The sequence below is a fragment of the Pan paniscus genome, chromosome 7, assembly GCF_029289425.2.
Source record: "Pan paniscus chromosome 7, NHGRI_mPanPan1-v2.0_pri, whole genome shotgun sequence".
Taxonomy (NCBI): Eukaryota; Metazoa; Chordata; class Mammalia; order Primates; family Hominidae; genus Pan; species Pan paniscus.
Genome location: NC_073256.2, coordinates 103,505,918 through 103,578,006, shown reverse-complemented (window position 1 = coordinate 103,578,006; position 72,089 = coordinate 103,505,918). Strand labels below are relative to the sequence as shown.

Genomic DNA, 72,089 nt, shown 5'->3' with positions numbered 1-72,089 from the left:
GCCCACATTGCCAAGACAATCCTAAGCAAAAAGAACAAAGCTGGAGGCATCATGCTACCTGACTTCAAAATATACTACAAGGCTATAGTAACCAAAACAGCATGGTACTGGTACCAAAACAGAGATCTAGGCCAATGGAACAGAACAGAGGCCTCAGAAATAACAACGCACATCTACAACCATCTGATCTTTGACAAACCTGACAAAAACAAGAAATGGGGAAAGGATTCCTTATTTAATAAATGGTGCTGGGAAAACTGGCTAGCCATATGCAGAAAGCGGAAACTGGATCCCTTCCTTACACCTTATACAAAAATTAATTCAAGATGGATGAAAGACTTACATGTTAGACCTAAAACCATAAAAACCCTAGAAGAAAACCTAGGCAATACCATTCAGGACATAGGCATGAGCAAGGACTTCATGTCTAAAACACCAAAAGCAATGGCAAGAAAAGCCAAAAGAGACAAATGGGATCTAATTAAAGTAAAGAACTTCTACACAGCAAAAGAAATGACCATCAGAGTGAACAGGCAACCTATAGAATGGGAGAAAATTTTTGCAATCTACCCATCTGACAAAGGGCTAATATCCAGAATCTACAAAGAACTTAAACAAATTTACAAGAAAAAAACAAGCAACCCCATCAAAAAATGGGCAAAGGATATGAACAGACACTTCTCAAAAGAAGATATTTATGCAGCCAACAGATGCATGAAAAAATGCTCATCATCACTGGTCATCACAGAAATGCAAATCAAAACCACAATGAGATACCATCTCACACCAGTTAGAATGGGGATCATTAAAAAGTCAGGAGACAACAGATGCTGGAGAGGATGTGGAGAAATAGGAAAGCTTTTACACCATTGGTGGGAGTTTAAACTAGTTCAACCATTGTGGAAGGCAGTGTGGTGATTCCTCAAGGATCTAGAACTAGAAATACTGTTTGACCCAGCGATCCCATTACTGAGTATATACCCAAAGGATTATAAATCATGCTACTATAAAGTCACATGCACATGTATGTTTATTGTGGTACTATTCACAATAGCAAAGACTTGGAACCAACCCAAATGTCCGTCAATGATAGACTGGATTAAGAAAATGTGGCACATATACACCATGGAATACTATGCAGCCATAAAAAAGGATGTGTTCACGTCCTTTGCAAGGACATGGATGCAGCTGGAAACCACCATTCTGAGCAAACTGTCACAAGGACAGAATACCAAGCACTGCATGTTCTCACTCATAGGTGGGAATTGAACAATGAGAACGCTTGAACACAGGGTGGGGAACATCACACCCTGGGACCTGTCTTGGGGTGGGAGACAGAGGGAGGGATGGCATTAGGAGAAATACCTAATGTAAGTGATGAGTTAATGGATGCAGCAAACCAACATGGCATACGTATACCTATGTAACGAAACTGCACGTTGTGCACATGTACCCTATAACTTAAAATATAATAATAATAATAATAAAAATACAAATTAAAAAAAAAAAGACAATGAAAAGATGGTGTCCAATTTCCAGATGCATTCAATCCAGTGGATGGGATAGTCATACATGCAAGTCATTCTAATGCAAGTCTGTCTGAAGAGGATATGAATAGAACATTTACTGAGCACTTTGTGCTAGGCTGTGTACTGCCTGTGCATTTAAACATATTAATGTATTAAACATAGTAAATATAGTTAACATATTAAACATACTATATAATTTCAATCCTATAGAAATTTCAAGGAATAGATGCAAGTATCTCACTTTCACAGGTGGGGAAACTGAATCTTAAAAGTTCAGTAACTTGCCTCAGGCCACAAAGTTCTGGATATTAAAGAAGATAGATTCAGATTCCTCTGACTCTTCTCTTAGACTTGTTTCCTTTTCTGCTCCATCCAGTTTCTTCCTTTCCTTCCTTTCCTTCCCTTCCTTCCCTTCCTTCTCATTCCTCTTCCCTTCCCCTTCCCCTTCCTCTTCCCCTTCCCCTTCCTCTTCCCCTTCCCCTCCCCCTTCCCCTTCCCCTCCCCTCCCCTCCCCTCCCCTTTCTTTTTCATAGTCTCCCTCTGTTGCCCAGGCTGGAGTGCAGTGTCATGATCTCGGCTGATTGCAACCATTGACGCCCAGGTTCAAGAGATTCTCATGACTCAGCTTCCTGAGTAACTGGGATTACAGGCATGCTACACTTTGTCTGGCTAATTATTATCATTTTTAGACAAAGTCTCACTCTGTCGCCCAGGCTGGAGTGCAGTGGCGTGATCTCGACTCACTGCAACCTCTGTCTCCTGGGTTTAAGCAATTCTCCCGCCTCAGCCTCCTGGGTAGCTGGGATTACAGGCATGAGCCACCACATATTTTTAGTAGAGACGAGATTTCACCACGTTGGCCAGGCTGGTCTCAAACTCCTGACCCCAAGTGATCGCCCACCTGGGCCTCCCAAAGTGCTGGGATTACAGGCATGAGCCACTGCAGCCCGGTCCCCAGTTGATTTCTGAAAGTCGATTTTATTTGTTTCATGCTCAACAAGAGTCAAAGCATTTATTTCTAAGACCCTCATAAGCTGGGCACAGCCTAGCAGAGTAAAGGAGATTGGAGGGTGGAGCAAGAATAGATTAAGAGGGGAAGATCTACTTGGAGGTTGGAAACCTTTTCATTATCCCAGAGAATGAATATGTAGAATGGAGCTCACTTCTGAATTTAGCATTTTGACCTTTTAAACTCTCATGCCCATGTATTACCAAAGCAACTAATAGTCTTTGAGGTAGCCCTGTTTTAAAATATTTCTCCATGACTGTGAAGTTGGTTCTAGTCAAAGGACTTCAGCACAGATCAGAAGAGCTACAAATAATCACCAGTATGTGCAAAATATCTTTATCTTTTCTGACTTTCTTTAACCTAGGCCCGTATTTCATAGGTCTTCCTAACTTTATACATATTACAGTATTAGGACTATTGAACTGGTTTAACAAGGCGGTGTCTCCTTGAAGTGCTTCTATTTTGGAAAGATGCATTTGAGAAACATTTAACAAGATTAGATTTATTGTTTACATGTCTAGGAGGAGCAAGTGTCACTGAGGAAACAATGCTAGTCCACAGTGAATGCATTTTCACCATTCTTCACCTCAAAAGAAAATTGCACAACTACAGACGTTTCATAAAACTGTGCATTCACGTGGCTTTTGGTCTGTGTTTGGACATGGTTTGTTTCTTATTCTTAACCTATCCCTGAAGAAGCCCATTATGAAATGTTCCTCCCCACATCCCCAAAAGTTCCACATTTAAGTAAAAAATCATTGTTTGAACAGATGTTGGAAATTGAACAGATGCTTAAATGCTACCTAATAATTGGAAGAGCATATTATGAGTATGCTAAAATGTGAAATCCCTAAAACAAAGTTTTTTCAGAAAATCTTATGGTTCTAGCTTAATAGTAGCCCATCTGAGAAACTTTCTGCTCTTAATAGGATGAATGGTTTGTGGCATGGTGCCTGATATACAGACACTAGGTTCAGTAAAATGTCGAGGACTTTGGAATTAACCTTAAATGCCATTTGCAGTTGTTTGAAATCATTTCTATTCTTCTTCTTTTTCTTATTTTATTTATCTTCTTTCCCTTAATACACCCATTAATTTTTATCACTGAGATGGAATATTCTATGCTTCTGCTTTTATCTTGCCTTCAACACTTTGAAGGAGAGGTAAGATAATTAGTTGAATAAACAGACAGTACATGGCAGAGTAAATCTCCCTTGACAATTCAGTCTGATTTTTCCTCCTTTAATGCACTCCATACTTGAGGAAATTAACCAGTTCTTTATGTATTCTAGGTTTCTGTGAATTTCAAGATAGATATTAAGTATTTGAACAGAAAGGCAAATTGGATTGAGAATCATTGCCCAGGTTTGTGTTAGTGTTTAGGGGACAGCATGGAGCAATCTGTGAATTTACCTGTTCCTAAGGTTTGTCCCTCATAGACATCTGTATTTGTAGACTATGGGAAGTAGGCTCTATTTAGTTAAGGGGTATATTTCTGTGAACTGGCTTGCCTGCTGCCTGGCGATGCTGTGCCCAATGTTACTGCAGGCAAAGAATGGCGCTGTGGCTGCTCCCACTCTCAGTGGATGCTGTGCTTGGTGCAGATCCTTGTTTGTTGTAGGGATCAGGTGTGGGTGCTGATGCAGTACTTGCCCCAGCTATAGATTTATTCATCCAACAAATATGTTGGTTGCCTACTATGTGCTGAACATTGCAGTATGCTCCAGTGATGCATCAGTGAAGGGACAGCAGGGGTCCTTTCTAAAGTGTTGCTTTATGCTTTCTGAGTGAGGCAGTGACACCTTTTCAAATTCAGTATCTTGGCCTTTTCCATTTCTGGGCACCAAAATGTCTGCCATCAGTGAAAATCTATGAATCCATTGGCCTACTTATGTTTTGACATTTCTTTCTGTAATTTGAATCAGAATTTGCAGGTAGAAGAATTTGTTCATTTATTCACTAAACAATTATATATTTAGTACTGCCACATGCCAGACTCTATGCCAAGCATTGAGTAAACAGCAGTGATCAAAAAGAGAAGTTCCTTACTTTCACAGAGTATATTTGGATGGGAAGACTAACATTACAAAACAAAGAAAGAAACACATTTATGATTAAAAATTGTGATAAGAATTATGAGCTTAAAAAACAGGGTGCTTTGCTGGGAGGGGTGGCTCATGCTTGTAATCCCAACACTAAGAAGCTGAGGCAGGAGGATTGCTTGAGCACAGGAGTTTTAGACACCCCAGGCAACACAGTGAGACCCCATCTCCAAAAAGAAAAAAAAAAACAGCTAAGTGTGCTACAGGTATGCACCTGTAGTGAGACAGCAAGTGATACTACAGGTACATACCCCATAGGGAGGCTGAGGCAGGAGAGTCACTTGAGCCCAGGAGTTTGGGGCTGCAGTGAGCTATGGTCATGCTCCTGGACTCCAACCTGGGTGACAGAGTGAGACTCTGCCTCTAAAAACAAGCAATCAAACAGGGTGCTTTGAGAGTGAATAATGCAAGGAACCTCCTTATGATTGGATGATCTCTTTTAGGAGGTGATACGAGATTTTGTCATGTACTGGTGGTTTGAACAATTCCAAAGTTGTGGGAGGTGGTCACTGGAGTTGGGCAACCTGGCAATGTGGTGACACTGAAACCTGAAGGGAAGAAAGAGCCAGCCATGTGACAATCCAGAGGGAAAAGTCTCTATGTAGAGAGAACATGTATGATGGCCCCAAAATGAGTATCAAAACTAGGTGTATTGGCAACCTCAAAAAAGGCCAGTGAGAATAGGGTAGCAGACAGCAAGAAGCCAATAAGAGAAGATAATGGAAAGGTAGGCAAAGACCTGACCATTATGGGCCCTGTAAGTCATGGTAAAGTTTTTGAGTTTGCTTCAAATCTAATGAGACACAATGGAGAGTCTTAAATAAAAGAGTGACATGGTCTTAGATTTTCAAAAGCTCTCTCAGTTGTAGAGGGAGTGATAGGTTGAAAGAGACAGAATTGAGACAAGTTAGAGGTTTATAGCCCTAATCTTGACAAAAGATGATAAGGATTGGATTTAGGAGATGGGTTAAAGGAATATAATTGGGAGAATTTACTGATGGGTTGCATATAATAGGTGAAAAAGATTAAGATCTCATAATATGACTTCATTATTGAAATTTCAAATTTAAAATCTTAATAAACCAAAACTTTGATAACTAGCATTTTAAATAATTTTAAGGTTGAACAATGACAACATTACTTCCAAATATAAGTCTCAAATTACACTGAGCATGACATACTCAGTAAATGAGCAAATATATATTTAACAAATAACTTGGTAAAGTAGGTAACATTTTGCCTATTCTAACAACTTATGAAAGTAAATTAACAATATATTATTTTTATCATCTTTCCTGATTTCTCAAATATTAGTGAAATAATAAATATTATGACTGAAAAGGTTTACCTGAAGTGCCTTGGCAGACCAGTCACTGGCAAACCCAGAACATTTTTGTTGCTATTGGACAAGAGGGACTCTTTCTGCTGGACTGGGTAGTTGGTGAGATGGGAGCCTGAGCTCCTTGTGACACTGCATGGGGAAAGACAGATAGACAGTTCTTCATGACATTTTTGAAGCCCTGGGTACAGTTCCGTGAGCTCTTCAACTTTCCAATGATGTGATGTAATAAATTTACTTTTTGTATTTTAAACTAGTGTGATAGGATTTCTGTCATTTCTTTACAGAATGTATTCTGAGCAAGCAAGGATCTTTGTCTTAAACTAGAGGCTATAACTTAAGGAGAAGGGAAAAAATGAAGCCAAGAATAAGAAGGATATATGTGTATGTGGAAGAATCAGGACAGTTGACATCTAATTTTGACTCTTCTACTCTTAGGTTTTCTGACTTTAGTTTTCTTATTTGGAAAACTAGTATTCGTTCTAGCCCTGAAATTCTATATTTCTAAGGATCTATTTTATGTCTATATTTTAGTATCTTACTTAAATCATACATCTTTTTTCTTTTTTTTGTCTGTTTAGGAAAGATAGAGCTGTAAGGAAATAAAGATGTGTTTCTTAGAAGGCTAAATCGAATACGAAAACCAAGGAGTATTCAGCTTAATGTACTAAAGTTGTCAGATCAAGATATGACCATAAAAGTAGATTGATTTACTGTAGAAAAATTAATGGTTCATACATGTATGTACATTTATTAATGGAGATATTATGTTGACATTTAGCTTGAATTTTTTTTGTAAGATAAAGACCTAGCTATAGATAATGTAGAGAATGCTAATCTCTTAGCAACATACAAAACAAATTGTGCTGACCAGGTGTTTTGAGGTCCATAAAAGGTATCATAAAAATATAAAAATGGGCTCTCCTAGTATTGGCTTGTATCTCTTTGGAGAAATCATGTGTTATTCATCTGTTCTCTGGCTTGGTTAAAACTGTTTCCTTTATTTTCCACATCGCTGAGTGCCTACAAAATGATAACAGAGACTTGGTATGGTGGCCCAAACCTGTAATCCCAGCACTTTGGGAGGCCAAGGCAGGAGGATTGTTTGAGGCCAGGATCTCAAGACAAACAAAGCAAGACCCTCTCTCTACCAGAAATTTTATATATATATTTTTTCAGAAAATCTTATTGTTCTAGCTTAATAGTAGCCCATCTGAGAAACTTTCTGCTCTTATATATAAATATATAAAATATATAAAAAAAAATATTATATATATAATTCATATATATTATATATAATTATAAATATATGTAATTTATATATAAATATATATAATTCATATATATAAATATATATAATTATAAATATATATAATTTATATATAAATATATATAATTCATATATAAATATATAATTATAAATATATATATTAATAAATATATATTTATAAATATATATAATTATAAATATATAATTATAAATATATATATTTATAAATATATTTATTTATATAAATAAATAAATATATATATATAAAATTAGCCAGGCATGGTGCACCTGTAGTCCTAGCTACTGAGGAGGCTGAGGTGGGAGGATTATTTGAGCCCAGGAGTTCAAGGCTGCAGTGAGCTATGATCACACCGCTACACCCCAGCCTGGGGGACAGAGTGAGATTCTGTCTCTAAAATAAATAGATAGATAGATAGATAGATAGATAGATAGATAGATAGATGGATAGATAGATAGACATTAGATAAAAATTAAAAAAATAAATGAAAGGCCAGGCGTGGTGGCTCACGCCTGTAATCCCAGCACTTTGGGAAGCCGAGGAGGGTGGATCACGAGGTCAGGAGATCGAGACCATCCTGGCTAACACGGTGAAACACCGTCTCTACTAAAAATACAAAAATTAGCCGGGCGTGGTCGCGGGCGCCTGTAGTTCCAGCTACTTGGGGGGCTGAGGCAGGAGAATGGCGTGAACCCGGGAGGCAGAGCTTGCAGTGAGCCAAGATAGATCGCGCCACTGCACTCTAGCCTGGGCGACAGAGTGAGACTCCGTCTCAAAAAAAAAAAAAAGGAAACAGTTGTATGCCTCCCTTTGGAAGAGAAAACTGATGTTGGTCCAAGAATACTGGAAGCCACAGACATTCTGAGACTGTGGGAATGAACGTTTGTACAGCCTTGTAATTCACACGAGGTGCATGTGTGCTTTGACATACTGGCTGAGAAACTCTGGCTTAAAAAAGTAAAGGTGACATAGATGTTCCCATTAATTTGTTTTTTTTTCTCCAGATGAATGCTCAAAAACTCCCTTCCTGGCCAAGCGCGGTGGCTCACGTTTGTAATCCCAACACTTTGGGAGGTTGAGGCGGGCGGATCACGAGGTCAGGAGTTTGAGACCAGCCTGGCCAACATAGTGAAACCCCGTCGCCACTAAAAATACAAAAATTAGCTGGACGTGGTGGTGGATGCCTATAATCCCGGCTACTCGGAAGGCTGAGGCAGGAGAATCGTTTGAACCCGGGAGGTGGAGGTTGCAATGAGCCGAGATTGTGCCACTACACTCCAGCCTAGGCAACAGAGTGAGACTCCATCTCAAAAAACAAACAAACAAACAAACGAACAAAACATCCCTTCCTTAAATTCTGGCCTTGGATTTACGTCAGTTGGCCGTGTCATTTAGTCCCTAAAACTTACTATAACAGGGGTGCTAGCCCTTTTATAAGCTTGAAAAGAAAGACTACTGATCTTTCTTTATAATTCCTATACTTTATAAAGTATAAAGACTACTTTATAATTCCTGTTTAATAAAAAGGGAGCTTTTCCTTTGTATCTGCAACAACCACATTTACAGAATGCCTGAGATGAGGGATCACTCTCTATTAAGCATTTGTTGAATTTGAGACGAGCCTTCTTAAAATATACATAGAGCACTTTGGTAGCTGTGCAGGTGGGTCCTTTTGCTGTCCAGCAAAAGCTGCCCTGCTGCCTTCTCTTGGTCTGTGAGAATTTAAGCGCTTTGCTTCCACAGTGTCTATGAGTTTAAAGCTAGCATTTGTTTTCTTGTTCTGAGTCTATTCTTTATAAATTTAGTGTTTACAATAGTTAAAATTGGTCAAATACATAGGGAAAACCTAAAGAACTTAGGTGGAAAAATGTTAAAGCATTAGCTTGACCTAGAAAGAATATGCTTCTCATTCATATGCTTTTACTTCGTTTTCCTCAGATTAGTTATCCCTCAAAGCAGGTTACTCTCACGGCTCCAGCCCAGAGTGACTTTTGAAAAAAGTTCTACTCCCTGTTGAGGTTTCTTCTGCATTGACTGCTGATTTAGGCTTTATTATTATTATTATTATTATTATTTTTACAGAGGCATTCCATTTCTCCTTACTGCTGCCTTCCCATATTTTAAAATTACTCCTGTCTTAAGTCAATTTATGTTTTCCATGTGGCTTTGGAGGGGTGAGCAGTGTCCCTGGCTGTTTTTGATTTATACACACTCATTCTCTCCATAGTCTTCCCTGAAAATGGCCTCATCAATGCAGGATAGCAGAGGCTGCTTCCTCAACATAAATATATATGCTTCCCCCTGGGAAATATACTGATTTAAATTTCCACCTGCTCTTCTGGGATTTATAGTATTTACTGAGGAGGTTATGCGTCTGTCCTGCTCACTCTTTACTCTTCCACTTGGCTTACTTTTATTTGACTTTAAGCAATAAAAGTTGACTAAAAAGATAGAAATGATTCATTTCTAGGTGACACGAGGAAATGTGAGAGTGCAATTTCCTTCTATTTCACCAAAGGTAAAGGCTTAAAAGTTATTTTTTTCCATTTGATCATTCAATCCTGGAGTGTGCTTCAAGAAACATCAGCTGGTCAGCATTTGCTTTTATTTTATTTTATTTTTTATTTTCCTACAACATAATCTCCGCACAATTATTTTTTTTTAAAACAACCCACAAATTTTCACCTACTGTTCTTGCAAAAACCAATAGCATTGAGTAATGCATTTAATGGATGGGAACATTAATATTTTTAAGAAGTAGAATATGAATGCTTTGGATTATAATTTCAATTTGTTATGTAAGCAAACTACTTGTGACCTTGGTCTCTTCACCATCTCTGTGATTGACATGATTGATTGGGCAGGTAGGGAGCCCTTCTCCACCTAAAAGGTTGCCTCCATCCTGAAGCTACTTGCTCAGCACAACAGGATGTCCTTTTAAGATATGGGAAAGGTACGTGTATACATATATTTCATTTTTCAAATTAAAATTCTTTTCCATTTATTGCTGTCTAACCTGTCATTTCTTCCTCAGCTTATGCAATGGAGGTGTCTAACCTGGAGTCTATAGACCTCTAGGTTGCTCAGTGGATTTTAGAGCATCCATAGTCCTTTCATGCGTTATGCAAAATTTTGGGAGGATGTGCAAATGTCTATTATTCTGAAGAAAGATATCCATGGATTAAAGTCACTGTTAAGGACTCATATTAAATTCTATAGCTAAAATAATCCTCATGTTTCATGGAGTTACATCCAGTATAAGACACAAACTGTGAAGTGTTAATTCCCTATGACATAATTTATGTTTGCTTATGTATTTGCATATCTGGATCCTGCAGAACCTTCTTATGATCTACTTTCTGAAAAGCATTTGAGGCTCTGAAGAATTTAATCAGCATATACAACTGTCATTGTACAACCATGGTGAATCCTTGTGTACAAATAAATGACTGGACACTGGGAGCTGGGATTCCTGGTCACCCACCCATCCAAGCTGATCTTAATAAATATATTACTGAATTTTTAAAAATCGAATCATGAAGGTATTAAATCTGAGTTCTGTTTGTTTTTTATTTTCAGAATAATCTTTTAATTTTTAAAAATTCCTGGTGTTGTAGAAATAACCTAAAGTATATTGGTATCCACTCTTACATCTATATGAAAAACAAAGTTGTTTAAAACCCAAGTTGAAATAAATCCAAAATGTGAAACAGTGAGCATCTTACACAATGAAATGTACATCTCAGCATTAACAACTGAGCGGCTAAATAGATGCTTTAATTTTTTAAAACCTACAAAAGTAGAATAAGAAAACGTATAAATTATTTAAAATCTAGAATTTCGATTTGTTTAAAAGATAACGGTAATAATGACATTCACCACTGAAGAGCTTGACTCAGTGTCAGCGAATCTGGTGCTGCTATTTGACCATCAGTAAGAAATCTGTCCCACTAGCAAGTACCGCCAGTCTCAGGGATTACAGGCATGTGCCACCATGCCTGGCTAATTTTTGTATTTTTAGTAGAAACGGGGTTTCGTCATGTTGGCCAGGCTGGTCTCAAATTCCTGACCTCAAGTGATCTGCCCGCCTTAGCCTCCCAAAGTGCTGGGAGTACAGCAGTCTGCTACTGCAATAGAGCTACTGATGTACGTTTATATTTTGTCAGTAAGCCTAGCTTTGGAATGGCGTTTGTAGATCTAGTTAGAATGGTAATTCTCTGGGGACAATTCCTTTCTAATATATTGATATTCACAATGGTCTGTATGTGCATCTTCTTTCCTTATTCTGCTTTCATTCCAAAGATAACTCTAACCTGGCCTCCCTTACATAAGGAGCCAGATGTCATTGATGTTGAGTAGGGCTGTGATGAGTTGGATTTCAATTACTGACCAAACGTTCAGCAAGTGGTGGAAGCCGAAAACTGCAGCACGGATAACTGAGGAGAAAGGGGGAGTCAGTGGAAAAGCCACTAATGGAAGGCCAGATGGAATAATGAAGATGCCAGAGAGAGGGATTACTTACGGAAAGTAGTTTGGGCATTATTATAGTTTCCATATCCTATGTTTGTGTATATATAAAACTTATACATCTTACAACTATGCAGTCATCCAAGACGACATCAAAACTCTTGGGCTCAGCTATTGTGAGACATAAGGGATGAAATCACTGAAAATGATGCCCTCTGATAATGCCACATATATTCCCCAGCAATTCTTATTCAGTATATATAAGTACTAGTGTTTCCGTTTGCTGAGGTGAAGACAAAATGACTCAAAATGAATAAAATGAATCATACAACAGGGAGAATTTTGTCCGCTCCTGAGAGTAACTAAGACAAAACAGAGTGAAACTGTAATTGCATATTTCCTGTGTCTTGTCTGTGAGATCTAAGACATTATTAACGCATTTTTAAGTGGTAGACTCAAAAATTACTATTAATGAAGCCCCTCAGATCTGATTATCACCAAGACTTTCTTCACTCTACAATTTTGTTGTTGTTGTTGTTTTTGAGTTGGAGTCTTGCTCTGTCGCCCAGGCTGGAGTGCAACACCGTGATCTCGGCTCACTGCAACCTCCACCCCCCCGGGTTCAAGCAGTTCTCCTGCCTCAACCTCCTGAGTAGCTTGGACTACAGGCATGTGCCACCAGCCCTGGCTAATTTTTGTATTTTTAGTAGAAACGGGGTTTTGCCATGTTGGCCAGGCTGGTCTCAAATTCCTGACCTCAAGTGATCTTCCTGCCTCAGCCTCCCAAAGTGCTGGTAGTACAGGCATAAGCCAGGCCTACAAATATTTCTTTTAGCCTCCCAATGCCCTATTACGCTGTTACCATGCTGTGGAGGGCGTGGGGGGCTCTCCAGGGTACTTAACAGAATTCTGTCAATGTTCAGTAATACTTAGCTTTTGGGCCAAACTCAAATTCAGTATCTCCACCAGCCCTCAGTCAGTGTTCCTCTTTCCTAAAGCATCTGAACAAACAAAACGACTGCATTTCTTCTGAAATGTTCTCCAAATGTCCTGAGAATTGCAGCTGCTGCATTTGTATCCCATAGAGAAACACAATTCTGCAACTGCAAAATCTCATTAGACAACTAACAAATTCTGCCCACAGATAGGCTGATAGAGGACCTGTGAACCCTTGAGAGCCATGGATGGGAGCAGAAGGCTAGAGACCCTGAGTACAGGCAGGACTGGCTGCAGACCACCAAGAATTCTGTCTAGAGTTTAATTGGAATATAATGTTCTGACACCAACTGCAGCCGATAGAGGAGGGAATTTGAGGGACTGATGAAATGTTCAGGAGGAGGGTGGAGAAGGGATGGTGAGGAGCCTCAGCTTCAGTTACTTAGAACAAGAAATTAATTTTTTTTTATTTTTTGAGACGGACTCTTGCTGTGTGGCCCAGGCTGGACTGTAGTGGTCCAATCTTGACGTACTGCAACCTCCGCCTCTCAGGCTCAAGCAATCCTCCCACCTCAGCCTCCCGAGTAGCTGGGACTACAGGCCTTTGTCACCACACCTGGCTAATTTTTGTGTTTTTAGTGGAGACGGGGTTTTACCATGTTGGTCAGGCTGGTCTCAAATGCCTGACCTCAAGTGATTCACCTGCCTTGGCCTCCCAAAATGCTGGGAGTACAGGTGTGAGCCACTGCACCCTGCCCAAGAAATTAGTCTTTGCCTCACTGTTTTCTGTGTTCCATGTATAGTATCTGAACTTTTGGGCCTCATTTTGTAAGATGTTTTTCAAAGGTTCATGTTTTCCATTGCAGCCCAGTTCCCTGAGGCATGATGAAGCAGTCAGATCCCGGCTCAGCCACTGAAAAGCTATGAAACTTCAAGGCAAATTCTTCAAATCGCAATGTATATATCCTTATCCATGCTAGGTGCACTTTCTACTTGCCTCAAGGGATTAGGGAAGTTCTTCTCTTCTATATTCACATAATGGTTGGACTCTTGGGTGGCTGAGGAAGGGGTTGGAAGGATTGGAATCATCTGTTTATATCCAGAGAAAGGGAATTTAACTTCAGCCTGCAGCCTTGTGGCACATTAAGGGCCCTACCCATATCATGTAGAGGTGGGGTGGGAAGGGGATAGTCTGAGAATCACCTTGGTGCCTTTCTTTAAGCTATCCCTTTCCCATCAGTGTCTTTTCCTCCCGACCTTTAAGGGAGCCCTAAGCCTTAAACCCATCACCAGAAACCACAAGTTAAAATGTACAATAGAGGTATCTCTGGGTCCAACCCCCCACCCCCCCCGTGAAGGACAGCATCCTGAGCAAGGCAGGGAAGATGCTTTCCAGACCAGGGGCCACACTTGGTCAGTGGCTGCTTTGGCTCCAGCTGATGGGTCTGCACTGGAGCCCTCCAGGGGGCACCTCAAGTACTATCAGGACCCTGGTGTGGGCTGGGCCTCCTGCATAGATGTGAGGCTAGGCACTTGGCTTTCTTCCTGGTTCTATGAGCCACTATTTTACTGTATGCTTAAAAGTTCCTCTTGGCTGGGCGTTGTGGCTGTAATCCTAGCACTTTGGGAAGTCGAGGTGGGAGGATTGCCTGAGTTTGAGATCAGCCTGGGCAACATGTAGAGACACTGTCTCTACCTTAAAAAAGAAAAAAAAAATTAGCCAGTTGTGGTGGCACACACCTCTGGTTCCAGCTACTTGGGAGGCTGAGAGGTAGGAGGATCACTTGAGCCTGGGAGGTGGAGGCTCCAGTAACCACTGCATTCCAGCCTGGGTGATGGAGCAAGACCCTGTTTCAACAACAACAAAAAATTCCTATCACTAAAATTACTAAAATATTTAACTAAAAAAGCTAGATTTTTGCAGAAAATTTGATTTACTCCTTGGTCTATGCATCTAATTCTAGATATCAGTATTTGTATACTCTCTGTAAATATTCTGATTTGAAGAATTTTCAAATATATATGGGTTTATTTTTTGAAACATGGCAAATATAGATTTTACATTTAGGAATATGTTAATGTGTTTTATATTTAAAGGAAGGACTTGAGCAGTGCTTTGTTGCCTTTTTTTTCCTGGTAGCTCTATGCACCATTTCTACTGAGATTTTAATAGAGAATCCATACCCTGCCAACTGATCCTGAGATTTTTGAATGAGTAAACTACAATTAAGGAGGTCATTTTCTTCTCATGTAAAGAAGGAAGAAACCACAAGAAGAGAGATATACCTTTTATTTAAAGAAAGGTGTGAAAAGCAAATTTATTAACAAATTTAACACTGCTTGCATCTAGAAGATAGGATTTGAAATTGTGTTGCTTTCTCAAGCTGATTAGATCAAAGTATATTAGAAAACAAAAACAAAATAAGGGGCCAGGTGAAGTGGCTGAACAAGGGGCCTGTAATCCCAGCACTTTGAGAGGCCGAGGCGGGTGGATCATGAGGTCAGGAGTTCAAGATCAGCCTGGCCAAGATGGTGAAACCCTGGCTCTACTAAAAATACAAAAAATTAGCTGAGTGGGGTGGTGGGTGCTTGTAATCCCAGCTACTCGGGAGGCTGAGGCAGAGAGTTGCTTGAATCCGGGAGGCGGAGGTTGCAGTGAGCTGAGATCGCGCCACTGCACTCTAGCCTGGGCAACAGAGCAAAACTCTGTCTCCAAAAAAAAAAAAAAAAAAAAAGCAAAACAAAACAAAAAACACATTTTCCAACAATTGTGAACCATGTTGACTACATACAGCTTTGGATTGCTGTGAATCTAGGTAAGGAACAGACAGTTAAAATGTAAATGAAGCCAAGCACAGTGGCTCATGCACGTAATCCCAACACTTTGGGAGGCCAAGGGGGACCGTGGATCCCTTGAGCCCAGGAATTCGACACCAGCCTGGATAATATGTTGAAACCCTGTCTCTACAAAAAATACAAAACTTAGCCTTGTGTGGGGGTGTGCACTTGTAGTGCCAGCTACTTTGGAGGCTGAGAGCTGGGAGGATCACTTGAGCCTGGGAAGTCGAGGCTGCAGTGAGCTGTGATCACACCACTGCACTGTAGCCTAGGTGACAGAGTGAGACCCTGTCTAGAAAAAAATTTGAAAGAGAAAAAGTAAAGGAGACATTCAGTATTTGGACCTGTAGAGAAGCATGGAAAAGCAAGAATAAAATACTTTTATTAGGTCCAATTTTTAACATGATCAAACAAGAATAAGAAAAATACCATAGAGTTAATTAAAACTAACCTGTAAGGCCCAGTGAAGAATGAGACAGACATGTGGAAACAAGATCTAATACCACTGAAAACAAGGAAATGCTTTGTTTCAGGGCTGGTTTACTGTGTTTCCATGGACTTGCAACTCATGAAGATATAGTGTGGCTTACTTTTGTGTAGTCTAGATAATATAACATAATTTCTTTTATTTTCTTCAATAACTTCCTTTTAACATTTATAATTTTCTGCATTTGAGAACCTTACTTGGGTTATAAAATTGGAATGTAACTGTTGATTTTAGTTCGATGCCTCTGTGAAATACATTCTGCTATCCACACAATATTTCTAATTTCCTGTTCCTTCAGCTTTACATATGCATAAAACACACCGTAGTGGAACTGTCTGTTGAATGCCAGCACATTCATTTGTACCTGAGGAAAGAAAAAAAGTAACATAGATCATCAACTTATTTGGAACATTATGGAATAATATTAAGCTACTGACTGGCTTGAACTTGTGCAGTGCTTATTTGTGTTTAAACAGGCAATCTCTAAACTGGGCCAAATAGAGGAGTATGGTGACAACTCAGAAAGTTCTAAAGAGAGAGTGTCACTCTGCAGATAAATGTAGACAACGGAAGTTATTAAAGTAAGTTTGTAGAATCACAAGAAAAGCTCCAAATTGAAATAGGAATGCTTTCACACTGTTAGTGGGAGTGTAAATTAGTTCAACCATTGTGGAAGATAGTGTGGTAATTCTTCAAGGATCTAGAACCAGAAATAACATTTGACCCAGCGATCCCATTACTGGGTATATACCTAAAGGATTATAAATCATTCTACTATAAAGACACCTGCACACATATGTTTATTGCAGCACTTTTCCCAATAGAAAAGACTTGGAACCAACCCAAATGCCCATCAGTGATAGACTGGATAAAGAAAATGTGGCACATATACACCATGGAATACTATGCAGCCATAAAAAAGGATGAGTTCATGTCCTTTGCAGGGACATGGATAAAGCTGGAGACCATCATTCTCAGCAAACTAACACAGGAACAGAAAAACCAAACACCACATGTTCTCACTCATAAGGGGGAGTTGAACAATGAAAACATATGAGCACAGGGAGGGGAACATCACACACTGGGGCCTGTCGGTGGGGGGCATAAGGGAGGGATAGCATTAGAAGAAATACCTAAAGTAGATGATGGGTCGAGGGGTGCAGCAACCCACCATGGCACATGTATACCTACATAACAAAACCTGCACATTCTGCACATGTATCTCAGAACTTAAAGTATAACACAATTTTTTTTAAAAAAAGAAACATTATCTCATATGATTAACCAAAATTTTACACTAAAATTTGTAGCATTTGTAATAATGTTCTTCAGCAAATTCCATGAGGAATTGAATGTACTTCCATTACTTCTCGCAGTTTTTAAGTAAACTCTTTTAGAAGGGTAAAAAAAAAAAAAAAAATAAGAAAAGCTACAAACTTTAGCAGCACTGCTAGCACAAAGATTCCTAGGTCTGTGTGTAACTTTGTAGTAATAATACACCACTGACTATCAAGCTATGAATGTGCTTAATCAATTGGCATGATCAGCTGTAAAAAGAAAACCCAAAGTAAGAAAATATATAAAATCCACAGTAAGAGAAAAATAAGCTAATAGTATTTCCACTTATATCATACCTCACGCTCGTAAAACACGTCCTCCAATGTCTTTCCCCCACTGCCACCTACAGCTTCAAGTAAAGGTTTGTATACCTTAAAAACAAAGACATTAATTTTAAAGACATTTTCATTTCTTATAAATGTATATAAATATATTTTTCCTAGCATTATAGAAATTGTGTACTTATTTAAAAAAAAATACCAGGAGGACTGAATGTTTTTTATAGGATTTTGGCCTCCCGAAGAAACAATAAAAAAATCCAAATAACAAGAGTGTGGATGAAATTCTAGCCTATTGGCTTGTTCAGGGCTACAAGGCAATTCAACTCTCAGTATACAGTGTTTGAGCTCATTTTCTCACTCAGGGTCTTAGGGCTAGCTAGGTACATTATAGAAGCTCAGTGAATGTTCATGATTTGATCAGTAAGGGTTCATGGTTGTTTGAGATGAAAATTGATAAAATTCACATGTAGTTTCCAGTGTGGAAGGCGTGGAATTTGGGAGAAATTCAAAATTTAATATTGTGCTAAAGAGTCTCACGCAATTACATATGAGATGTCACAAGGTTTACACATTTGCTGACTTTCATCTTTCCTGGAGTGCTTCAGAAATCTGGAGGAAAAGATGAGTGTCATTCTAGCCCTGGAAAAGTTACCTGGAGGTTATGTAAATGTGTGCAAGTCAGAGGGAATGGAAGCTGAGCCGAAGTGTACAACCTTAAGCTGAGGAGCTTCAGGCGCTCCAAGAGCAACTGGATGCTGGAGTGGGGGAAGGGCACAAGCAGCTGTTTCCTCTCCTGATTTCTGGCCACTCAGCAAGGTGAGTGGAAAAACTAATACATCCATATTGTTCCTTGCCGTCCACCTAGACGTTCTGTGGCTAACCTTGTTTCCCTAGTGGGTACCTGAAAGGGCTGCTGGGTCAGACTATTTTACATAACGTTGATATGAGCTCACATTTCCAGAACACTGAACCAGTCTCCTGGGGGAACTTGCTTTATCAAACACTTCAAAAGGAGTGCTCAGATGACCATTCCTTGGAGATTTAAACAAGTACTTGGTTGGCAGGAACTTTAAAAATTAGCAGCTTGGGCTAGAAACTTAACGTGTTTCTTAGGGAGAGATTGCTTCAGCAAGAAACACTGATTGCTACCTTACAAATATTATCACTTCTTTTGAGTATAAGCGGAAATTTGATGTGTGAGCTTCTAAAGCACATGGAAATGAATGAACACAAAGGACTTAGGGAAGCCAGTGTCATCACATACTCCGTAATGATCCGCTACGTTCTTCATCTGGTCAAAGTCTTCTGCTTGAGCCAACAGCCGCAACCCCTCAGGATAGAGTTTGCCGAAGGTTGGATAGAGGGTCTCTCGGTCTTCTTTGCTCAATTCAGTGCCAAAGGAGTTAAGAGTGATGATAAAAGCACGTCTGTCGGCCTCAAACTGAATTTGCAAGACAAAACCAGTAAAATCTAATAAACTGCTAAATGCTATAAACAGACTCTAAAGTGCACACATTCATTTCTGAAATGATTCGCTTTCCTTTCTGGATCTATGTCTAATTATACTCCAGACATGTGTTATTAGTGTTCCCTTAGTCTTTTCTTGTAATGGAGTAAGTCTGCTTGCCAGAGAAGGATCACACAGCAGCAATGATAACCTATGACTCCTGAAACCCCAGTAAGATTTATTTCCCGGGCACCTTGCGATGAATTCCTCATGTGTCTCTGTCACATTAGGCCACAAGCGTCACAAGTGTCTCTTCTATAAAAAGGAGAATACCTATTTCTTAGGGTTCATTCAGGGGCAGAACCAGGTAACATAAGTGGAAGTGCTTAGCGTGATGTTTGGAACAAAAAGTGCATGCCATACATGTTAATATCCCTTCCTAGTTGTCAATGTCAGCATAACTTTTTACATAATGAAATGTTGTGCTACCTACCATTTGTTTACACTTTTATGGCTTTGGTTTTCTTTGTTAGTGTCCTAGGTGAGGTATCAATAAATCTAAGACTGTAGCTAAGAACTATGTGGGTTAGGGCAAATCATCTTTCTCGCAAGAAGTTTTCTTCTTTGTAAGATGCTGGAGTGTGGCTACATGATCTTCCAGGTAGGTCAACACATACTCACGGCCTGTCTTCTCTGTGCTGAATACTACTAGGCACCTGGGCTCGCATCCCTTCATCATTCCTGTTTCATCTGACCACTGAAGTCTTTCTTGAAATTTCGTTTCTATTCCTTTGAGCTCCGTGTTTCTACAGTCTCTTGGTTCTCCTCCTACCAACTCTGGCCATTCCATCTCAGTCTCTCCTTTAGGGGCTCCTCTGCCTATTGTGGGGGCTTGCCATGGTTTCCTTGGGCTACGCAGCTCTTCTTTAGGTACTCCAAATGCCCAGTACTTACCACTTCATTTTGAAATCTGTGCCTGCGTTTCTCCCCACTACACTCTAAAATCTTTGAAGAACCATGTCTTTCTTGTTCATTGTTTTCTTCTTTTTTTTTTTTTTTTCCTTTGGAGATTGGGTCTCACTCTGTCATCCAGGCTGGAGAGCAGTGGTGGGGTCAGGACTCACTGCAGCCTCAACCTCCCACCTCAGCCTCCCAAGTGGCAGGGACTACAGGCACGTGACACCATGCCCGGGTAATTTTTCTTGTAGAGACGGGATTTCGCCATAATGCCCAGGCTGGTCTTGAACTCCTAGGCTCAAGAAAGCCTCTGTCCTGGGCCTTCTAAGGGTTAGGATTATAGGCATGAGCCACCACGCCCAGCCTTTTGTTCATTTTTGAATAGCCAGTGCCTGACACATAAGAAAGTCTTAAGTATTTACTGTATCCAACAGAGTGATGTGTGATCCTACTACTTTGAAATTCTCCAACATTCTCCATGATGTTGCTATTCAAAGCAATATTTTATGGCTCAGTAGATTTGACGTCACCTGGAAACTCATTAGAAGTGCAGAGTCTCAGGCCGCAGTCCAACCCTACTCAACCAGAATCTGCATTTTCATAGGATTCCCAGGCTATCTGTATGCACGTGAAAGCTGAAAAGAATTGCTGTATGCTATCCTCTAATCAGCTTTTGACTGGTTAACCTATAACAAAACCCAACTTGCAACAGATTTCACTGGAAATCTTATGTAAGAACAGGTGTTTTCTATCAGGAGAGTGAGAGTTAGTTCCATCTGACCCTGTTGATTGCTCTCATGGAGATTATGGGTGAGCTGAAAAGTAGGGAGTGGCTTTATTTGGAAGCAAGGGCAGCTGTCTCTGACTACTGAATATAACCAGTCCTGTCAGTAATTTTAGACCTTCTAGGGATAAGAGAAGAAATGGAAGAAGAAGATTTCGTGGCAATAAGAAAACTTAAAACAAAAATTAGGGCAACTAGAGCAACAATGGAGGTAATTGTCACAGATGTTCTTTAATGTGCTCTCTGATTCTAAAATGTCATGATCTTACAAAGAGAATTAGGGCAACGTAGGCAGCATTGCAGACGTGCAAACAGCAGAGTCCAGGCCAGAAGAGGAAGCTGCAGGAGATAAAGCAGGATGATTTGGAGGAATTGTCATGGCTCAATCATTGGGAAAGCAATTGGAGAAGTGGGAAGGACAGCTGGCTGGGGAGAGAATATGAATATAAGAAGAAAGGGCTTTGGCTGATACAGTAGGTTATCTGAGCCCTCCATCTTCTCGCTACCTCCTTGTCCTTGTAACCACTTCTTCCCTTAGCCTACCGTGCATGTGCTCTGTTCCATAACTCTGCATGCTGAAATCCTCCCTGCGCTCCTGTCCCATCAAATGTCATCTTTTTCATAACAAGCCCTTCCATTTCTTCTCTAATTGGATATGATTCCCTTTGAACCCTGATTACTTTCCATTTTCCTTTTATCGTAACTGACTATATATCTACCTTACTCTTCTAGTCTAGAGGCTCTTTTGGGTAAGTGTGTGTGTTATCCTATGGTGAAAACACCCATCATTTTAGAATTGGAAAAGGACTGTTCTTTGACCATCCCTAAGCAGAGTTTGACACGCATTTGATTAGAGGAGACTGAATGGGCTGGTGTTAGTGTGACTTAGTTCCTGTTTCTTGCAGAGAGTTGGCACGCTGTGTGGTATGGTATATGTTGGCAGTCCCATGACTTTCCTTTTACTTTTCCCTATAAAAACTTACTCATGTTAAAACTAGACCTTATTTTTTTTGTTATTTCAAGAGATAGCAATGAACTGTTTACTTGCTCAAAATCACTATCGGTTGCACATCATAAACTCAGACCGATGGGGTCACACATTCTCTCCAGTTCCTCATGGGAAGAAGGGCGCACCTGGCGGGAGGCAGTGGGCGGAGATGTCAGTGGCAATGGAAAAGAGTGAAGTGAACTGGAATGGAGCCCAGCCTTATCAGCACATGCACTGACCAGTAGAGATCAAACAAACATATTTTATGCTTGTTTTTCACTGCCCTATTAACCATAAGATTGAAGAGTAGGAGTAAAAGGCAAATATTATACTACAGTGCATTTGCCTTGAACATAAGTCAATTTCTTTTTTTTTTCATATGAAGTTATAATCTTGTAATTAGGTCAAATTTTCACATGTAAGCTGAGGTTAATGGTCTCTTCTACCATATTAAGTCTCTTGAAGTCTCTGGCCAAATGAGAGTAATTGAGAATATACATGGAACCTATAAACAGTAAGTGCTTTATAGTTACAAAAATAAAAGGGAGGTAATTACATGATCGAAAGTATTTACGTAAAGCTGACAAACACCCTTTGATCATATAATTATAAATGTTATAACCTCATGCCCTGTGTAGCTGATATTTCTATATAAATAAAAATTGTTCAATGGATTTTTATTTTTATTTCTTAGAGACAGGATCTCACTCCGTCACCCAGCCTGGAGTGAGGTGGCTTATGGCTCACTGTAACCTGGAATTTCTGGGCTGAGGCGATCTTCCCACCTCAGCCTCCTGAGTAGCCAGGACTATAGGTGTGTTCCACCATGCCCGGTTAATTTGTGTATTTTTCGTAGAGGTAGGATTTTGCTATGTTGCCCAGGCTGGTCTCAAACTCCTGGCTTCAAGCGATTCTTCTGCATAGGTCTCCCAAAGTGCTGGGATTACAGGCATAAACTACCATGCCTAGCTGGATTTTTTTTAATGCTGTTTGAAACAAACAAACAAACAAACACTAATCTCATCTGATATCATGAAGATTGGAAAAGTACAATGAGAACACTGGGCATATCGTAGTTTGATCACATCATCCCAGTGATAAGCATTTTTCTGATACTATCCTTTTTTTACATTACCAAGGATTACAAAGCCATAATTCTTACCTATTTCTTACCTATTCAAAGACATAATTCTTACCTTACCTATTTACCAATTTTTATAGTACACAGTATATGATCTTGCTTATGAATTAGCACTCACGTTTATATAAAAGAATTGTGAATGGTGAATTTAATGCAGAGGCACTATGGCAGAGTGGATAAGCACATAAGTACGTGAGCCAACTGCCTGCATTCCAATCCTGACTTACTAGCTGTGAGACGTCGGGTAAGTTATTAGCCTTCTCTGTGCCTCAGTTGCTCCTCCTGAAAAATAGATATGAGACTACCTATTCTGTGTGGTTTTGAAGTCTAAGTGAATTCATGTATATAAAGCACTCAAGATAGCATCTAGCATGTAGTAAGTGTTAGCTATTAATAGTGCTATTGTATACCTTTGATAAGGTTATGAGTCTTGATATAACTTTTATTTCACATATTTCATGGGTATAAAGTAAGCAAACCATTTCTAAACCACAAGAATTATGCTGAGTAGAAATTCTACTTTTGAGCCATAGATAATATGGATTCTTATAGTGTGGCTAGTAGTTGAATTTATGAAAAGAAAGGATAGGGCTTCATAGGGTCACCAGTTAATCATGTTGCATGATTAGCATGACTGAGAGAGATTATTTTTCATTCTGTCATTTACTATGCCTCAAAATGTTATTTATTTATTCGATATCCACTTTCTGTATAATATAGATAAGGACAAGAATATTTTTTGGAGATCTTTAGTGATAAGACTTTCACTTCACAACTATTTAGGCTTTATTTTAAGAATTTCGGGCTCGGACAACATGGAGAGACCTCGTCTTTTCTTTTCTTTTCTTTCCTTCCTTCCTTCCTTCCTTCCTTCCTTCCTTCCTTCCTTCCTTCCTTCTTTCCTTCTTTCCTTTCCTTTTCTTTTCTTTTCTTTCTTTCTTTCTTTCTTTCTTTCTTTCTTTCTTTCTTTCTTTCTTTCTTTCTTTCCTTCTTTCTTTCTCTCTTTCTTTCTTTCTGAGTCTCACTCTGTTGCCCAGCTGGAGAGCAGTGGCATGATCTCGGCTCACTGCAACCTCCACCTCCCAGGTTCAACCTTCACACCTCCTGTGCCTCAGCCTCGCAAGAAGCTGGGATTACAGACGTGCACCACCACATCCAGCTAATTTTTTTTTTTTGTATTGTTAGTAGAGACAGGGTTTCACCATGTTAGCCAGGCTGGTCTCGAACTCCCAACCTCAGGTGCTCACCCACCTTGGCTTCCCAAAGTGCTGGGATTATAGGTGTGAGCCACCACGCCCAGCCAAGACCTGGTCTTTTCAAACTTTTCAAAAAAATAAAACACTTAGCTGGGCATGGTGGCATGTGCATGTGGTTCCAGCTACTCAGGAGGCTGAGGTGCGAGGATCATTTGAGCCCAAGAGGTCGAGGCTGCAGTGAGCTATGATCATGCCACTGCACTCCTCCAGTTTGGGCAACAGAGTGAGACCCTGTCTCAAAAATCAAAACAAACAAACAAAATCTCAATAAGGAATAGCAAAATATCTTCAACTATAAAACTTTTTTGTTTCCTTTTTCTATATCAGAAGTCATCAACCAAGTAAAATTTTAATGATTAGATGTTTTGAGGGGAGCTAGTTTTATCATATGTGGTTTCAGAGCATTAGGTTGAAATATTTGCAAGTGAAGTAAATTTTTTTCTTTTTACCTGAAGGGTAATGCTTATTAGGCTTTTCTTGAAATCAGAATTCCACCCACCAGTGAAGTCACTGTACCAGATAATGTAATGATGAAAAATATTCTTTAGATAAAATTTGGTTTCACAGGGCAAAGTAAGGGCTTATAAAAGCCCAAAGTGATATTTTTTCTTTTTAAGTGAATTAGAAAATTATTTACTAGCAAGAGGAATGGAGGTAAAATACTCAGTGCAAATTATGTGCAGGATGCCCCACAAATCCTTCTGATCTCTGCCCTGAATCTCCCATGCATTTGCAGGTCGACATTCCTATGCAAGAGGACTCCTAAGCATAGATGAAATCTGTGGTCCTTAAGAGGAATTAAGTTATAACATCAACTAGAGAGGTAGATACCGATGGTGGTGTTTGACATGTAATTAAATGAGCTTACCAACTGTGAATCACATAACCAATGAGTCTTCCTGCCAAAAGCTGGAATGCTCATGGGTTGCTTGGGGCAGCCTTTATTTTAGGATTTGTAAGGCACAATGTCCCTGTGGATGAAGCTATAGTGGACTTTTGGTGCCAAGTTGTGGGGGTTCCCAGCTGCCCAGTGTTCCCTCACCGGAGGGAATTTGGGTGATTATGGAGTGTCTATAGTCCATCCATTTCTCATAGTGTCAGAGGCATTTGAACCAGAGCAACTCCATCTTGAATAGGGGCTGGGTAAAATAAGGCTGAGACCTACTGGGCTGCATTCCTAGATGGTTAGGCATTCTAAGTCACAGGATGAGATAGGAGGTTAGCACAAGATACAGGTCATAAACACTTTGCTGATAAAACAGGTTGCAGTAAAGAAGCTGGCTAAACCCCACCAAAACCAAGATGGCACTGAGAGTGACCATGGTTGTCCTCACTGCTACACTCCCACCAGCACCATGACAGTTTACAAATGCCATGGCAATGTCAGGAAGTTACCCTATGTGGTCTAAAAAGGGGAGACATGAATAATCCACCCCTTGTTCAGCATATAATCAAGAAATAACCATAAAAATAGGTAACCAGCAGCCCTTGGGGCTGCTCTGCCTATGGAGTAGCCATGCTTTTACTCCTTTACTTTCTTAATAAACTTGCTTTCACTTTACTCTATGGACCCAAATTCTTTCTTGTTGAGATCCAAGAACCCTTTCTTGGGGTCTGGATTGGGACCCTTTTCCAGTAACAACAGTATACTAAATTTGTTATTGTTTACAATCTATTTTTTACATACTACATTAAAATGAATCATAACCAAATCTGTGTAAACATTATTATTTTCTAATTCCAAGCTAACTTTTCCATGTAGAAAACTTCCATATTCCAACTTAAGAGTTGGAAAATACAACTCTTAACCAAATATATCAAATCATATGTATAATAAAATGTATTGCTTGTCTTACTTCTAGATTAAAAAAAATTCAAAGATAAGGCAATATAAGTAAGGTTAAAACAATAAAAATATGTAAGCACCTTATTTAGCATAACAAAATTCAAGGACTCTTTCTTACCTCAAGAATGGGACACATAACTTCTGCTGTGACATCACCATGATTCTTACAGAATTTATAGAATGCCTCAAGGTAAGACTTAAAAAGAAAAAAGATCATAAAGTGATATAATGAATATATATTCCTTTTGAAAATGTCTAGATCAGCTTTTCATGGTTTATTAAATGCTTTAATGGAATCTGAATTACATCTCCCATAGGAAGAAATTTTATAATAAATTTGGTAGAAGCTTTCACATTGCAGCATGTTGCACAGTCTAAAAAAGAATTCCAGAAAAGGACAAAACTGCATTTATCATAACTTATAATTACTTAACAAGCACTTTTTTTGCATGGTTTTGGATTATTTCATATGGTTAATTCTTGCTATTTTAACAAGAGTGCCAAGTTCTTTTCTGAGATCAGTGAATAATTTTAGATTTAGCCCTATGCTGACATTTAGTCTCTTGCAGAGGCACATTTGGGATGGCTTTGAGCATGGAGCTATATGGGAAAGGCTGTAGGGTCAGACTGCCTGAGTTTGGATCCCAACTCTAATATGTTTTAGCTAACTGACTTCTTCCAAAGAAACCTTGGCTCTCCAAGTCTCAGTTTTCTCCTCTGAGGAATGGAGATAGCATAAACATCATATTTTTGCCAGGTGGATTAGTGAGTTAAGGCCTATAAATTGCTTAGAACGGTGCCTTCTGTTAGTTATATCTCAAGGATGCCTCCTCTAGGCCCATAAGTCACTTTACCAAAAGGAACACTGCCTGCAATACAATGCTTTTGAAAGGACCACATGTTTGAACACAGCATGCCATATATGTTCAGTTACTGTGTGTGAGTGTCCAAAGAGGCTATGGTTATTTGACTAAAAATGGACAGATTTTGCTCAGCCTAAAGTATATACAGCTACTCAAATGGTGGCAGCACAGTCCAGACAGTCAGATTATGCAAAGTGGTACCTATGATGCAGTGTACACAAATTGTTCATTCTGGTATGCTGCACACTGTAGATTAAAATTGTGTGGGCAGATTAGCTGTGAGATTCAGGGATACTAACAGGATTGAGGACAGAGATGAACACTACATAGCAGAAGGTTTGCTATGTATGCTGGTTGCTTTAAATGGATTGATATTGTTCACCCCATTTCTTCACCTACCATCATCCAAACACCTTTTATGTTCCAGGTACCATGCAAGGAGCTAGGAATATGGAAGAATAGGGCATGTTATTTCCTTTCAAATATCTTGCTGGCTAGGGGAAGCTGACATGCATGCATTTAACTAGAGGACAGGCCAGAACTATAAAAGCTATATTCCAAATATGCACAGTTTCATAATTGCAGAAGTTGGTTAATGAGTAAAGTAAGTTTTAATAGAGAACTCTAGTCACAATACATTGTGTAATCAAGAAAAAGACAATATTTGGGAAAACCATTACCTTGTATAGTTTATTGCGTAGCAATTCAATATTCAGTTTATCTAGAGCATTTTCAGACATGCAGTCTTGGAAGAATGGAGCTGAAAGCAGAAATTGCCATACCAAAAAATGAATCTTAAGCAAGATTATAAACTGTAGAAAATGTATCCTGAACACACCACCCTCTGCTCACTCCTGACAAGAACACTGCAGAGTTGCAATCCATACACTCCACTAAATAGGGCTAATAGTAATGAGGGTGAAAGCAGTTATTACTTTTTAAGCATTTATCATGTGTAAGCCCTAAACCAGGGGTCCCCAACCCCCAGGCCACAGACCAACACCAGTCCGTGGCCTGTTAGTAACTGAGCCACACAGCTGAGGTGAACAGTGGGCCAGAGAGTGGCTTCAACTGTAATTACAACTGCTCCCCACTGCTTGCATTACCACCTGAGCTCCCCCTCCTGTCAGATCAACGGCAGCATTAGGTTCTCATAGGAGAGCAAACCCTATTACGAACTGTGCATCTGAGGGATCTAGGTTGCGTGCTACTTATGAGAGTCTAATGCCTGATGATCTGTCACTGTCTCCCATCACCCACAGATGGGACTGTCTAGTTGCAGGAAAACAAGCTCAGGGCTCTCACTGGTTTTACATTATGGTGAGTTGTATCATTATTTCATTATATATTACAGTGTAATAATTACAGAAATAATGTGCGCAATAAATGTAATGTGTTTGAATCATCCCGAAACCATCCCCTCTCTCCCGTCGTGGAAAAGTTGTCTTCCATGAAACCAGTCCCTGTTGCCCTAAAGGTTGGGGACTGCTGCCCTAAACCTCACTCACTACACTACACACTGAATATACTTTCATTTAATCTTCACAACACCTTGGAGCTATTCACTTAAGGCTTTTTCTTGAAGTCCCTCCTCCTTCACTATCTAATAATAATATTTATTATTTGCAACTTTAGTATGTGCCAAGCATTGAGTTGTACTTAAAAGTGTGTTTTATTTTTAAAACTCTGTTATAAAAACATACGATTATTTCCAAAATGAGGAAACTGGGGTGAATTGAATTGCTCCTAGTCACCTTGCTGGGACCGGGCAGAGCCTGGTTTCATGCTCATGGTTGTCTGATTGCAGTCTCAACCTCTCTCGATCAGCCTATGCTATCTCAGTATCGGGTGCTTAATGATGACACAAATATTTTTTTTTGCTTTTTAAAATATCTATCTTAAACAGCAACTATTTTGACAAACGATCAATAGTGAGTTGCTACTATCCAGATTTCCTGACAATATTAGATAATGATGCTTATACAATTATCTCTTTAGCATTTTGAACACAACTCTTGTTAGTGCCAAATTATAATGAAATTAACAATCATTTCATCATTGCTTCTGATGACTTGACAGATACTCTTGAGCATCTCAGAAAAATGACATTTTTAAACTTCCTGAAAGAAAATGCTTCCTATATGCAGCCTTATCTAGACAAAAATTTAAATGGAAGGACAAGAAACTAATTCTATAAAACCAAGCTAGAAAATTACATTTTTTTTGAAGAATGACAAGTTCTATTATTTATTTGCTATGACCTGGTATAAAGTGAAAGGTTTGAAGGTTGAGAGATGAGCTCCAGTTCCTTCTCTACTACAAATGGTTCACATGTGATCTGAGCAGGTTGCTTCATTTGTCCTGATCTGAAAAATGAGGGAGCTGAACTAGATAATTCCTTAATGTCTCTGCCACTTCCAGGAATCTGCATGGTATGCTACTGTATTCATGGAAAAAAAATTGTGAAATCAAAGTACATTTTCTTTTGGACCACAGGGAAGAAAAAAATAGTACATTTTCTAATGACTGTGATAACATACACAAGCAGCTACAAAATTACATAAGTGTTCCTACCTAATGGTGTTTCGATCAGAATGGCATTAAAGAGATCTGAAGGTGTCTCTGCAATGTTGACAGCTTCCATTTCTGTGAAACGGCCCAAGGGGTGGCACTTCCCCAGAATTTCTTTCACAGATTTTTTCTGCAATGCACCATTCATCAGCAGAATCACATTGTCTATCATATAACTGCACCTGGTTTAGAAGACAACTCAATCATTAGAGGACAGCTGCAAAAGGATAAGAAGCATCCCACAAGTAAAAAACACACACTGTTTAGGTATACACTGTTTCATTCAGAAAATACATGAGTCTCTTTTTATTTTAAACACTGGGGTTTAGGAGATGTGGAGAAAAATATATGACCTCTGAGACTGTCATAAATTGAAAAAGCATATTCAATATTCTTTTTTTTTTTTTTTTTTGAGACCAAGTCTCTCTCTGTCACCCTGACTGGAGTGCAGTGGCCCAATCTTGGCTTACTGCAACCTCCGCCTCCTGGGTTCAAGTGATTCTCCTGCCTCAGCTTCCTGAGTAGCTGGGATTACAAGCTCTCACCACCATACCCAGCTAATTTTTGTATTTTTAGTAGATACAGGGTTTCACCGTGTTGGCCAGGCTGGTCTCAAACTCTTAACATCAAGTGATCTGCCTGCCTTGGCCTCCCAAAATTCTGGAATTATAGGCATGAGCCACGGTGCCTGCACCTGGCCATGAAAAAGCATATTCAATATTCTAACAACTAACTAAATAAAACCTTGGCTGGTGGGAATATGCGGAAGAAGCCCCTCCACAGTCATTCTCAAATGTGATGGTGGGGGGTGAGGGTGTGAACTTGTTTGGTTTATCAGAATGGACAAAGGGCTTGAAAAGTTGAAAAACACAGACCTGGAGCATCTTACTCTACTTTAAAAACTGACTACTATATTTGAAACTGCAATGAAGCCTGTCACTGAGGATTCAAAATTTAATTCTAAAAAATACTGTGTAATTCTGTCCTCACATGAGATCACATTGTGAATTTTCTAGGCCACCTTCCTCACATCCCCGAGTTTATTAATTCATATTAATTCATATTTTAATGATTTTTATGTGATTACTTTATTTGGTATAAGTTCTGCTTGGGATACCCTGGGTGCATGTCCTGGTTCACTCATGTAGTCAGCACCTAAGATATTCCAAGCAATGAGGTTGAGAAGTAAATGAGACCTAGGGCCTTCCTTTACAGAGAATATAGCTTAAGTGAGGAAATGGACAAAGAATCATTTACAACAAATCACAATAGGGCATACATGCTATGCAAAATAAATTATAGGGTGGTGTGGAGAATCATAACTGGACACTAAACCAGTCCTGGAATTAGACTTTCTAGAGAAATGACAGTCAAGTAGAAACTTGAAGAATTAGTAGGAGCTGGCCAGCCAAAAGGGGATGGGAACTGTGGAAAAGCACGTTTCAAGGCAGAAGGGAGAACATTTGAAAAGCCCCAGAGATGGGAACACAAGGATACTCAGGGTGTTCCCTTTGCCTGGGAGGAGCACTGGAACTGGGGCTGGGGCTGAGCATGTTGGGTCCCGAAAGACAAGATGAGGAACTTGAATGTTAAGGGCAACGGATGATACTGACTGCCCTTACACTGAAGGGAATATTATGACCTATGTAAATGTTAAAACAGGAGAAAAGGTAAACAAACACCTATACAATGAGGTGCTTTACAAAAAGTTATCTTTTCAAACCATAGCTGCAACACTGTGAGGTATGTCGTATTATTATCTCCATTTTATAGACGAGAAACCAGAGGCCCAGAGAGGTGAAAATACAACCCATGATGACACACATAGCTGACAGGTAGGAGAGCTGAGACTCAGACTCAGGCAGTCTGCTTCTGAAATCTTCCTCTGAACCCTCACATTATGTGCTTTTAGTTGTTGGGGTGATGTGTAGGTTTCTGGGCTTGACAGTTAGGCTATAGAGCCATTTATTGAGATGAGAGCATTAGGGGAAGAGGAGGTTGCAGTGGGTGCAGATGTTTTAGATGGAATGAGTTCAAGGTAACCAGGAGGTAACCAAGAGGAGATGTCAAGTAAGCCTAAGAAGTGTGTGCCCTGAAGACAGCTGCCGATTCGAGACATTTGGGCGAGCGGGTCAGGAGGGGTTAGTTTAAAGGTGGAAGCCGAAGTCTTGGGAGTAAGTAGGATCACATCGTAGAGTGCATGTAGAGAGTTCTTTCTTGGGAACTCTGGGGAACCCCAGCTTTTAAGGACCTTGAAGGAAATTCAGAGGGACGACTAGATGGGGGAAGGAGAATCAGGGGAGATAATTTTAGGAAGTTCTAGAGAGTTCTAAGAAGTGATTGGAGAGTCAAAGTCCACATGTAAGTTGAGACCTGGAAGTAGGCATCTGTAGGGTACAGCAACTAAGGGGTCATCAGAGAATGCAATGAAAACGTCTTCAGTGGAGTGTGTCTGTGCAAGGGAAAGGGAGAAGAGGATGGCGGAAGACTGGCCATTGTGTGTCTGAAATTAACGGGACATGGAGGCTTAAAGAATGGAGTTCATGCTGCAAGCTGACCTTGAAGGAAGAGAAAACCAGATATATGGAGATACGGGGGCCAAGGACGCTTTCGATTTTTAGTTTTAATATGTGTCCTTTTAGGTTGGGAGGAAGAGAAGTAAAGATATTTAAGTGCTGAGGGGGAGGAGGCAGTTGACAAAGCGAGGTCACAGATCAGAAGGAGGAAGGGACAATGCAAACCTAGTCCTCGAGGTTTCACAGTGATGGGAAGCTTAGCCACCTTTGTGAGATACACTTGAAAAATGATACCTTTTTACTGGATGAAAATGTACTTGAACACTTAGAAACATTGTCACCAGAGTCTGGCTGCATGGGGGACAGACTTCCTGGGCAGGGAATTCATTTCTAGCTGGAAAAGGGGGTCTCCCTCATTGTGGAGCTTCTAGAGCTTACCCCCAAAAATTCTAACTAAAGAAGATTTTGAAGCAGGCAATTATCCCTTTATAAAAAGCACATGACTATAAAGTTTCTTCACCTCCTGAACAGCAGTACCAAATTTAGACATTATGGAATTTTAGAATCCTTTTTATCTCTTCAAAATGATATTAAAATGGAAGTGCTTATTTAACTGTCCCTTTATGGCTCAAAAGCAATTACCTCAGAGGGCAATTGCTAGTACTTAATAATGCTTAGCAGACTCCAGACATTTAATTGTTCCCCACAACCCCCCCCCTGCAATGTAAAAGCATCTGAGCTGCGAACATTCCTAATTAGCAGAGGACTATTAGAGCAACGTTGACGGGCGACCAGCGTCAATGGTGTGAGCAGGATGCAGCCTGCATATAACACCCAGACCTGCCTCTACAGTGTGTGCATGTGTGTGTATTCAGGATTTTTATTTTTACTTTTTTACTAATAGACAGGCTAAGCTCCATATTGCAATGAGCAAGGGCTTTATAGATGGGGTTCAATTTTATTTCAACTCTTACTGAGTGGCCTTGTTTCTAAAATGGAACAATAATACCAGTTCTTGCAGTGTTCCTCAGAAACATGGAGAACCCAGGGCTTGGCCCACAATGAGGGGCAGGGGTGTCTCTTTCCTGTCCCCTCTCTCATCTCCATCACACATAGGTACCAGGTATATAATTATCATTGGCTGTTGGGGTGACAGGGACATAATGTAACCAGAAGACAGTTTACTTTCTCCAGACTATAATCTTTGTAGATCTCCAGGGGGTCATGCATGCAGTGGTTGGGAAGCAAATAATTGCTGACATTGCCTGAGTAATTTTTGAACAAAAAGACACCAGGGTGTTTACCTAGTTCAAACCTCTGTTTTAAATAATTATCCTCATAAGTAGTGACAGAGCCACCCATTCAGTTAGGTTAATTTTTCTCCTACTCATGGTCTAGACAAATGTCCTTTGACACCTGTAAAAATCATAGTCACCTAAAACTGTGATGAGCAAATTACTTAATTTCAAAAATTTTAGGATATTAAAAAATCTTTAAATGCTAATTCTTTTTGAAGTTTTTACTATGTGGCAGTAATTATATGCACACTCTCACTCAAGCTTCACAACTCAATGCTGTAAGAACCATTATTAAGGAAAACTGAGGCTTAGCAGTACTAAATATCTTACCCAAGATCACAGTGCTGGCAAGCAGCAGAGTTGGGTCCCTAAAATCAAAGTGCTGGCTCCCTAGTAGGTTCAGATAAAAGAGCTCAAGCCAGATGATATTTTAACATTTCCATTTGATCTTAGAGCTATTCTTTCTCCTCCTGCTCCCTAGCTTATTTAAGGATCTCAAAGATAACTATAATATATTTTCTGTATGATAACTACCACATTCTGCTGCTATAACAGTTGCTAAGAGGTCAAATAATATAGAGCCATAATTTGGTAAGTTAGAGGAATTGCTCTTCTCTGAATAAAAATTTTAGTACTTCAGTGTCATTAGCAATAGCTGAGAAATGACTGTCATTCACTAAGCACTCTGGCATGAGATAGAAAAAGAGAAACACCTTCTAAGAAAAACACAGTTCAGTGAAGAAGCTCTCCAGGGTATTACCTCTTCATTGTCACACCCACCCTTTCCCACCCACCACCCCCAATGTCTAGAAAATGCGAATCGGTTCTCCCACTCTATAATTTTGCCATTTTCTGAATAATATATAACTGGCAGCAGATAATATGTGACATTTTGAGACTGGCTATTTTAACTCTGCTCAGTGTTCTTGAGATACATGTAATACATTCAAGCTGTTGCATGTAAACAGTTTGTTCCTTTTTATTGGTGAGTAGTATTCCATGGTATTGATATACCACAGTGTATTTAACCATTCACCTATTGATGGACATTTGTGGTTTTTTTCTAGTTTTTGGCTATTACGAATAACAACTGCTAAGAACATCTGTGTGCTGATTTTTATATTAAAATAAGTTTTATTATTCTTGGATAAATGCCCTGAAGTGCAGTTGCTGAGTGGCATAGTAAGAATATGTTTAGTTTTTTAAGAAACTGCAAGACTATTTTTCAGAGTAGCTGGCCTAATTTTAGTGCAGTTTTAAAAACTTTACTTCTTTTTAAGTGTCTTTTCCTTCCCTGTTTATAACTTATATTTCCTCTATGTGTATCGAGAACCACATCAGACAGAGTAATGATTTTTGCTTCAACTGTGAAATACAATTTAGAAAACTCAAGAGGAGAAAGAGTATATTGTATTTACCCATATTTTTCTCCTTTCTGTTGTCCTTTCTTTTTTCCTGTTGTTTCAAGATTACTCTTTTTATCATTTCCTTTGTGTTTTAAAAGCTTCGTTTAGCCATTCTTTTAGAGTAGGTCTGCTGGTGACAAAATCTCCTAGCTTTCCTTCATCTTAGAATGTCTTGATTTCCCCTTCATTCCTGAAGGATTTTCACTGAATACAAAATGCTATTTTTTTTTCTTGTCTTTAGTGCTTGAAAAATACTACACCGCTTGCTTCTGGCTCCATGAGGTGCCTAATGAGAAATCTGCTATGGTTCAAATTGCTTCTCTCTTATTGGTAAGGTGTCATTTCCCATAGCTTTCAAGATTTGTTTTGTCTTTTTTTCTTTCAGAAGTTTGATTATGACATGTCTTGGCCTGGATTTCATTGGATTTTTCCTGTTTGGGGTTTCACTTAGCTTCTTGAATCAGTCGGTGTGTGTCTTTTGCCAAATGGGGGGAATTTTCAGCCATTATTTCTTTGAATACTTTTTCAACCTTTCTTTTTTTCTCCTTTCCTTCTGGGATTTATTACTACTCTGTGTGTGGCCTCTATTGACACCAAGGCTAAAAAGAGGGCTCATTACTGCTGGGAGGTGGTCAAAGGCCCAGCTTCCCGCTCAGCCCTCTCTGACCCCACTTACAGCCAGGTAAGGGTAGACATCTGGGTCCCCATCGAGCATTTGCTGACAGGGGTGGGGTTGCAGTTTTTCCCATGGCACTTGGTTAGAGTAGAGCCATTATTATCTGAAGATTTTCTGCTTGTGGCCAGGCACGGTGAATCACGCCTGTAATCCCAGCACTTTGGGAGGCTGAGGTGGGCGGATCACAAGGTCAGGAGTTCAAGACCAGCTTGGCCAATATGGTGAAACCTCGTCTCTACTAAAAATACAAAAATTAGCAGGGTGTGGTGGTGGGCGCCTGTAGTCCTAGCTACTCGGGAGGCTGAGGCAGGAGAATAGCTTGAACCCAGGAGGCGGAGGTTGCAGTGAGCTGAGATTGCGCCACTGCACTCCAGCCTGGGCAACAGAGTGAGACTCCATCTCAAAAAAAAAAACAAAAAAAGACTTTCTGTTTGTGAAGCTGCCCCTTTCCTGGTCCTTTGGCTAGAGAGAACAGCCTTTCCTTGGGGGCGTTTTTGTATGTGCCCATTGGCTTTCTGGGCTGTAAGATTCTCTAGCATCCAGTTAGGAGTGTATGAGGCAACCCGAAGGAAAATCCGAGAAACTCAAAACCAGGTCATTCCCTGGGTCTCAAGTTTCTTAGCCAATCAGTCTTCTTCTCTCTATCTTTTAGTTATTAGTGTCCTCCAAGACGCCAATACTTCAACCACAATAAGATAGCATCTTACCCCATTTAGAATGGACAGTATTAAAAAGACAAACAATAAAATATGCTGGAGAGAGGATGTGGAAAAAAAGAGATTCTTATACACCATTGGTAGAAATTTCAATTAGTACAAGTACTGTGGAAAACAGTAGGAAGATACCTCAAAAAACTAAAAACAGAAACACCATACAATCCAGCAATGCCACTACTGGGTATCTATACTAAAGAAAATAAATCAGTATGTCAAAGGGATACCTGCACTCACATGTTTATTGCAGCACTATTCACGATAACAAAGATATGGAATTAACCTAAGCATCCATCAACAGATGAATGGGTAAAGAAAGTATGGTACAGATACACAATAGAATACTATTCTGCCATAAAAAGAATAATATGTCATTTGCAGCAACATGGATGGAATTGCAGGTCAATATGTTAAGTAAAATAAACCAGGCACAGAAAGCCAAATATCATATGCACTCACTCATATGTGGGAACTAAAAAAAGTTGATCTCATAAAGGTAATGAGTAGAATGACAGATAATAGAGGCTAGGAATGGTGGGTGGTAGGGAGGGGGAGAGGAGGAGAAGTAGATTAAGAGGTATAAATATACAGTTAGATAAAAGGTATAAGTTCTATAGTTAGACGTAAGAGCAGAGTGACTATAGTTAACAACAATGTATGACATATTACAAAATAGACTGATGGTTCCCAACACAGAATGACAAATACTCAAAGTCATAGACTCCTCAAATACCCTGACCTGATCATTACACATTCTATAACTGTAAAAAAAAATTGCATGGACCCCATAAATATGGAAAATGTTATGTATCAATTAAAAAAACAACACACTAACACTTCAAATGGTCCTGTGGTTTGTTTAGTGCCCTAAAGCTTTTTATACCTCAGGGCTATACATCATAGTATGGTGTAAAAGGATGGTGGAAAAAGAACAGTTGTGATAAGGAGGTGATAAGGGGAACCCAGCACAGTGTTCTGACTTCAAGTACTCTTAGGTAGTTTTAGTATATATACATATAGGCACTCAGGATCTGGAAAGTGGTCATCTTATAATCACTCCTGTCTCCATAACCCTTGGAAAGCATCCTGTAGACCTAGGGGGACATGTATAAAAGTGGAAAGTTTGCTGTCCTATAGAATGTTCAAAATTATTCACTAAGATAGGTTTTAATTTCTTTCTTTTTTAAATTTCAATTTTTGCATATGTTTTTAAATGGACATAAGGCTGGGTGCAGTGGCTCCCAGCTGTAATCCCAGCACTTTGGGAGGCTGAGGTGGGCAAATCACCTGAGGTCAGGAGTTCGAGACCAGCCTGGCCAACATGGTAAAACCCCATCTGTACTAAAAATACAAGAATTAACTGGGCGTGGTGACAGGTGCCTGTAATCCCAGCTACTTGGGAGGCTGAGGCAAGAGAATCACTTGAACCCGGGAGGCAGAAGTTGCAGTGAGCTGAGATTGCATCACTGCACTCCAGCCTGGGCAACAAAGTGAAACACCATCTCAAAAATAAATAAATAAAAATGGCTGGATGTGGTGGCTCACACCTGTAATCCCATCATTTTGGGAGGCTGAGGTGGGCAGATCTTGAGGTCAAGAGATCGAGACCATCCTGGTCAACATGGTGAAACCCTGTCTCTACTAAAAAATACAAAAATTAGCTGAGTGTGTTGGTGTGCGCCTGTAGTCCCAGCTACTGGGGAGGCTGAGGCAGGAGAATCGCTTGAAATCAGGAGGCAGAGGTTGCAGTGAGCCGAGATTGCACCACTAAACTCCAGCCTGGAGACAGAGTGAGACTTTGTTCCCCCCACCCCCCACACAAAATAAATAAATAAATATAAAATTGACATAATATATTAGAAAAATGCATATAATATATAATTAAATATGTTATATTATTTTGGGCTTGTGTGTTAATGATAGGTATATGATTAAAGGACGGTGATCACTGATCTAAGGGGACAGAAGGGACATTGGACACTATATGACAAAGAACCGCTGGCCACACTGTTATTTATCTCTAAGATAAAATCCAAAAGGGTCTCTGAGGTAGAGAAGGGGAGAGTTAAGATTTCTCATGTGCTTACGAGTACTGAGTCAGAGTGAGCAGAGACGGAGATAAACCCAGACCTTGAGAACAGAATTGAAAGGGGAAGAACTGGGGTGGGGGGTCGTTATGGCCAGCAGACATGCTCCGAGGCTTCCCCATAGGGCACATGGGGAAGAGGACAGAGGCAGGCAGCTGGGCATATTATTCTTCCTCTCAAGTAGCAGCAAGAAGGAGGGCTTCACTCTGGGGAGGGAGTGCTTCTCAGGGTGCGTCTGCCAGGATTTGCAATGGTATTTGATGAGTGTAAACACCCCTCCAGGACACCTTCCTCCTCCTTCCTGGAACTTGAATTCTGTGATAATTTGTCTTATGGTTGCCCTATCTCCCAGGCCTGTCGTTTTCTTTTTCTACTTAGCTCATTCTTTATTTTGTTTTTCCTGTCTGTCTCTTAAGCATTGCACACACTGAGATTAGAAAAACTCTGTTTTGTAAAATTATTTTTAACATAATTTAATTTTTAGAATAATTTTAGATTCACAGAAAAAATTGAGATGATGGTACAGAGAGTTTCCATATACCCCATACCCAGTTTCTTCTCATTAACATCTTAAAATAGTATGGCACATTTGTTATAATTAATGAATCGATATTAACATATTGTTATTAATTAAAGTCCATACTGTGTTATTTCCTTGGTTCTTAAGGGATAGAAAGGAGATTTTTGCAAGGAAGAAGGAGAAAGAGTGAAAATGGTAAAAAAGAGCACAAAGAATTGTCACAAAGTGAATGGGACAAGGCAACAACAGTAAATGCCATGGTGAATTAGGAAACAGCTGAAAAAATATCCATTGGACTTAGCTATTAGAATGGCTTTTGGTGACCTGATGGGGAAGGAAATAAGACCGAAGTGGGATGAGGAAATAAGTGAGAAAATAGAGAAGTATAGATTATTTTTTTCTTTTCTTTTCTTTTTTTTCTTTTCGAGACAGGGTCTCTCTTTGTGACCCAGGCTGGAGTGCTGTGGTACAATCACAGATCACTGCAGCCTCGACCTCCTGGGCTCAAGCAATCCTCCCACCTCAGCCTCCAGAGTAACTGCGGCTACAGGCATGCACCATCATGCCTGGTCAATTTTTTTCCCTTTTTTTTTTTCCTGAGACAGAGGCTCACTCTGTCGCCCAGGCTGGAGTGCAGTGGCACGATCTCGGCTCACTGCAACCTCTGCCTCCTGGGTTCAAGCAATTCTCCTGCCTCAGCCTCCTGAGTAGCTGGGATTATAGGCACGTACCACCACGCCCAGCTAATTTTTGTAGAGACGGGGTTTCACCATGTTGACCAGACTGGTCTTGAATTCCTGACCTCAGATGATCTGCAGGCCTCGGCCTCCCAAAGTGCAGGGATTACAGGCATGAGACACTGTGCCCGGCCAATTTTTTTCCTTTTTTATAGATACAGGGTCTCCCTGTGTTGCCTAGGCTGGTCTCAAACTCCTGGGCTCGGGCAGTCCTCCCACCTCAGCCTCCCAAAGTGCTGGGATTACAGGCATGAGCCACCATGCCTGGCCAGATTATTCTTTTCAACAAACTTGGCATCACAGGGTGAGAAGAAGTAGACAATTACTGTCTTCACAGGGTCGCTGTGCACACTAAATCAAATTACACATAGGAAAGCAGTTTGTAAATCATAAAGAAGTTGTCACAGTAGGAGCCCAGGCTTTGAAACAGATAAACCTGATTTAAGCCCAGCTCTGCAACTTAAAAACCCTAAGAGTTCAATTTCTTCAGTTTTGAAATGAAAATATTCATTCAACTTTGAATGGTTGGCATCAGGCTTAGTAACACATATGAAAGCACTCGTAGAGTGCCTTGGATAAAGGAGGCCATACACTGTTAGAAGAAGATATTTTCCTGTAAACTGGACTTTGCAGGAAATTATAAGCCACATCATCTTTAATGTAAAACATTTGAAAAGTTTAGTTGAGGTAAGCCTGAGCTTTCTTCATCTCTGTAGTTTTGGATTTAGTTTTAGCTAAGAGAGTTCTTTCTAAATTTACCTATTGCTCTTAGATAATAGGAGATTATCATGTCAGTTGTGGTGTGAAGACAAGAAGCTGAGTGATACAGTCATTTGGAAGGCTGGGACACCAAAAAAGAAGACCATAAATCGTATTACTCAATAGTGTTAGGATACTAGCCCTCGAGTCTGATTTACACCTATTTCATAAAACCTATTACCATCTTGTTTTGTATCTTGTAACCCCAGAGTTGTCTTTGTGTGGTCATTATTTTATATGATGTTTCCTTTAAGTTATCCGAACCTCAAAAAGTTCAATATTACTTCTTTGGAAATGTAATCAGTAATCTCAAAACATTGCTTGCCAACTGTTTGTCAAAACTGATGACAGCTTTCCTATAAAGAGACCTGAGCCCCTTTGCTAGAGGGAGGCACCTCAATACTCAGTCTGAACTTTGTCCTTTGGGCTTGAGAGAACATTTAACTTGGTGATGACAACAGCTTCACTGTCTACACACATTGTGACTAATATTTGGCTTGATCACAGGAGCCACATCCCTTTTATTGTTTGTTTGTTTGTTTATTTATTTATTTTGAGATGGAGTTTCACTCTTGTTGCCCAGGCCGGAGTGCAATGATGTGATCTTGGCTCACTGCAACCTCCACCTCCCAGGTTCAAGTGATTCTCCTGCCTCAGCCTCCTGAGTAGCTGGGATTACAGGCACCCACCACCATGCCCGGCTAATGTTTTGTATTTTTCGTAGAGATGAGGGTTTCACCATGTTGGCCAGGCTGGTCTCTGCCCGCCTCAGCCTCCCAAAGAGCTGGGATTACAGGCATGAGCCACTGCCCAGCTTTATTTTATTTTTTTAGAGACAGGGTCTTTGTCATCCAAACCCAAGTGGCGCAATCATAGCTCACCACAACCTCTAATTGCTGGGCTCAAGTGATCTTTCCACCATGGCCTTCCAAAGTGCTGAGATTACAGGCATGAGCCACTGTGCCTGGCCCAGAAAGCCACATCCTTGTATCAGGCCTTGATTGCTACAGGCTTCCTTTCTACCTAGGAGGCCAGATCCACATCCTTCATCTGCAACATGTAATCTAATTCTTAATGACAACCATTTTGTTTTAGGTGACCAGAACTATGTGAGATGTTGGCTAGGTAACAATTATACATACAGAATGTACAAGGATAGGGACATATAATGCATGTTCAGGCTGGGAGCTGTGGCTCATTCCTGTAATCTTAGCACTTTGGGAAGCCAAGGCAGGAGGATCGCTTGAGCTCAGGAGTTTCAGACCAGCCTGGGCAACATGGCAAAGCTGCCTCTCTACAAAAAAGACAGAAATTAGCTGGGTGTGGTGGTGAGTGCTTGTAGTTCCAGCTACTCAGGAGGCTGAGGTTGCAGTGAGCCATGATCACACCACTGCACTGCAGCCTGGGTGACAGAATAAGAACCTGTCTCAATTAAAAAAAAAAAAAAGCATTTCAGGGGTCATTGTTCATGGAAAGGATGGGTGTGTGTGTGTGAAAGGCACCTTTCATTTATGAGTTTCATTGAGGAATTAAATAATTTATAAAAGTACACCAAATATATTTCACACTTTTTCAATGTATGAATTTTCAAATGAAAGTTTTCCTTGATTACATTGGTAAACATTTTTTGTTATACTGTGGATTTGTTCAATCCAGCACTAACCACATATGCTTACATGGGGCAACCCTGTCATATCGCGTGATTTCCTAGTCAGCTGAATTTAGAATATCCCCATAAACATTCTTCTCTCTCTTAAAATTTCACATTTTTGGTAACATTTCTTCCTTTTCTGAAGCTTCCCTTTTTTAAATAGAGGAAGTGAAAATTAAAATAATTTGAAAAAGCAAACAATTTTGCTGTCACACTTGTTTTTCCTTGTAGCAAAATAAAATACTGAAAAGTTACTTACAAGTCAGCATTGCCACAATAGCATATTTTCGAACAAGAATGCTGATAACTTTGCATTTCCCAAGCCCTTGGTTGCTCTGGAATTTTAAGAAACCTCTTCAGTATTTAAGATTCTCTACAATCTTGGTCTAACCCAACTGTTTAGATTAAAAATTCTTCAAACTTAACTTGTCCTTTTCTACATTAATGTCTTGGTTCCTACCCTTCTCCAGATGTATAAAGTTTCCCTTCCTTACCAATCCTCTAAGGCCATATTCTAGTATCATATTTTTCATGAAGCTTTTCAAATGTTTCCAGCTAGAGGTGATATCTTTTTTCTTTCTAAATTTCGGTATTTATATTTATCCTGGGGTGAAATAAATTTTCTATATACATTGGCAGTAGCAGTGATGAACATAAGGACTAGTTAGCTCATTCATTCACAAATATTTAATACTATTTAGTGTGACATAAGGCTTGGATTCCAGTACTAATTCTGCCACTGTAGAGCTGTGTGCTTTTGAGTAAGTCGTTTTACATGTTCATTTCAAACATAGTTATTTACAGATAATAAATAACTATAGGGGAGTGGGAGAGGGAGAACATCAGGAAGACTAGCCAACGGATGCTGGGCTTAATACCTAGGTGATGGGATGATCTGTGCAGCAAACCACCAAGGCACACGTTTACTTAAGTAACAAACCTGCACATCCTGCACATGTACACCTGAACTTTATACTATATACAAAAAGATATATATATATATATATATATATAGGCTGAGCACGGTGGTTCACGCCTATAATCCCAGCACTTTGGGAGGCTGAGGCAGGTGGATCACTTGAGGTCAGGAGTTCGAGACCAGCCTTGCCAACATGGCAAAACCCAGTCTCTATAAAAATACAAAAATTAGCTGGTCATGATGGTGCATGCCTGTAATCCCAGCTACTCAGGAGGCTGAGGCAGGAGAATCACTAAAACTCAGGAGGTGGAGGTTGCAGTGAGCCAAGATCACACACCTGCACTCTAGCCTGGGTGACAGAGTGAGACTCTGTCTCAGAAAAACAAATAAGTTAATGAATTAAATTAAGTAAATAATACATAAATTAAAAATATATTAAATAAAATATATCTTTATATATTTATGCAAAAATTATAATAGATTGCATTTTAAAAGGACAAATTGTGGACAATACATATATGATCTCACTGTTCTAAAACAAACAATAAGCCCAACTATGCATATTTATATTTGTGTTTAAATATAAACACATGCACATATAAAAAAACATTTTTCACAGGGAAAAAGTTTAGAAAGATATGCATGAAAGTTTTGAGTGGTTACCTCTGGGCTCTGTGACATGAATTCTGAAGTATAGTCTTTACTCAATCCATTGTCTTATTTCTAAAAAACCAACAATACTAGTACCACTCCATAGGGTTGCTGTGAAAATTGATTAAATTTAATACAGGAAAGTGATTATAAAGGTACTAACTTGTGTAGTGAGCACAAAATACATTTTAGTAAAAAACCTCTTTCATTTTTTAAACACACGTGCTTATTTTCAATTAAAAAATAAACAAGGTAAAATAAAACTAGGACAATGGATAAGTGTGGATTTCAGTCTCCATCCTGAAAATGAAGGTTATGGGACAGTCTCAAATCTCTTAAACTAAACAACTGGGGAAGGAGTAGTGTTTTGGAAAACAGGTTATTGGGATCAATATCGCCTCCTGGTGGTTGATTGATGCTTTGCCATACAGTTGCCCAAGCCCACCTTGGTACTGATTTGTATCCCACTCAAAACTGTTGTAGCGATGGCATCCTAAGCTCTTTCACATCCATTACCTTAACATCGTTCAACCTCAGACGCTGATTTTGCTGACATGTGGCATCAGCAACCCAACAACAGTAGTGGTGGGGCCTGTGTTTTCTGTTCTCTCTGCTGTTTGCCTCTCTCCAGCCATGTCCACCTACAAACGCTTAGCCTTTCAAGCCTTAGCTTGGGCATCACCTCCTTCATGCCACCTTTTCTCACTCACACAGGTGAACATTATACTCAAATACACAAATAAAATTAGCTACATTTTTTGAGCATGTGTATGGATGTGTGGGTATATTTTTATATTGTATAAGTATACATTTTTTTCAATCAGCCAGTTTCAGGGGAGTGTGATCTATGTAGTCACAGAGGACTCCATGCTTGGTTTAATTCTCTGCTGCTGTTCTCTTGAAATCACTGAACATATTTTAAACAAGGAGCTTTATATTTTGCACCGGGCCTCACAAACTATGTAGCTTGTTCTGTTTTTAAATTAAACTCACAACTCTATATTGTATATAATTACGATCCCTGTACTACAGATGAGGAAACCAAGGCTTTGAGTGACTAAGGGACATTTTCGGGGTCCTACAGTTGGTATATTGTAGACCCAGTTTAGAGTCTACCTACTGGTTATAAGAATTTCTCACCTGTATCAGGGTCGCCTGGAGGGCTTTTAGAAGAGCAAATTCATTGACTGCATTCCAGAACCTAGTAAATCATGATTTTTAAAAGCATGATCTTAGAATCTGCATCTTAAGTAACTCTTCCATTGGTTAATGAACAAAGTCTATATTCAATTCGTTTCTAATCTTAGAGTCTCGCATAAGCCTTTACTCATAGTAGTCACTTACTGTTATGCTGATTAAATGAATATCATTCAGTTACAGGGAGACCAAGTATAGCTTTGGCAGAATAGCGCCAGTGTTTTTCAATTCACAAAATGCTTGAGAGTTTTAAGCACTGAAGGTCTTATCAGCAACTACAGTAGGGACGTGTTTGCCCTGCACTTGCTCCCCTTTGACTATTCCCATTGAATCTCTGAGTGCAAAGCCTTTAAGACAGTGCAATCTATAAGACCACAGAAGAACTTTTCCGACCAGAGACTCAGGATCACAAGGGCATGGTGGTGTCAAAAAGCCAATTTCATACTATTGGAAATTTGATTGTTGAAGTTAGAATTCAACAAATTAAATATTATGCAAAGTTTGGGGAAAGAAAGACACAAAACTCAACACATCTATGTTCATGACCAGATGGAAGGCTATTTACTCATTTAAAGATGTGGGGAAAATGCTGATAATATACAGAGAAAAACCAAGATTCAAAATTAAAGTGATGATAATGTTAGTTCTTTAAAAATATATAGAAAAAGAGTATAGGCATATGTCAATTGATGGTGAGATTTAGGGTGATATATTTACTTCTATAATTTCCTCTAATTTACCATGGTCTTCCTGGTCTCTTTGATAAGAACTAAAAATAAAATCCACTTATCTTACTTGCAAATCCTTTCTTTCCTTAACTTAGAATTCCCAGGAATTATTGTCTGCTTTCCCTCATGCCTCATAAATCAAGATACTAAATCCTGTTAAATCTATCTCTCAAATGAATCTAATCATATTCCCTGCCTTCCTGTCTCTGTCATTCAAAGTTCCAGTCTAAGCTTTTAAAATAGCTTCCTCTATTGTTTCTCTGCTTTAAGTTCCATCCCCTCCATGCATCTTTTATAATACTAACAAAATCATCTTCCTAAGATATACATCAGATCAGCTCCCTCACTTTGCGAAGCAGGAGTTAAAAAGTAAAAACATACAAATAAGCAAAAAAGAAAAAAATGATCACTTTTGGAATGCTATTTGGAGTGACTTGATATCACATCTTAGGCTTTTTACTTAGCAGCTACAAGGACTTGGACACTTTATTTTTAAGTATGCCCCAGGAAAGCAGCATAATAATAGCAATCGCCAGTTATTGAACAAGTACTACGTGCACAATAATCCTAAGGACAGGTACTCTCCCATTGGCTAGATGAGAAACTAATGCTTAGATGTCAAACTGCCTTTGGCCACACAGTCAGAGGTAGCGGAAGTGTTCAACCACTCTATCACATGGCCACCCAGGGGGAAAATACTTCTCCCCTTACAGGGTGGTGACCATTAAGTGAGGGGGTATCATCTGCAGCACACAAGAAACATGGAATTGATAGTATTTTCTGAAAGCCTTTCTGTAGTGACTTTTATTTAGAGACTTAGTGACAAAGCCCTTCACCTGGTCAACCTCTTTACTCTCTTGCCCAAGTCTCTGTTCTCCCTACTCATGTCTAGTTTCCAGCAATATCAGAGATGCCATGTCATCTCCAAACACAAAATCCTTGCATGCCTCACTTATTCTTTCAATCTATGCCAATTTTAAACAATGGCCAAAATTCTACATTCTCTACGGAATCATTTAAAGTCAAAATTCATTGTTTCAGTCCTCTAGGTTCCTCTCATTGAATGTTCAAGCTTCTATTATAGCTGTGGTTTAATTCTGTCTTACTTTTACACCATTTGTGGACTTGCTTGCTGCATCAGAATGTAAGCCCTTAGTGAGCTAGAGTTATGTTGTTCATTTTTTGACTATCTGGTGATAGGATGATCAACTGATCTGGTTTTCCAAGGACTTTCCTGGTATCAACACTACAAGTTCTGAGTCCTGGGAAACACTTTGGGTAAACTAAGGTGTTCAGTACCCTAATGTACAGCACACCACAAAGGCTGTAGATGGTTTATTATGTGTCATTGGGATATTTTAAAACTTTAATTAGCCTTTAGGAATGAATCTTTAAAGATTTCTTCAGTGTGTGGTCCTTAACCTCAGATTCTTAGTAAACTGAGAATTAGGACTTTAACCTAGGATTACTCATTACTGTTTAAGTACCAAAGATGACATTTCCTTGGTCATCCTCTACTCAGAAATTTTACAGCCTCTGAGGTGGGATACTTTGAATGCTTGAGAGATTATTTTTAAAAAGATGCCTGGTTTCAAAAGAGATGAGAAGTTGAAATGCTGATGGAAAATGTTCAATAGGAAGGAGGAAAAATAAAACAACCAAGGCCTATATTAAATGGTCTCTTCGTTAAAATGTTATTGCATTCATTCCTTTGTTTCACAAAACTGTGTATAATTATAGTATACAAACCCTCCAGCAGATCTTCCTGCTATTAAGTATTTAAAAATATCCATTCCAGATTTTCAAAATAAGTTTCACATGTACAGTAATTATATCTCATAAAATGTGCAATGCTTAAGATTGTATTTATTATACCAACTTAAATTTAGACTGTCTCTAATAAAATAGATTTAATCATTTGTATAACATTGTCTCGGGCATTTTCTAATAGGACAGGAAGTTACTTCATTTGATGGAATTTCATGGGTGCTAGAGAGACCCTTGAATTTGCAAGATATACTGGAAGAGAGATAAGAGAAAGGGTTTCAGAACTGTGGGATACCTTTCCACCATTTGTATATTCTTTTTTCTTTCCTCCTTCTCCTTCTCCTTCTCCTTTTCCTTCCTCCTCCTCCTCCTCCTCCTCCTTCTTTTGAAATGGTGGAATCTTGCTCTGTCACCCAGGCTGGAGTGCAGTGGCACGATCTCAGCTCACTGCAACCTCCGCTTCCCAGGTTCAAGCAATTCTCACGCCTCAGCCTCCTAAGTAGCTAGGACTACAGGCGTGTGCCGCCACACCTGGCTAATTTTTGTATTTTTAGCAAAGACAGAGTTTCACCATGTTGGCTAGGCTGGTCTCAAACTCCTGACCTCAAGTGATCTGCCCACCTCGGCCTCCCAAAGTACTGGGATTACAGGCATGAGCCACTGTGTCTGGCCATATATCATTTCTTATTGTAATAAATCTCTAAGGTCTACAGACAGCAGCTGAATGCTGCCAGGGTTGCCAGTCACAAGACATCACATGACATGATGGGACAGATCATGGATGGAGATTCAGAAGACCTAGGCTTTGGTGCTATCTAGTCTCTGACAGGGAGATAATGCTATCTGTATAGGTAACTGTCAACAGAAACTCATGGAAGTATTTGTGAAAGTCACCTTCAAGTAATCAAGCTGAGGCCCCCTGATTAAACATTTTAAATCAGATGTGCACCTCAGTATAACCTGGGTGCCTTCAAAAATACACATGGGCTCCATTCCAAGGCCAACTAGATCAGAATCTACTGAAGTAGGGGTCAAGAATATGAGTGGTTTTTGAAGACCGACAGATATTTCTGATTTGCTTGCCTTATTATAAACTAGGAGGACAGTGGTGAGATCATTATCTTGCTAGACTGATAGACCTGGAATGGAATCCCTTCCATGTCTCTTACCTTTGTAACTTTGGAAAATGCATTAATTCATTGACACTCCATTTCTGTAATTTTAAAAATGGAGATATAAACACCTGTTTTGCAGGGTTCTTGTGTAGAGGTGAAGGTAAAACATCTAAGTCAGAGTAAATATGTTCAGGGGTCTGATAAGTAGCTTAAATACAAGAGTGTTGGAGACTGTGGCTAATGGAAGAATGCAGCCTTGACAAAAATTTTTTTAAATTTATTTATTTAAAGAGATAGGGTCTTGCTGTGTTGCCCAGGCTGGTGAATAAACTCCTGCACTTAAGTGATCCTCCTGCCTCAGCCTCCTGAGAAACTGGGACTACAGGTGCAAGCCACCACACCTGACTTCAAAGTATTTTTTGTATGTTTGTTTTTGGTTTTTTTTGAGACAGGGTCTCACTCTGTCACTCAAGCTGAGGTACAGTTGTATGACCATGGCTCTGCAGCCTCAATCTCCTAGACTCAAGCAATCCTCCTGCCTCAGACTCCCCAGTAACTGGGACTACAGGTATGTACCACCACACTGGGCTAATTTTTTAATTTTTTCTTTTGCGGAGACAGGGTCTCACTATGTTCGCCAGGCTTTTCAAACTCCTGGCCTCAAGTGATCCTTCCACCTTGGCCTCCCAAAGTGCTGGGATTACAGACATGAGCTACTGTGCCTGGCTCAAAGTGTATTTTTTAAAAGTTATTTTTTAAAACACTGAGCTGGCCTCACAAAATGTATCTGCAGGCATGACATCCAGTTTTACCCCTAACATAATGGTCAATAAAAAACCAATTTTCAAGTGCTATATAAAATATAAACTGCTGAGTTATCTGGATATATTTTTCTAGCTCCGTGTAAAGTACTGCTGAATGCAGGATTCTATATTGATTCAACAAATATTCAATGCCCATTAGGTAATAGGGAGTCCAGACAGAGATACTAAAAGCTCTAATTCAAAGCATGTATAGCCAATAGGAAGAGTAGATAAATTAAAATATATCCTTTAGTAACAATACTGATACTACCAAAACCACCTTTCCAATTCTAATTTTGCATTAGCATTCCACCCTGGGCTTTGTGATTATCTGTATTTTTGTACATAATTTTTAAAAATACTGCTTATAACTAGAAATATTTAAAATTTTAAGTAATTATTTTTGTTTTAGAAACAGTATATTTTTAACATAGTAGTTTGTTGTGAAATAAGGATGCTTGCTTAATTAATGAATGCTAAGTTTCCTTCCATGTCTAAGATTCTATGATTAGGGCCAGGGGCAGTGGCTCCTGCCTGTAATCCCAGCACTTTGGGAGACCGAGGTGGGTAGATCACTTGAGGTCAGGAGTTTGAGACCAGCCAGGCTAACGTGGTGAAACCTCATCTCTACTAAAAATACAAAAATTAGCTGGGTACGGTGGTGTGCACCTGTAGACCCAGCTACTTGGGAGGCTGAAGCAGGAGAATTACTTGAACCTGGGGGTGGAGCTTGCAGTAAGCCGAGATTGCGCCACTGCACTACAGCCTGGGTGAGAGTGACTCCATCTCAAAAAAAAAAAAAAAAAAAAAGATCCTATGATTAGGAAACAAGAAATCTGTGGGATCATCAGTGAGCGGAACCTTTGACCAAAGGACTCACAGCTGTTTTTAGAACTAGAGCATTTCCCAGTGTATTCTGGGCACATTGCCTTTATATGAGATTTGTTTCCCAATCCCAAAGTACAAACCCTGGCAGCTTTCTGACTCAGATAAAATTGGGCTGCCCTCTGTCACTGTCATGGTCAGATTTTCTGAACTCAACTAAAATCTGAGCAAAATAATTTTATGAAGCCTACTGCTAACAACTATTTCAAATCATGACTCCACCACTCGTTAGATCTGTGATCAGGGCAGATGATTGCACTTAAGTTCTAGGTTCCTCATCCTTAGAATGGTGATGGTAAGAATTGAGTAAGACTTGTCAGGAGGGTTAAATGAGGTAATATTTGTAAAGCACTTAGCTTTCCAACCTAATAAAGTCCCCGGCATATTGTAATATTCTGTAAATGTTGTCTAGTATATTGATTATTATTTTTCCTTCCACACAACTAGGGCCATTTTTTCCTTCAGCTCAGGAATCTTTACTGTTTCCATAATTATCCATGCCAGGTATTTTTGCAGGAGGCACCACTGCTTGCAGAGCCTCTCTCATGCCAGCTATTGAAGATTAGGTATGAATTTGGATCTGACTCAGCCCAAAGCCTAAGCACTTTCTACTTCCTCCCAACCATCACTGGGAGGAGGAATACGTTCTGTGAGTAATACTGGCATCTTCTTTCATCTCTTTTACATTTTGGGTTTCTCCTTAAGGTTTTTACTTTTTAGGAAGGGCCTTGCAGATACCAACAAAATACACCACATATACACACAACCTTGAAAAATACTCTGCGGACAGGCGCGGTGGCTCACGCCTGTAATCCCAGCACTTTGAAAGGCTGAGGCGGGTGGATCACTTGAGGTCAGGAGTTCAAGACCAGCCTGACCAACATGGGGAAACCCTATCTCTACTAAAAAAAAAAAAAAAAAAAAAAAAAAAAAAGAAAATTAGCTGGGCGTGGTGGCGTGCGCCTGTAATTCCAACTACTCCTGAGGCTGAGGCATGAGAATCACTTGAACCCGGGAGGCGGAGGTTCAAGTCTGGGCAACACAACAAGGGTGAAACTCCGTCAAAAAAAAAAAAAGAAAGAAAGAAAGAAGGAAGGAAGGAAAGAAAAAGAAAGAAGAAAGAAAGAAAAGAAAGAAAGAAAGAAAGAAAACAAAGAGAAAGAAAAGAAAAACACTCTGATGTGATAAGGCTCAACTTCCTTAGCCTGGCATCAAAGACTTTCCATAATCTGACTGGAGTTTGCGTCTCCAGCCTCGTTTCACCACTTCCTCCTTCCTATTTGGCACACCCACTCCAGCCAAAACTGAACTGTTCCTCACGCATGGAACAACCTTCCCATCTACATGTTTCAGACCCGGATGCTAAGGCTTCTCCCGTATTGCCAAATTCTACCGTATTTCCAGGCTCAGTAACATCAGCCCTTTTGGGAAGGTTTTCCAGAATCCCTGAACTGAGTCCTATGTAAGTCCATATCTAATCTCTACTCCTGACTAGCTGTATGCATATTTGTGAATTCTTAGAAAACATCAGCATCTGTGTCTTGCCTGTAAGTAACATGGAAGGAATTATCCTAACCCATAGCGCTGATAGGAGGACTGAGTATGGCAAACAAGAAACATCCGCACTAAAGTCATGCCTCAGGTATATCCACAATTCCTTCCTTCCTTGACCTATGGTCTTTTCTTCTAGTTGCTTACTTACAGAAATGGAGTAGAAAGGGAGAGCTATTTGGGAAAACAATTTGAGCTAGATCTGTAGTCTAATTCTTTACACGAAAATAAATTCTAAAATGGACCAAAGTTTTAAATGTAAAAAATGAAGCAACATGTGTAACAACAAATAAATAGAAGAAAAGACAAGTGGGTTTATTTATGAATTTGGAGTGAAGGCCTTTCTAAACAGGGTACAATAAAATACCCAGAAGGCAATGAATGAAAACATTGATGAGTATAGCTAATTAAAAGTGTTCAATGTTTCCACAGCAAAAAACCACAAACATTATAAAAATTAAAATATATAACACAAAGAAAATAGTTTTGCAACATATATTATGAAGGGCTAAACTTTCTTAATTTACAAAGAGCTGTTATATGTCATTAAAAACTGCTGAAAACTCTAACAAAAATAGACAATTAGGTCCTGTATCAAATCCACATAAATAATAAATATGAAATGATCAATTTCACTCCTGAAGAAATATAAATTGAAGCAAAGAGATACTATTTTTTTAACCTATTGGACTGGCAAAAATTAAAAAGAAAATATCCAATGCTGGTAATGGTAAAAGGACACAGGTCTTTCCACAGGTTGTTGTAGGGGGTTAAAATTGGTGCTACCTTTGTTGAGAACTTAGAAATATTTACTAAAATATAAAGATGCACATTCCTTTGACTCACTACTTCCACTGCTAAAAACTGAGCTTAGAAATAAGTTCAAGACCTGCATAGAAATAAGCTAATTGATCTACGGCCATACTACCCTGAACGTGCCTGATCTCGTCTAATCTCGGAGGAAATAAGCTAATTGCAAATGTTTTGTAAGCGGAAAAAATAAAAATAATTTAGCTACTTGTCAATAAATGATTGGTAAATGGAGTCATGACACATATAGCCAATTCTATGCAGTTATTTAAAAAGTATGATGTTTTCCAGGCATGATGGCGCACGTCTATAATCCCAGCACTTTGGGAGGCCAAGGTGAGAGGATGGCTTGAGACCAGCCGGGGAAATAAGTGAGACTCTGTCTGTAAAAACAGAAATAAATAATAAAATAAAAAGAATGACAGTCACAAGCATATTTCTAAGAAATATTAAGTGGGAAAAAAGTACAGAAGGAATATGATTCCATTTGTATAAATTTGAAATGTGTGGGTGGGAGAGTGTGTAGCAATAGACACACGTACATGTAAGTATTTTTCTGGAATAACACATAAGAAACTGAGAAGTGGTTACTTTTGGAAGAGAAACTGAGTGGGGAAGAAGAGGACATGTAGACACAGACTGATATTTTTATTTTATGCTTTTCTGAACTCTTGAAAGATTGTAATCATGTCCCTTAATTACTTTTCTTTTTTTCTTAAAGATATTATTCATTAAGTAAAATTGATCCTCAGATTGTATGATGAGATGTGAAATTCCAAACAGAAGAGCCTTCCTTTACTTCTGCTCTTGCCCACTGTCAATAATAGGAAATTTGCATTGGTTTTCCTTTGTGCCAAAGGCCTAGGAATGCAGGTCTGTTTTCATGGAATATTTTCTGTTTGCCATATTTAGATGCCAAGGAATATCTGCTATAGTGTGAGAAATCTTTCTGACTGACATATTATTTTCCCCTGAAATTAAAGGCATGTGTAGAAGTTAAGGTCCACTTAACTTTGTTCAGCTCAGCAAGTATATTTGGATATTCTTAGTTCCATTTTCTTGTTCACTGGACTGAAGGGCAGAGATACTGTCATTTGTAAAGTGGAAGAATATATGATGGAGGCCGGGCATGGTGGCTCACACCTGTAATCCCAGCACTTTGGGAGGCTGAGGCGGGAGGATTACCTGCGGTTGGAAGCTCGAGACCAGCCCAGACAACACGGTGAAACCCCCATCTCTACTAAAAATACAAAAATTAGCCGGGCATGGCAGCACATGCCTGCAATCCCAGCTACTTAGGAGGCTGAGGCAGGAAAATCTCTTGAACCACGGAGGCGAAGGTTGCAGTGAGCCGAGATCACGCCATTGTACTCCAGCCTGAACGACAGAATGAGACTCAGTCTCAAAAAAAAAAAAAAAAAGATGGATGATACGGAAGGACAAGGAAAGAATAGAAGGATAGAGGGAGTATCATCTTCCTGGTCAGATAAGCGGATTCTTTTCATTCCCTGCTCCTTGAGGCAGCGCCATCATTTTATCGTTCAACCAGACAGAGGCTGAAACTGCTCTGCTCTTTCAGAAGGAGTCTCTGCCCTCTATTTTTCCAGGCTTTCTCTTATTATATTTTCTTGGAATCTGCCTCTAAAAATCTTAGGTTGTCTCCCAAAGCCATGCTTTCATACAGCCAACGCCCAGTTTCCTGTATTCGTATAACATGTCTCTAATTTCCTACTTCTAGTACTGAGCACAGTGTTTGACGTGAAGTCCTGTTCTTTTGTTCCCCTTTGAGTAATCTTTGGCTTATACTATGCAGCATTTTTTCATTGATATTTTCTTTCCACAAATATATTGATGCCTGAGTGCCAGGCACCAGACCTGGGCTTGGACCTAGTCTTCAGAACTTTGTGCTTTACATCTACATTTTATCTACATAACACACAGCTCATTTATTTGTGTGTCTTTGTTCCCAGTTTTTCAGCTAGGAGAACTGGAAGGGCATAAGCTTATTTCAAATGGTCCATTTGAACACTAAGTAAAATTTATTAATTGGTGTCATAAAAGTGCAGTTCACTATTATGTGGGAGTTCAATTTTTTTTAATTTAATTTATTTTATTTTTGAGATGGAGTCTCATTCTGTCGCCCTCGCTGGAGTGCAGTGGCACAATCTCACCTCACTGCAACCTCTGCCTCCTGGCTTTAAGCGATTCTTCTGCCTCAACCTCCCGAGTAGCTGGGACTACAGGGGAGTGCCACCATGCCTGGCTAATTTTTGTATTTTTAGTAGAGATGGGGTTTCGCCATATTGGTCAGGCTGGTCTCGAACTCCTGACCTCGTGATCCACCCACCTTGGCCTCCCAAAGTGCTGGGATTACAGGCATGAGCCGCAGCTCCCGGCCCCAAATATTTTTTAGAATGAGGAGCTCATGTGTTGCACAATTGGAACCACAGATGATGGATAAAAATAAAACATATATAACTTTCACAACTGCTACTTATACTGTTACAAAGGGAATTAGGAGTGGTTTATGTGACCTTATGAATACTTTGAGATATTGTCAACCCCACCCTGAAAAGTGATCCAAGAATGTCACATAACATTTACCTTCAGTACTAACACCTTAAACACTGGCAACACTTTTTTTTTTTAATGAAAACTGAAAAGATTCCTTTAGATGGAGGCCACCATCGCTGATATAATCATGTTTATAAATCAATGAAATCCATTTTCTAATGCAAAAATGTGGCTCTATGAGCTTATCAGTTGCTAAAATGTGAATGAATTTAAACTTACAAACAATGGAAAAGGTCTTAAGTCTCACTCTGGCTTGATACCCACCCTGTAATTGTTAGGGGTCATCCGCACGAGTACATTGGGGCTTATTAGGGCTTTCTGTCATCACTTACGTCATATAGGTGAGAAATGTGCTGAGGGGCTCCAGGGAATGATTCCGGAAATACTCAAATTCTCCACATAGTCTTTTCCTCATCTCAGTGTCAATTTTGGAAACAGTAAGAGGATTTGTGTGATTAGCCAAAAAGTTACCATAATCAGTAGTCTGGAGATGAATTTTCAGGTCTGAAATTAAATGAAACCCCAATTCAGGTTAAATTTTGAATATACACAAATAGCTTTTTCAACATTAGTTGAATTCAGGCTAATTTTGTGTTACATACATATGTATTATCTTATTAGATTTTAATATAAGGTCTAAATATGATTTAGACTTGATCTGTAAAGCAACAAAAATGTAATGTGAATATGGATAATCCAGCACACCACAAAATGTGTTTTTCTTTTGTTTTGAGAGGGAGTCTCCCTCTGTAGCCCAGGCAGGAGTGCCGTGGTGCGATCTCAGCTCACGGCAACCTCTGCCTCTTGGGTTCACGCAATTTTCCTGCTTCAGCCTCCGAAGTAACTGGGGCCACAGGCACGTGCCACTATACCTGGCTAATTTTTGTATTTTTTAAAGTAGAGACAGGGTTTCACCATGTTGGCCAGGCTGGTCTCGAACTCCTGACCTCAAGTGATCTGTCCACCTCAGGCTCCCAAAGTGCTGGGATTACAGGCAGGAGCCACTGTGCCTGGCCCTCACGAAATATTTCAATTACCTAAGAAATCTGGTATTATTTAGCAGGTCTGAAAAAAAAAAAAAAACCTAACAAACACCTAATCCACAGATGGCAAACAGGTTTTAGTCTTTTGGAGATAGCTACCTGGGAAACTGTTGAGGATACAAATGCTCCATCCCAACTTGATGGAAAAGATAAATGTATTAGTAGTAGCTACCATGGGTGTGGGGGCAGGTGGCACGGGCAGCCATCGGTGCTCTGTTTCAGTATCCTTTTATTACAGACGAAGAAATTGAAGTTCAGTGGGACTAAATGGTGGAGTTATCTAATGAGACTGAAGTAGGAGATTAGTCCCCTTATTCTTATAACCCAGCATCGTTTCCACCAGACCATGCCATGCATCCTTTAAATGTCATCCATTTTGGTTGCCAGGTAATTGGATTGAACTGAATTTCAGCTTTGTTGATTGTCACTTCCTCCTGAACAAACCATGTATTTTCTAGCATCCATACTTCAGTAAATGCTGACCCAACCCCACTCTAGAATTTCTTCCCCCACCCCTTTTCAGATTGGCTTATTATAATCTACACTTCAATGTTACCCTACTGGTAACATTAAAATAATAGTTACCAGTGATTGAGTGCTTATTAGGTACCAGGTATTGTACTGAACTTGTATTATCTCATTTAATACTCATGGCAATTTTATGAGGTAAAAATGATTTCTATGCCTTTGTACAGATAAGAACACTGAAGCTCAGAGAGGTTAGTAACTTGTTCAAGATCACATAGATTAAAAAATTTAAAAATCTCACGTAGATAAACTGTGATTCCAAGCCAGGTATTCCTGACTTCAAAGTCACTTAAAACTTTATTTTATTGCCAACTAATTCAATTAGATTATCACTTGTTCTGTAAAGATTTAATTATCTCAGGCAGAATTATTCACTTCATGCATCTGAATTTGAAAGTACTCTGATAAAACCTCTAGCATAACACCTATTATAGGATATTATATAGTCTTAAGCATGTTAACCCAGAAGGCAGTTACACTATCTTAGTTATATCTTTTACCTGTGACTCCTTATGCAGAACCCAACATGTAAGTGTTATTGCATATCTGAGTATCTAAAATGTCCTTGGCAACATCCAGCACACATATGGAGCTTATTGGATCTTCCATTCAAACATTTATTAAGCATCTATTATGTGCTGCCAACTACAGGAGACCCAAAGATAGACCAGAAATATTCCTCATTCCCAAGGAAACCCACTGTTTGGTAAAGAAAGAGGCAGTCACAAATGATTCAAACAATGTGTTAATTTAGTGATAAAGATAAGGTCCTTGATTTATGGGAACATAGAAAATGAGACCCAGATCCATAAAGATAGGAGCAAGAAGCCTAGGAAAGTGTCTTGAAGGAGATGAGCCTTAGAATATTATGTAAGAGTGGAGGAAGAGGGGAGAAAGAGTAAGAACAGAGGCAGGCATTCGATGACTTAGTACAGGTATGCTGTGTGCAAGGAGCTCAAAGCAGTTCAGTGTTGCCGAAGTATTAAGTGGGAGAGAAATAAATTAAAAATAGAACTCCCATATGATCTAGCAATCTCACTACTGGGTATATATCCAAAGGAAATGAAATCAGTATGTTGAAGAGATATCTGTACTCCTACATTCATTATAACATTGCTCACAATAGCTAAGACATAGAATCAAGCTAAGTGCCCATCGATGGATGAATGGACAAAGGAAAGGTGGTATAAATATACCATAGGATACTGCTCGGCCTTCAAAAAGAAAGAAATCTTTCATTTTGATAACTCAGAAGTAGAGAGTAAAGTAGTGGTCATCAAAGGGCAAGGAGTGGGCCAGCAGTGGTGGCTCATGCCTGTAATCCCAACACTTTGGGAGGCAGAGGTGGGAAGATCCCTTGAACCCAGGGGCTCGAGGCTTCAGTGAGCTATGATCTTGCCACTGTACTCTAGCCTGGGTGACAAAGCAAGACCTTGTCTCTACATTTAAAAAAAAAAAGAAAGAAAGAAAAAGAAAAAAACGACTTAGTGGGGGACAAGTGAGAGGGTGAGGGGTTGGAAAGATGTCAAAGGATACAAAACTCAGTTAGATTCAGTTAGATAGGAGGAATAACTTCAAGATACCTATGGTACAAAATGGTGACTATAGTAAATAACAATGTATTGTATTTTTAAAATCATGTAAAGAGTAGATTTTGTGTTCTCCCCACAAAAAATAAGTATGTGAATTCACATACTTGTTAATTCACTTGATTGATAACATGCAGGTCACATTGGGCAGGCTTCCAAATTTACCTGCCTGGCGGAGGTCTTATGATGCCTGTCCTGTCCTGTCCTGTCCTATCCCAGAGTAAAGAATCTTACCGTGAGTCCCTCAAATTGTTAATGTACTGATTAATACATAACCTACTGGCACTGAAAAGGACACTGATTTGTTTCCAAATCATCAAGTTTTGGTGATTGGTTTCTGCATCATGAAGTTTACTGATTGTCTTGCACGTAGACATTTTAGCCTGTATATCATCTGTAGCCAGTGATTGTAACCTCTGTATTGTGACCTGCAATGAAAAGGACAACTCTAGTATGAAGAGTCCTCCTCTGTTCTTCTAAACTTTCCCTTAAAAGCCTTCCAACTCGCAGCAGACTCTGGGACACACGCAGCTTTGTTGCTGTGTCTTCCTTGATCAGTCCTCACATTTGGCTTCCAATAAACCTTTACTGAACTATTTCTGCCTCAACAAACTTAATTTTGGTTGATACCACAATTAATACATATATTAAAACACCATAGGCTGGGCGTGGTGGCCCACGCCTGTAATCCCAGCACTTTGGAAGGCTGAGGCGGGTGGATCACTTGAGGTAAGGAGTTCAAGACCAACCTGGCCAACATGGTGAAACCCCGTCTCTACTAAAAAGACAAAAATTAGCTGGGTGTGGTGGTGTGCGCCTGTAATCCCAGCTACTCAGAAGGCTGAGGCATGAGAATTGCTTGAAGCTGGGAGGCAGAAGTTGCAGTGAGCTGAGAATGCACCACTGCACCCCAGCCTGGGCAAAGGAATGACAGACTCTGTCTCAAAAAATAAAATATAAAATAAAATAAAACATCATGTTGCATATGATAAATATATGCAATTTTTATGTGTCAATTTTAAAGGAGTGGTAGAGAAGGGGAGGTGAGAATTGAAGGCAAAGAAATAAGCAGAACTGTCCTAGGGAGGGTTTGGTGTGCCATGTTTATCCTGAGATAACAGGAAGCCACTGCGAGCTATGAATGGATTGCTCTGGTAGCTGGGGGAGGGTGCACCTGCAATTAGGGACAATGTGGTTCTTGCAGTCTTCCTCAGTGTCTGGAGTAGATTTTGCATCGTAAATGCTGTTCATCTGACAGCAGAATTTATTTGCTCAATTACCTATTTAATTAACTTAAAACAATTCTACTTTGTTGCCATGCCTTATTTAGCTTTCATTTTGGCATTTCAGATTTTTATGCAACTTGACAGTTTGAATTCTCAGCACCAAGGAATATTTGCCAACAGAAGTGACACAAATGGTATTTCTTTCAAAACCATGATATTTTGCTCATGTGACATATGTTTCTTTCAAGCTAAATAACTTTCAAACCTTTCAGCTGCCAGGGACATCCTGAAATTAAATGTCTCAGTGTTTCATACCCTGTAGGAATCTTATAATACTGTAATCAGTGAAAAGTGGAATAGAAGGAACCTCTCTTCCCCAGCACTAAAATGATCCAAGGGATGCTTGCTTTCAGATTCCAAGAGAATCTGAGGGTCTGAAATGCACTCTGGGATGATGATAGACTGTCAATAATAACAACAGTACTCATAGTTTTATACCTTTCAAAATGAGTTCACTGAATTTTTTTTCCTACATTTCCCTAAACGCTTATCTAAATAGGTGTGTGAGTAATAAGACTTTATGGTAAAATAAATTTGGAAGGCACAGCTTCTTTACTGTAGGAATTAAAAGCCTTTACTACATGAAAGTGATTTCTTTGAAAACAGTAAGGGACAGAACCTCCCAAGCCACTAAAAAACAATGGGCCGTCCACAGAGCACACTTGGGAAAATTACACTACTTTTTATCTAGAAAGGTAGAGTGGCAAATGGTGTTTTTTCCTTTTTATTAAAATAAGGAAAATAGAATATATTCCAAACTGTAGGATCACTACCAACTAAATCACTTTAATAGGTGCCACACAGCAATAGAATAAAAAAAATAGATTACACCATTTTAACAAATAGAGTCTATCACATAGTGTGAATGTGTGCCTGCATGTATGCACTGAGTCATAATATAAACATGCGTTTTCTGTGGGTTGTGGTCACTGCATGAAGGGAATTATCTGAGATCACTTGGCTATAGGGAAGTTAGACTTCATGGTTATTGTCTACTAATTTGTTGGCAGACTATTTTTAGAAAATTCCTTTCTGGCTGGGCGTGGTGGCTGATGCTTGTAACCCCAGCTACTCTGGAGGCCGAGGTGGGAGGGTTGCTGAGCCCAGGAGTTTGAGACCAGTCTGGGTAACATAGGGAGACCCCGTCTCTACTAAAAATAAAGAGAAGTGACTATCTACTGTTCTATCCAAGCAGCCCCCTGCCTTTCCCCACACTCTGCTGCTGCTGAACTTAGGGAAATTATCTGAATTTTCTGAACTCAGTTTCCTCCTCTACAAAATGGATATAGTCTATGCTTTCAGGTTGTTTTGGGGATTAAACAAGGTTGTCTGGTACAGTGGCTCACGCCTCTAAACCCAGGGGTTTGGGAGGCCAAGGTGGGAGGATTGCTTGAGGCCAGGAGTTTCAGACTAGACTGGGCAACATGGCAAAACCCCAACTCTACAAAAGAAAAAAAAAAGTTAGCTGGGTGTGGTGGCACATGCCTGTGGTCCCCGTACTCAGGAAGCTGAGGTGGGAGAATTGCTTGAGCCTGGGAGGTGGAGGCTGGAGTGAGCCGTGTTCAAGCTACTGCACTCTGGCTCAGGCAATAGAGTGAGATCCTGTCTCAAAAAAGAAAAGAAACAAACAAACAAAAAAAGATGATTCAGGTAGGTAAAGAGCCAGCATAGAGAATCCACCACAAAATATTGTTTTTTCAATTGTACCCACCTATCTCCAAAATAAATTGCTAAGGAATTCAGTTTTTATCCTCTAAACCAGAATTTTTCCAACTAACATATTGGAATCAACCATCAAATCTGGTAATTACTCAGAACACCGGAAGATGTACGACCAGACACTTCTTTCTCCATTTTTGCTAATATATTGCCGTTCTCAGGGTGTTGAAACTTCAAAGTCCTCTTTGGTGCTTTATTACTCCAAATGCCCTGCATTTCTTCCCTGATTTCTGCTGCTCACTCCCGTTTTGAATGACATCTGGCACTTCGATTACTGCAGCAATCTTTGAATCGATTTTCCCAGGCTCATTTCTCCTCATGTGCTCCCCGCCTCAAGTTTAATCTTTCCTAAGAATTGTTTTGGTACTGTAATGATCCTAAAAATAGCTTGGAGCCACTGAAAAGTTTTAGGCAGATTAAAAACAACTTTTATAAAATTTGTAGAGCGTTTTACCATTGCCAGAATCGTTTTAGTATACATAATCTCTTAACTTTAACAATAATCCTATTTCATAGATGAAGAAACTGAGGCTCAGAGAAGTAACTTATTCCTGTTTTCCACGCTGGCAAGTAGTTAACTGAGAATCATACCTGACTCTTGTCCTCATTCAGTGTTAGCGTCAGGATCTTGAAACTTCAAATCAAACCTTCAAGGTTTTTCAGAGTTTTCCCAGCCTGAATTCCAGCCTTCTCTACAAGTATTCTAGTATTGCAGCCTAACTGATTTACTCCCCATCCACAGGCTTTTATTTTTTCCCTTTTTAAATTCATTTGTTTTATCTGCTTGCTAGAATGTCCTGACATCTCAATTCTTCTCCTCCTGAAACCCCATTTCATGGCCTTTTATCAACCTATTATTCAAGATTTGGTTCACCTTCAAGTATATCTGCTATCAATAGGTTTGAACCATTTTTGGATTCTGAATTTTTATCTCATTTTACTTATTTGTGACATCCTATCAACTACACAGTTGTCTAGGTAGTAAATGGTGTCATTTTTTTTTTTTTAGACAGATTCTTGCTGTGTCACCCAGGCTAAAGTACAGTGGCATAATCATAGCTCACTGCAACCTTGAACTCCTGGCCTCTAGCAATCCTCTTGCCTCGGCCTCCCAAAATGCTAGGATTACAAACATGAGCCACTGCATCCAGCCTGTTCTTTTTTGTACTCTCCATGGCTCCAAATGCATTTTTTTACCACATAAATGAGCCTCAAATATTAATTTGTGATGAAAACTTAAGATCCATGTAGCAGTGGCCCCACAGAACTTCATTATACAGTCCAGTAAATCTTACTAGGGTTGAAAATCTTCATTTTAATTTTTACTTACCAAAATAAATGTTTTCAAAACTGGTGCTCTCTGAAGAACAGAATAAACTAAATGGATTCATATCCAAATGCCACTATCCAAAACCATAAAATGGAAAGAACTATTTCAGGAATTCCAAAGTCTAGCAGAAGAGGGAAAACAAATTCTTGTTGTATGTAAACTACAGTGCAGGGGTGTATTGTTAAGATTTACAATTTACAAAACATCTTCAGATATTTTGGATCCTCCCAGTGAACTGGGAGTTAGGCCAGGGAGATACCATCTAAAGATGAGATAAGAAAGCACTTATCAGTGCTTACGCTTGTAATCCCAGCATTTTGGGAGGCTGAAGCAGGAGGATTGTTTGAGGCCAGGAGTTCAAGACCAGCCTGGGCAACAAAGTGAGACCTTGTCTTTGCAAATGACAAAAAAGTTAGCCAGGCTTGGTGACATGCACCTGTGGTCCCAGGTACTTGAAAGGCTAAGGTGGGAGGATCACTTGAGCCTAGGAGATTGAGGCTGCATTGAGCCATGATCACGCTACCCACTACTGCATTCCCTGGCTTGGACAACAGAATGAGACCCTGTCTCAAAATAAAAAAAAAAAAATAAAAATAAAAGCACCATGTTAAAGGTTAAGCAGCTTGCTTAGAATCCCAGAACCATAAAGCAGAAGATCCAGGACTTGAACCCAATATGCAGATATTTCCAGCGTGTATTTTCAGATTCTTACTACATGCAAAATACACTCTTAGGCTTAGGGAGGTAGGAGAGAGAAAATTTAAGGTGTAGTTTCTACCTTCAAGAAGTTTACAGGCAGCCGGGCACAGTGGCTCACGTCTATAATCCCAGCACTTTGGGAGGCCGAGATGGGCGGATCACGAGGTCAGGAGATCGAGACTATCCAAGCTAACATGGTGAAACCCCATCTCTACGAAAAATATAAAAAATTAGCCGGGCGTGGTCGTGGGTGACTGTAGTCCCAGCTACTCGGGAGACTGAGGCAGGAGAATGGCATGAACCTGGGAGGCGGAGCTTGCAGTGAGCCGAGATCGCGCCACTGCACTCCAGCCTGGGCAACAGAGAATCCATCTCAAAAAAAAAAAAAAAAAAAAGAAGTTTACAGGCTGGGCACTCGCTGGCTTACACCTGTAATCTCAGTACTTTGGGAGGCTGAGGTGGGCAGATCACTTGAGCTCAGGAGTTCAAGACCAGCTTGCGCAACATGAAGAAACCCTGTCTCTACAAAAATACAAAAATTAGTCAGGAACAGTGGCCTAGGCCTGTAGTTCCAGCTACTCAGGAGGCTGAGGTGGGAGGGTCGCTTAAGTCCGGGAGAGGTAGAGGTTGCAGTAACTGAGATCATGCCACTGCACTCCAGCCTGGGTGTCAGAGCCAGACCCTGTCTTAAAAAAATAAAAATAAAAAAGCTTGCAATAAAGCAGATAGAGCTATATATTTATTTATCAGTTAAGCCTGTAACTGCAGCAGCCTCTGGAGCTAGATAGACAAACGAGGCAAATGTTCTGCCTCAGGATGACACATCTATGCAAATGTCACAGATGTTATACAGGATTAGGTTCATTACAAGGTACCATGGAGCATAAAGTTGAAGCTTGTCAATTCCATCCCATGATAGATTCTGTAGGAAGGGGCTTACAGAGGAAGTGACTTAAATGAAGACTTTAAAGGGAGATGGTCGCTTTCCAGGAACATGGGATAAGGGATGGAATTTGTGATTGAAGGTGCAGCTCTAGAAAAGGCAAAACGTTCTGACGAAGGGCTTACAAGGTAGATCAGCCTTTTAAGCATAGTGTCATTTATCTTGCCTGATGGAAGCTCTTGATATGTGTGTGTGTGTGTGTGTGTGTGTGTGTGTATGTGTTTTAAACAGGAAAGAGAGAATTGGATATGTCTTTTTAATATAAGGCAGAAAAAGTGCTATAATTAGAGGTACAAATAATGTCTAAGGAAGCAAAGAGAAAGCTCTTTGAAATCAGTCATCCTCCCATATGTTATTTTGAAATTAAAAATAAGTAATAGGTATATATACGGGTAAACAGTGACAGGTCCTTATGCTTGTTACTCACCTACCCATCACCCCCTGCCACTCGTTCCTAGCTTCATGTAACCTCTATTTTTAGTTTCTTTTTAATCCTTTCACAGTTTCTTTGTAGCTAGGCAATCATATAGGAAGTATATTTTTAAAATTTATCCCGCTTTTTACTAAAGAGTGCCATGCCACACCTGGTTCTTCCCCTTGCTTTTCTGACTTAATGTATCTTGGTAATCTTTCCATATTTCTCCTTTTAGAGTGCTTCCTCATGTGTTTTTCCTTTTAAATGCAGAATATTCCATTATGTGAATGTTCCATAACTTATTTAACTTATTCCTGGCTGGTTGTGATGGCTCAGGCCTGTAATCCCAGAATGTTGGAAGGCCAAGGTGGGAGGATTGCTTGAGCCCAGGAGTTTGAGAGTAGCCTGGGCAACATAAGACCCGGTCTCTATTAAAAAAATAAATTTTAAAAAATGAAAACTTATTTCCTGCAGAGGGACACTTGATTTGTTTCCATCTTTTGCTACTCCAAACTATGCCACATAAAACGCCAGCCGCGGTGGGTCATGCCTGTAATCCCAGCACTTTGGGAGGCTGAGATGGGTGGATCACTTGAGGTTAGGTGTTTGAGACCTGTCATGGCCAACATGGTGAGACCCCATCTCTACTAAAAATACAAAAAATTAGCCAGGCATGGTGGTGCACGCCTGTAGTCCCAGCTACTCGGGAGACAGAGGCACAAGAATCACTTGAACCCAGGAGGCAGAGGTTGCAGTGAGCCGAGATTGTGCCATTACACGCCAGCCAGGGTGACAGAGTGAGACTCTGTCTCAAAAACAACAACAAAAAACTATGCCACATAAAGAGCCTTGTATAGCTGTCATCTCACATGTGTGTAAGTTTGTCTATGAGACTTGGAATTCCTGGACAAATTGTATAAGCATTTGGAATTTCAGTAGGTACTACCCAATTGCCATCCTTAAGGGGTTCTCATTTTTCTAATATTTTTATTCTCCAGGTAGGATCCTTTTTAGGGCAGGGACTCTATCTTGTTCATCTTTACTTTCTTGGCCCTAGCTAGAAAGTACTTACTAGATGGTGTTGAATTAATTCCTACCTGAAGACACTGCTGGAGAAGCTCTGAAGCTCAAGCCCCTTGACAGGGGGGCACCATTGTTAGTGAGATATAATCAGCTTCCCTAATTCCCTTCTAAACAAACTGTGTCAAGGACAAAGTAAAGACTTAATCCAGGCCAGCAGTTCATGTCTGTAATCCCAGCACTTTAGGAGGCCAAGGCAGGCGGATCACCTGGGGTCAGGAGTTTGAGACCAGCCTGGCCAACATGGTGAAATCCCCTCTCTACTAAAAAAAAAAAAAAAAAAAAAAAAAAAATACAAAACTAGCCAGGCATGGTGGCACATGCCTGTAATTCTAGCTACTTGAGAGGCTGAGGCAGGAGAATCTCTTGAACTTGGGAGGCAGAGGTTGCAGTGAGCCAAGATCGTGCCATTGGACACCAGCCTGGGTGACAGGAGGTAAACTCCGTCTCAAAAAGAAAAAAAAAAGACTTAATCCAGAATGACCTTCCACATCTTGAGAGCCAGTGGACACTGTTATCATATGTTTTAGAAAAGATTATTTACTACTAAACTTTATTGATTTACTATTTTGTCTTTTTTGAGGAGGGAAGAATATTTCCAAAAGTCTTATTTGTAATTTTTAAAAATTCTGATACAAGCAGTAGTGTTATTTTTTAAAATATGCTCTTTTAAAGTTATTGTTTTGGTTCAAAGTCACTTTTAAAGACCCTAAAGTTTCTTTATGGATACAACTTTAAAGCAATACCCGTGACAAAGGCAATGGGAACTAATTTCCTTCTTCTGTACCTAGGAAAGACTGAGTCACAGTGGATCCAGAGATCTGAATCAAGTCACAATTAGTCAGGGGCAGGCCTCAGAATACATGGGTATTTCTTACTACACTTAACCCAATTATGCACACAATTAAGCACAATTATGAATACTAACACTTTTCAAAGCTTTGCTGGATGATCTTTATTTTCTCTCTTCTAAATTTACCCAAAACCTTATTATGTTCCTTGCAAGTTGTTCTAAAACAATTTGTTGCTATCAGAACACTTTCCTTTTAAAGACCAGATGACTTAAAAAGACTGAAAGCAAATTTAATCTTGGCCAAGTTAGTTTTTCTTTTACAGAAAGTCCCTGCTTCAACATATAGTATTGGAATGGCACAGTGTAACCTGTTGTTTATCCATAGTTTGTATGGTGTATATTTTGTGTAAAAGTAAACTAAAATCCTTAAGCCTTTAGGATTCTATTCCAACAAGTGCCCTTGATTTCTTCTCAGCTCTGAATCTAGCTTGGGGCAGACTGAGTCTCCCTAAGTACATTCACAGATGCAACAGTTGAACTGCTGTTCACACACTATTTATTTCTCAACATCCTATAAAATAATCAGGTAGAGCAGTCATTATTTTCTGTTTCAAAATGGAGTGGACATCAACTCCACACAGACCTATTCATATATCTTCAATTTATACTCAGGAGGCAATGGCATATTTTTGTGGAAAAGGAGACACAGATAGCTCTATCCATCCTCCATCACCGACAGCCTGTTAGGTGGTCACAACCATTCTAAGCCCCAGTGTCCTCAACTAACAGAGGACATGAAATTCTTGTTTAGATTTGTTTTCTCAGCAGTCATGATAACCTAAACATGGTTTGATGATTCATGCTTGATATTTCTGGGAGTCTCTGAACAGTAGATTGGCACACAGATTCAAATGTAGTTGAGAACTGGGAAGAGAGAGAGTTAGAAATCATGAGACACAATGACAATAAAGCAGTAGAGCACAGGTGGGGTGGCTTCAGGTGGTTTCTCATCCCCTGACGTTGTATGGAAAATTCTGCATATGCCTGCTTATGTATGTTTTTCTAAACACAAGCTTTATTCTTGAGGTCTTTGAGAAGGTTTGAAACCTTTTCTTCTCTCCCAAACTGAAAATGAAGATACCAGATTCAGCTAACTGTCTATGTAGAGGATAGATCTGTTAATCTCATTTCTTCCTCCTTCTATCTATCCCCTTCCCTCGACAAGTCTTTTGATTAAAAGGGACCTTGGCAGAAAATATAGGGTGCAATTTTTAAATTCCTGATTTTTATCTTTTTACTTTCTAGAATTCTTTTTTTTTTTTTTTTTTTCCTGAGACAGGGTCTCACTCTGTCGCCCAGGCTGGAGCACAGAGGTGCAGTTACAGCTCACTGCAGGTTCAACCTTTTGGGCTCAAGCCATCCTCCTGCCACAGCCTCCCAAGTAGCTGGGACTACAGGCATGCACCACCATGCCCAGCCAATTTTCAAAATTTTTAGTAGAGACGAGGTCTTGCTATGTTGCTCAGGCTGGTCTTGAACTCCTGGCCTCAAGCAGTCCTCACACCTAGGCCTTTCAAAATGCTAGGATCACAGGCATGAGCCACTGCACCCGACCTATTTTCTAGAATTCTTTTTTTTTTTTTGAGACAGAATTTCACTGTGTCACCCAGGCTGGAGTGCAGTGGCATGATCTCAGCTCACTGCAACCTCTGCCTCCCAGGTTTGAGAAATTCTCCTGCCTCAACCTCCTGAGTAGCTGGGATTACAGGTGTCTGCCACCACACCGAACTAACTTTTTCTATTTCTAGTAGACACGGGGTTTTACAGGCATGAGCCACCTCTCCAGGCCTAGAATTCTTTATATGGCTTTAGATATGGCTTCCCTTGATTTATCTCTGAATTCTTTTTTTCTTTCCTTCTTTTTTTTTTTTTTTTTGGTATCACAAAGATATTTTATGTATTCCTTGCATTTAAATTTGCATTCCTTAGCTCATTTAAGAGCTTGGCTGAAAACTAAATAGAATTCATTAAAATGTCTCCTCTCAGAAACACTTAGTCAGCCCTGTGTTCTTTATTTTATGTAGATTTTCTATACGTGACCAACGTTCTCCAGTCACCAAACTCTTATTTTAATATGCTGAAGTGACTTAGGATTTGGGGTTTTACTGTAATTATTTGTAGCCAACAGAATTAGTTATCTGAAAGGTTCTTGCTGTTTCCAATGCTAATGGAAGTGCAGGGTTTATCGTAACTTGGGTGGTTCTGTCTGAACTCTGGCTTTAACTGGTCAGAACTATAAACAAGTGGCCTCAGGACCCTTCAGCCCTAATTGAGGAGACTGCAAAGTCACCTTTAGAAGGTTCATTGGTTCGTTTTTGCCTTTTAATACCTTCCTAGGAGGCTTTATTCTTAGTGCTTTCTTGCCTTTTCTAGAATAATCTGGAAGCTTTAAACCACCTTATTATTGACCTATATGGGTTTTATAAGTATGTCTCAAAATCAGTGAGTGTAGCTGTTTTTAATAATAAAAATACTGTTACAGACGTGGAATCTTTGGTAAGGTTTTGAAAAAAAAAATGTGGTTTAGAGACAATTTCCACCTGTTGAGTATTTGTTTATTATAACTGAGAACACTGAGACTCAGAGGCTTGGAGCCACAGGTCACCTACTGGTGACATGACAGAAGTCAAATCCAGGACTTTTGAATCCAGGGCTGGCCCCAGCAGTAACAGCTCTTGATTTTTTTTTTTTTAACTTCAGTTAAAGGTAAACTTCAAACTCTCAAATCAATAGATACTGAGAAATGTGATAGAATAAAATTCTGTAGAACAAGGTTTTAAATATATATATTTTTTCTTTGTCATAGATCCCTTGGCAGTTTGGTGAAGCCCTTCTCCAAATGTTTATAAATATGTAGAATGAAAATACACAGGATTATAAAGGAAACCAAATATTTTTAGATATAGTTGTCAAAATGTCTTTAAAATGTATAAGAATCTGGCGGGCATGATGGCTCACGCCTGTAATTCCAGCACTTTGGGAGGCCAAGGCAGTCGGATCACCTGAGGTCAGGAGTTCAAGACCAGCCTGGCCAACATGGTGAAAACCCGTCTCTCCAAAAAGTACAAAAATTAGTCGGGCCAGGTGGTGGGCACTTGTAATTCCAGTTACTAGGGAGGCTGAGGCAGGAGAATTGCTTGAACCCGGGAGGCGGAGGTTGTGGTGAGCCAAGATCACGCCACTATACTTCAGCCTATGCAACAAGAGTGAAACTCCATCTCAATAAATAAATAAATAATAAAGGATGAGTGTGATATCTTACTTCAAAATAGAGAAAACATACATGACATTTCAAGGTATCTGCAAGAACTTTAAAGGGATATGAAAACATTGAATTTTTGTTGGTGACAGTGTCACAGATACTACTTATCTCAACTACTGTGATTTGTTGCCTACATTAGTAATGAAAGATGTTATATTTCACTTAGAGATTAAAAATAGAGATGTATTTTTTTTTCCTCATTCAAGTTTATGGACCCCAGAAATCTGGACTGCAGGAATAAGGATCTGCTCAGAACTCTCAAACCATACGATTATGGGCTTTTTTTCTCCATGCTTCTGGAGAGTGACATCATTTCATTTCATTTTTTTTTTCTTTTTAAAGGGTGAGAAGAGCTACACTTACCTTCTAGGGTCTCACACTGGACCAGGTTGATATAGTCTTGCTGGGTCAGGAGGCTGGCCTTGCATCCTCGAACCAGGCCCTCCAGGTAGCCATGGTCCACGTTGAAGTACAGCTCTGCACCTTCGAGCATGGGGGAAGAGATCGAAGCCAAGGTAGGGTGAAACAGCTCTGTAGTCCTGGACGGCCCCTGAAGATTTGCACTAGCCTGGGAAAAGTGCGAGTAATTATCAGGCAGCACAAGCAATCTATCAGGTGATAGTCAGGGTTTTTGTGACTAGTTTCCTCCGGTTTCAGTGGCTTTCAACACAGCACACTCAGCCCTGTTTATACAGCAACAATGAATCAGCCAGATGACCCAAGTAAACCCAGGCAACAAACCACGATTGGGAAAAAGAGATATGAGAGTCAGGGGAGGATCCAGGCTCAATTCTTACTCTCCCACAGATGGGACCCTTCCCAGCTTTACTATTGGGAGGCTTCAAACTCCCGAATGTTTTGTAAACATTCCTACCAGCAGCTGAGCTTTCAACTGTAATTTACACTAATCCAAAATTCTTTGAGGACTATCAATATGAACAAAGAGAGGGTTTTTAATAAAAATAATTTAATTTAGGCTGGCATGATGGCTTACCTGTAATCCCAGCACTTTGGGAGGCTTAGTGGGGCAGATCACCTGAGGTGGAGACCAGCTTGGCCAGCACGGTGAAACCTCGTCTCTACCAAAAATACAAAAATTAGCCAGGCTTTGTGGTGCATGCCTGTAATCCCAGCTGCTCGGGAGGCTGAGGCACGACAATCGATTAAACGTGGGAGGCGGAAGTTGCAGTAAGCTAAGATTGTGCCACTGCACTCCAGCCTGGAGGACAGAGTGAGACTCTGTCTCAAAATAATAATGATAATTATTATTATCATTATTATTATAATATAAGTAAATCAAATGTGACTAGGCAGTTTGAAGAGTCATGAGAACCTAATTCTACCACACAGTTCATTTGTAAGACAAATGGTCAGAAATGTCCTAAAATTGCCGAAGGCTGGTAGTTGCTTCCCAGCCAGTCGAAGGGCATAGCCCAGGAAACAATCTTGGAAACAGATACAGAAGGCTATGATTCTATAATAATAAGCCACTACCTCTGCAAAATTGGACTGTTTAGAAGGCACTCTATTTTCTTTTTCCTACTTGAATCTCCTGTTTATTCTGCAGTGTGAATCTGCACAGACAGTATTATTACTAAAATCACAAATAAGGAACCAGCCCTCAGAAGCTGTGAGGCAGCTCAAAATGCACAGCTGGCAATACAGTAAGTATTTAATGAAGCTGGGACTTGTGTTGAGTTTCATACTCCAAAAGGAGTGCTTGTTCTGCTATATATTGTATTTAGTTAAAAAATTATGTAAAATATCATGAATGCTATTTGCATATAGAGTGTTTCATATATATTGTGTCAAATCTTTAATTGGAACTAAAGTCCCAGAAATTCTCCAGTCTCTATCAGGGTTTTTCCAAACTGTTTGGGAGAAGCTAGATAAAAAGGAATCAATGTAAATTCTGCTTTGATTGTTGAAAATCACAGAGAATCAAACCTAGCTTTTCACAGTGCCCAGACTTTGAAAGTATTCAATAAATAGTAGAGGCTGCCATTATTGTTATCATTCTCTATCCACCCACCACAATCCTTAAACATCCTGAGTGTGTTTTATGTTGAATCAGTCACTTATTTATCACTTCTGTAGTCTAAAGATGGTTACATACCCACAGTTTTATAGAGTTCAAACTAATACAACTTAAATAAATTATAAACACCACACTTATCTTTTCCTAATTATTTTACTATGCTTTGCTATTATTTATGCACTTGAGGTTATTATGTCTACCGTATTTGTAAGGTAGATATTCTATATAATGACATGCTGTCATGCATCTCTTCTCAACTCCGGGTTTAATGACATAATGATGGTAGCTTGCAGCAGACCATGGCAGGAATGAAGTATTTATACCATGAAAATGGGCAAATGCTACAAATCAGGGCTTGATTCACTGTTTGGTTAATTGTCTGGACTTGAGAAAAAGATGGAGAAAATGTTAATAAAACAAAGTAAAAGTATGTAATGTTTATAGCCATTATATTGTAAATTGCAAAAAAATTT

At 39.6% G+C, this 72,089-nt stretch overlaps 1 protein-coding gene across 1 annotated transcript; it reads right to left on the bottom strand.

Annotated features, from left to right (window-relative positions):
* Positions 1–14,946: 14,946 nt before the first annotated feature.
* On the bottom strand, positions 14,947–70,357 carry ATP6V0D2 (ATPase H+ transporting V0 subunit d2). Its single transcript, XM_008974635.5, has 8 exons — positions 69,942–70,357; positions 55,164–55,335; positions 29,472–29,650; positions 27,578–27,657; positions 26,153–26,230; positions 18,880–19,056; positions 17,631–17,705; positions 14,947–16,360 (listed from the first exon to the last, which is right to left on the bottom strand). The coding sequence occupies exons 1-8, from the start codon at positions 70,069–70,071 to the stop codon at positions 16,199–16,201; spliced, it is 1,053 nt and encodes a 350-aa protein (XP_008972883.2). The 5' UTR covers positions 70,072–70,357; the 3' UTR covers positions 14,947–16,198.
* Positions 70,358–72,089: the final 1,732 nt, after the last annotated feature.

Bases quoted from the DNA above. Each gene is read 5' to 3' on its own strand.
- ATP6V0D2 (XM_008974635.5), bottom strand. From the start codon at position 70,071: ATGCTCGAAGGTGCAGAGCTGTACTTCAACGTGGACCATGGCTACCTG. The intron at 55,336-69,941 runs GTAAGTGTAGCT...ATTTAATTTCAG, and splicing joins CCAGTGTGAGACCCTAGAAG to ACCTGAAAATTCATCTCCAG. The intron at 29,651-55,163 runs GTAAGTGATGAC...CTTCTAAACCAG, and splicing joins ACATTTCTCACCTATATGAC to GTGCAGTTATATGATAGACA.